Source organism: Lolium perenne, chromosome 6, assembly GCF_019359855.2.
Source record: "Lolium perenne isolate Kyuss_39 chromosome 6, Kyuss_2.0, whole genome shotgun sequence".
Taxonomy (NCBI): Eukaryota; Viridiplantae; Streptophyta; class Magnoliopsida; order Poales; family Poaceae; genus Lolium; species Lolium perenne.
The window spans coordinates 173079848-173151936 of record NC_067249.2 but is presented as its reverse complement, the minus strand read 5'-3'; the positions used below and the strand labels follow the sequence as shown (position 1 = coordinate 173151936).

At 43.1% G+C, this 72089-nt stretch overlaps 1 pseudogene; it reads left to right on the top strand.

The window, feature by feature from the left end:
• Window positions 1–13135: 13135 nt before the first annotated feature.
• Window positions 13136–45509, top strand: LOC139832561 (uncharacterized; annotated as a pseudogene).
• The last annotated feature ends 26580 nt before the right edge of the window (window positions 45510–72089 follow it).

Below are 72089 nucleotides of genomic sequence, written 5' to 3'. Positions count from 1 at the left end.
AAATAGATTCGAATGCCCCAACCGAAAGGACGTACAATTGCTGATATATGACACTATATGCTATATATGAGGAACGTTGTCTAGAAATTTTGCAGTGAAATTGCTGATCCAACCACAAAATTACAGTGTTTGTTACAATCGTGTATGATCAGATCCAACACACACCGGAACTTGACCAACTAACACCCCTATCCTTTAGTGTACTGAAAAATGTCATGGGCAACGGTATTTTCATTTCGGTTGGCCAACTCCACAACCGAGGGAAGAGCTAGTTCTCTTCAGATCAAGCACAATACCGCTGCTTGTTGATCTAGATCGCATCGGCAAATTAAGCTCTTTCACAAGCACAAGAAAATCAGACCACACAATAACAGATTTATCAGAGTGCAACTTGCAGGGCCCCGCACCTTCTTCTTCAGACTGCTCCAGAGTGGCCCAGGCTGGAAGCACAATTTGGCCATGATCATCTCTCAACATCACTCCCAGGAGCCATATCCCAAGTCCTCAAAGAAATGCGTCAATGCCAAGAAGCCTCAGGAGGCTGCCAGAGACTGCCAGATCACTTGATGCACCATGGCTGATGGAGAATGGCACTAAGGTTTAGGTAACACTAGGAGGCAATGGCGCGGCGCACGCCGCGCCCGTGGCATTCAATTGTAGAAAAAGTGAGGTGCTTATATTTATATTTATATTTATATTGGTTGAGGTTTTTGTTTTGTGTGGGTGTCAGATAGCATGCGAAAATTTATCGGTCTGAAATAAGGTAGACACTCTAGATTTTCCAAGAAATCATTCATGAGAGTAAACTCAGTAATCACTTAAAATAGCAGAACAAACACAATGTTCAAACCGGACGACCAACTGATCAAGATTAGTGACGGCCTGCTGGGACAGCTGGTTGTTAGGACGGCATACAACATGCTAGGGGTGTACCCCTTAGCGCCGCTGGGCAACCACTGGTTTGTTGGTATGGAAGGTGACCAGCGCCTCTCATAGCCGGTAACCTCTCATCGAGCTCCGCCTCGTCTGCCACCTCGATCCTCTCCAACCCACCTCTAGGACGCACTTCGTCCGAAGCCATGGTGGCAGGAGGCGCAGAATAGAAGAGGAGAAGTTTGATCGTGGACGAAGAGGGGCCGAGCGGTGGCAAGTAAGCATGAGCCAATCAACTTAGCAAACGCACTTTGTAATTAACTGGTATGTTCCTCTTTCTTGAGCTAGCAAACGCAATTTGTAATTAACTGCATATTTATTTTTTCTGAATTGGAGAAAGTATATGTGCTGTTTGTATGTGTGCTTATGTAAATAAGTTGGAACTGAAATAGGAAATATAAATATCAGTGAAGCAAAAGACAGTTTTCAGCAATTTGATGCCTCAAAAGTAAAAAACAAACAAACAGAAAGCGCAAAACAGTAACCACCGATGACAACAGAAACAATTAAGTGCAGAGTAATACAGTAACTGCTAATCAAAATTACATACAATATAACTACACTATTATCCGAACTCTTTTTCTTGGAAATGCATCAGCTTTTCTAGGTAGGATGGGCGCCGAATATCTGCAGCCCCAAACACCTGAATTTAGCTGGGTTATCTTCAGGGTCGGCAACCTTAAGTCTTTAGCAACTGAAAAATTCAACATAAAAATGAGGAGGAAACTTGATGTCTCCAGTAGAGAGCGAAGTCAGGTAGAAATAAACCGTGAAAGCAAACATTATCAACATAATTTACAGGATGCATGCATAAATAGCATGAGAGTATCAATATCCATGCAAAGGAAAGTACATGTGAGCTAGCATACCTAGAGATAAATAATGACTTCTCTGTGTATTATATTCCTTCTTTCCATGGTCAGAACTCCAAAATCATGAGTGCAAGTATTCTCAAGCCTTCCCTAGATGTCACTCTCGAAACAGTAACATATAACTGCCCGGGCTTTGGCAAGGCCGCATGTCAACTATCTTGAAAGCAAAAGCTACGCTTAAACTGTAATCATGTTATGTATGGATATCGTGATCTAAACCAAGCACCAATACAGTTTTCACTATCATTGATTCCCCCTATGTATTCAAAATGTCAAGATAAATTGAGGATAGCTTCCACCCTAATTATAATAGAGGATGGTAATGAGAACACTGAATTATATCTCGGAAAGCGTTGCTATACCAAAGAAAACAAAGATCATTCTATGAATGCTTCAGGTAGAACTCATTCTTGATATGGTTGAAGCTTATTTTATTTATTGTCTCTCTCTTGAACCCATGTACTTGAACACACGAACTAACAAATCTGCATGTGAAGGCTTTTTTATATGTCACCAAGGCCTCTTAGAGCACGAAAAATAACACGAATCAACGGCATAAAAGGAAAAAAGAAACTTCATCAGCCTAGCTAAGAGGCAATGGGTGCAATAAAGGCAAGCATGTGGTGGTAGTAAGTGATACACCTGGAGCTGCAGGACTGGCATCAAAATACATGGTTTCTAGTTTAGAAGTCAAATCACTATGCGAAAGAGGCAGAAATGGTTGGATCATGAGAAACTAATACACAAGTGGTGTATCCCAGCTTTCGTTAGAGTACAACATAGTGATATAGTATAATTTCTAATTATCTGTGTGCAAAAATGATTTAAATGACTGCCAGGTAATTAATCTACAGTAACATCAGAAAGCAATCAACTAAATATGTTCACAGCTTGCATAACTATTTTAGTATCTATTATGTTCGGGTAGGGCTCATGCTCATTTCGAAGGCATACAGATGCTAATGTAAATTATGTCATGTAAAAGGAACACACATGCATAATAGAACTAATGTAGTATATTAACTCATTGATGACGCTGCTGTAATAATTCAACAATAAATCTTCATTCTTGTTAATGAATACTCTCCTATGTATGCGCATGTATTCTGTTATGTCCATCTTCTGCTAGATTGACAGATATTTTTTTGTATTGTCTTTCCCCTGGCCACTGAATCTGATAACAGTATTATCCCTGACACGACCTTACTTGCTCACCCCATGTCGCTACCTTGTGTCTAAGTTTTACTTCCTAACCAGTAAGCTAGATTAGGCCAGTTGAAAAACAGAGAATATAGATCAGCTCTAACCAAAATAATTCATTTTGAGACACACAATAGTTTCCTAGATGTACACTACAGGTATAGAATGGCCTTAAGGTAAGATCATAAACCATTGTAAAGCAATAACAACCTTCTTCACTCGCCTTTTGAAACAATAAAAGGGTCTTGATAGTGTAGATAAATCTCTTGCAAATTTCTTTTAAACAATATTATCAATTTATAGTTTCTCTCTTGTGAATTGCCAATAATGTTCTTCTCTGTTGGTTTGTGAAAAATTCCAATAAATAATTGGAGGAGATAAAGGGGAAAACACGTGTGCACTAACTCGTCAAACAATTATTTTCCCTAGATATGTAGCAGTCATCTATGCTCAATCCAATAATTGTAACAGGGGAGAAATGCAACCACATACAGAAATGAATCATGTTTGAGATAATCAGAATCCTAGATATTGAAACATGTCCCAGTTACTAACTTATATATTTGTCAGAAAGGCATAAGTTCAATTGTCAGATAAGCAGGTCTATAAATTTGGATGAAGAAAAACATTAAACTTTCTCTGACATAAAAAATATGAAAAGTAATGGTCAGCGCAAAATCCACAGTCCAATGTTTTACAAACATCTAATCGCAATTCACAAAGCTAAAACAACTTATTTATTACTCCCAGAGATTTGAAAACATAGCTGAATAAAACATAGCAACTGTTGTCTAAAATTTAGGCTAAGTATGACCGCACTAATCGCAATTCACAAAGCTAAAACAACTTATTTATTACTCCCACAGATTTGAAAACACAGCTGAAGAAAACATAGCAACTGTTGTCTAAAATTTAGGCTAAGTATGACCGCACTTTAGGCCATGTTCGCTGGGCAATATTCTTAAACATGGGTTCCACCTTAATATTTGATCAGCATGAGAAGTCGTCGCACACTCATGAAGAAACACAATTCCGCGCTCAAGTAGTTTGGTAGCAAGACAGTAACCTTTAACTGATCCCAGAAAAAAAAAGTAACCACACTAACGAATAGCATTTGTTGGAGGGCCATAGGATCACCCATTTTTATTGTTACCCCTAAAGTGAAACATCAAATGAGTACTGGGAGACGAACTTATTGATGCCCTATCCAGGCGCATACACCATAACTCTTCAGATATAGATTACCATCAATGGAACACAATAAGTAAAAGAGGGCAGCCATTCCTAACAATCTGAAGAGAAGAGGAGAGCAAATACCTGATAATCCAAACAATGGTAAAAAAAACTCCTATCATACCAAAAGATATGAAGAAATTCAAATTTTTCCTCCATTATTCACCGAATGTGTACCATTCTACAATACAAATTGAACCAAAATAAAATCAGTTAGCACATAGTAGGAATACGTTGCAATTTCTGCTAATGATAATTCGAGCAAAAACCTATAAATTAGTATGGTTTATCAATAGTTAATTTCACCAGTTATTCACCCATTCCAGTTAGGTTTCACAAATCAGAACAACATCAAGACATACATGAACCAAATTCAGTTAAATCTGAAAGGAAAGAAAAATTATACATGTGGCTCTACAGATTTTCTTGGCCAAAACCTGAATCCATGAACAACAAAGAACTCCTTGAATGAAATGAGTAATCCTCCAATCTAACCTACAGTGCAATTTGCATAAGAGTTCGCAGCTAGTCATTTCAACAAACAGGATGTGTGCACAAACCACAATAAATAAAAATCTGAAAAAAAAGCTCTACTTTTTTTTTTTTTTTTTTGAACAGGGGATAGGCCCCAAAGGGCCTGGATACTGCATTACTAACGCGGTGCGATACAAGTTACAAAGAGGACCTTACAGAAGAAACAAAAATAGACCACGTCCTTCACTTTTACATAGAAGACCCTAAAAATAAAGATGAAAACGCCATCGGGTCCTCCAACACCGCCGTCGATCCTCAGCCTCGCGCAACGGCCGTCACCACCAGCGCCGGGGACTAGACCACTTGGCACAGTGGCAAGGATGAACTCCGCCGCATGACTCACACAAAGCCTCCACAGGAGGTTGTAGAAAACCTGACGCATCACGAACGCCAGGAGTTGCTGCCCGCCAGCATCAAGAGTCGGCAGCCAATCAAGTGCTACCGAGGAAGAACTCCAATCAAGCGCAGTATCACGCAGTCCCCAACCTTTTCCGTCGCAGCAGATCGCGCCAACAAGCCAGCCTTTCTCCTCGCCTCCTCGGCCGGCCGGAAAGGGAAGCAGTAGCAGCAAACCCGAGTAGAAGAGAAGGTCACCTACCCGCTTATTGAAGAAGACCTCGCTGGATCTGTCAACGATCAGCTCCCGCCTCGAGAGCAAGATGAAGAACATCACCAGCGACCGATCGGTGTCGCGGAAGACAACCGGATCGACCAGTCTCCAAAAGAAAGAGAGAACGGCCTTATTATTGGAGATGCCTAGATTCACCATCCTCACCAGCCAGAGCTCCTGCCACCAGAGCAGGGCTGCAAGGACGACAGATCCAAGGACGCGCAAGATCCGGCCGATGGGATCTTGCGACCGACTCCAAGACTCCACAGAGGGAAACTCCAGAGAGAGCCAAAGAAGACAAAAGGAAAACCTCATACTAGATCCGGCACCCATCCATTGCCTACTCAAGCCAGCATAGCCAGCAAGAGCGGCGCCGGAACGGCCCGGCGAGACGAAGGGGAGGACCAGACGAGAAGCTAGTGGAGAGACCGAGAGAGGTGGGGAAAAGTGTGTGCTCCAACTGGTGAGTGCATGGTGGCACAAGGCCTCGCCCGATCGCCGCATGGCTGGCCGCTGGCCCACCTCTCTCCCCTCCATGGGCGCGACATCACCTCAGCCCGAGCCAGCAGGGAGCCGCCTCGCCGGCTTCTCGGCCACCTCCCTCCCAGCCGTGGGCGCGGCGCCCTCATCCGTGCCGCACCGCGCAGGCCATCGGATAGAAAAGAGGAGAACGGAGACATCGCGGACGCCCCGTCAGCCGAACTCACGCTGCAGGCCCGTCGCCAAACCTCCCGTGGCCGCGCCACCTTCCCGGTCCTGGCCGCCGCCGCCGGCATTCTCCCGCAGCGCGGCATAGCCGCGCCGCCGGCCCGTGGTCGTCCACCCGCGTGTGGCCACTGCTCGCTGTTAGACTATACGAGAGCTTGTCCAAGCGGACGCTGCGCACAGGAGGACGAAGCTGCCAACGGAAAGACGCCACCGCCGGCCACCCCCAGATCGAACACACAGCAGCAGCAACCGCCAGAAATCGACAACACCGAGAGCGCGGCGCAAGCCGAAGAATCCGCCGCCGGCAACCAGAGACCGAGATCCCGCTCCTATCCGTCGTCGCCAGAGAAGAATCAAGACCCCGCTGCTACCGTCGCCCCCAGGATTGCTTGTCGCTCGCTTATCCACTTGACCGAGAAGAAGGAAACGATAAGAACAGAACCCACCGACCAGACGACACCGACCAGACACAGACAGACGGGGCCCATATTCACATCAGAGCCCACGGTAGGGCCCAGAACGCAGAGAAAGAAAGGAAGAATAGCCACGCTCAGGGGCTGAGAGGGCAGCAAACCCACCGGCTTTATATCTTTAGAGAATTTAGAAGGACCGTAGGGAGTAGCACATTGGAGCTCACACCTGTGCGCGGGCAACATTTTTACTAGTTTCTTTGCATAACCTACAAATACTTTTTAATATTATGTAAATATTCACATATAATGGCCTCCTGGTATTAAAAGTTATATAAGATCGAAGAATTCTATTTTTTTCTATAGAGATCGTTTGTTCGGCATTAAACATAGGGAATTTGGAGGCGAGCGGTTCCCGCGCGTGCTGCCGGTTCCCCCTCTCTCTCTGCCGCTTCGGCGGTGGGAGAGAGGGGGAACCTCTGGTCTGTGTGTTTGGTGGGTGGGTGGTAGGGTTAGGGGTGTGGGAGACGCTGCCGAGGCCTCTGCGGTGGTGTCGCGTCGAAATAAATTTCTTTGGGCTCCATTCGCGGTCAAGCGGGGTGTTTGCCTTCGTCTAGGAGCTTGCAGAGTGGGGGATTTCCAGATCTCGTCGAGGTCGCGGGCTATGGTGTCTGGAGGACCATCTGCTCAGGCCGGTTGGGTCCTCAGATTGGCGATGGATGCATGGAGATGAAGACCCTTCTTCCTCCTTGTCGGTATGATTTGCTGCTGCTGCTCTTCTCATTCCTCTATGCTGACGCTGGAGGGAGATCCTGCTTTGCCCGGGCGGATGGCCCGGCCGTGGTGCTGGACCGGTCGGTTGACTCGAGTTCTCTTCCTTCCGGGAGGGACACTTTTCGCGGTACTCAAAGCCACATATGGCGACGGCTGTTGCAGGTGTGTTGGATTGGTGTCCATGCCCTCTCAGCGCTGGTGTCAGGTTTGGAGGAAGCAGCATGGCGACAATTGTATCGTGGTCGAAGATGATGACCTGCTTGCGCCTGGTTGCAGATCCTATAGCTGCATGAGTCTTCTCTCAAGATTTAGGGTTGTCGACTCAGGGCTCCGGAGATCCTCATGTGTTATGCTGGTCTTAGGGTTTGCTAGGTGTTCATGGTCTTTTAGGATTGTGATTTGAATGCAAATATTTCTATAAATAAAAGACATAGGGAATTTGGCACAGTGGCACTTTATTTGGTTTGTGGCAGATACAAATATGTTGTCAATCAACATAACCATCGATGATTTGACGTGCAGCCTTCAAGTATGAAAATCAATTCCTTGGTTGTCTTCTTCGATGGCGCACATTAGCAAGAACTTGGAGGGGCCTTGTTCTGAGTGTGAGCTACTAGTCAAAACTGGTAGTTGAGAAAACCACCAACGGGTGAGCTAGGAAATTAAACTTGCCCTTCCCCGGCCAATTTCTTTCCGAATTCAGGGCAAAGCCCCTGATTTAATTAAAACTTCTACTGTCACCAGGTCGTACACAACACAAACATGAAACTACTAACTCAAATTAAGGCATACGAACTCCAACTACAAACAGAACCAGCATTATTACAAAGAATCAGCTGTCAACCTTCTACACCACTACCATTAGAGCATATCCACCGGCGACCCCCAAATAGGTGCCGGCAATGGCGCCGGCACTACCATATGGGGGGCGCCGGCACTCGATCTTTAATTTGGGGGAACCCGTTCCCACACCGGCGTCTCCCCATAGATAGGCCTCGTCAGACCGTCAGCCGCTCAAATCGACAGCTCAACCGGCGGGCCAGACGCGTCAGCCGCTCAAACGCGTCGCCTACCTCGCGACGGAAATAATGACGCGCATACGAACCGTCGCCAGCGAAAATAATGGCGCGCCGCAGCCGCGCAGCGAAACGTCGTCGTCGTCTCGCAACGTGGGCCGGAGTTAATGTGCGCCACCGCTCCCCTCCCGCGCCGGTATAAAAGCAGGGCCTCGCCCAACGTTTCCCTTCACAAACCCTAGCCGCCGCCCACAGTTCCCTTCTCCACACACCCAAACCCTAAACCATGGCGGGCGCAGCTGGTCGCGGTTGAGGACGCCGGGGCCGCGGCAGGGCCGGCCGTGTCGCTCGCTCGCCGTTGCCGGCACCCTCCTCTTCGTCTGAAGAAGAGTGCCGCCACAAAAACACCTTGGAGTTCGTCGTCCACATCACGGCCGACCCTTTTGGGTAGAAGAGGCTCCCCGACAAGTTCTCTGACTTGCTCGACGGGCGGGAGCCGGCCGTGATGCACTTGCACGAAGCAAGCTGCCCAGTTTGCCGCTGGACTGTCGATGTCTGGTTCGACGGCCAAGGCGGGGTGTTCCTCTCCACCGGCTGGGAGATGTTCGCCGCTGCCCACCACGTCGACGTCGGCTGCTTGGTGCACTTCGTCTACGATGGCGACGAAACCATGATCGTCAGGATCTTTGACGACGACTGTGGCCGCGTGCATGACCACGGCTGCGACTCCAACGGCGACTCCGACAGCGACGCCGGACACTGAACACAACGAGTGTTCTTTCTTTGTAGCGAACATGGTATCTAGAAGGTTAAGCCCTCTACGGGGATGTTCCGAACGCTTCAGAAAGCCAGCTGTATTATCTAGGTTTTCCAGTTTGGGTGAATAGGTGAGTGTTCTTCCTCCGCAGCGAATAAGGGAAACCGGCCAGAGTACCTTATTATTTAGGTCTCCTCATTTTGCACAGTTTCAACCATGCTCCAAACTACGTATCAGTTGGTGTAAAACCGTGTAATATTCAATGTGTATGCTTTTTATTTCGTACCATTTAACTTATGTAATGTTCAATGTGTATGCTGAATGGAAAAAAGAAAAAAAATTAGTTATAGAGACATGTTTTCATTGCTCCGGCGGGCGGTGGCGCCGCCTCCGGCGACTCAAACCGACAGCCGTGGCGGGCCCTGCGTTGCCAGCTCGGCGTGGTGCGAGGCGCCAGCGCGCCCGATCGGAACCCTTCGCGTAGGGGCCGTTGAGGGGTTGCCGGCGCTTCTATCGGGCTCTAAAAAGCGCCGGCGCATTTTAGGGCGCGCCGGTGTGAGCCCATTTTGGCTCCCGGCCTCCAAAATGCTACGGGGAGCGCTATGGGGGGCGCCGGTGGAGATGCTCTTACAACCTACGCTTCATGTTCTTCTCTCTGATGATGCTCTATTTCCAACTTTTTTTTCTTCCTCTTCTTTCTAACCTGCCAGCCTCAGCACCGTGGATGCCCAACCTCTTTTTTACTGAAGATCTCAGCCACTACACGAAATAGTATTCTTGCTCCTTTGCGCTGCAAGCCGCGTCGACCACGTATCTGAAGATTAGCCCAAGAAGTTATCCAGGATGCAGTCTGAGCTATTACGCTAGTCAGATCATACGGAAAGAAAAATTTAAAACAAGAATTATTCCTACTACCTTCGTTTTTTTTAATTGATGTGAGGGTGTGAAGAAAATGAACTAGACATAATTCATTTGCAAGTTAATTAAATAGGAACGGAGGGAGTAGTTTTCAACAAAGACCAGCTGTTGTAATCCCTACAGAGACTAAACTCCGCATACTAGCAGGAAATTTGAACACCCAATCAACTATCTCCGACGATACAGATGCAAATTCTATCTTTATATCAAAAGCACATTCACTAATACTCCATGCATACTTAGCCATGGGGCATGCTTGCGCCCAAACTCAATCGATGACTCGTTTTCTTTCTGGACCGAGTGGCCAGCGTCAAGCAGACTGCACGTGGGTCGTCTAGAGACAGTAGTTGACGGTGTTGCTGGGACGATCACATGAGTCAGGACTTGCAGCATAGTGACGGGTGGGGCGGAAGCCCGGAACCGAGCAGTGCCAATCAATCTGAAATCGTGGCAGGAGAATTTGCAGCGGCCGACTTAGCAGATCAATCCCACTATCCAGCACAACATCCCTCCACACGTTGTAGAAGCGTGACGTACGAATCCTTGCGGAGGAAAGAGCCTCTTTCGAAGAGGCAGAGGCAGATCGACGATTGGATAGATTCGAGAAGATGAAATTTGCAGCTGATGTATGAATATTGATGCCAGATGGTAAGGAGTTTTATGAATATTGATTGAGGCAGTCACAATGATGTTTGAATAGTTTGCTCTATTCCTTGCGTTTGACTAGCTCCTCTACACTCACAGGAGAAGAATATGTCTGAGGAGGAGGCGGAGATGGGGGAGATTATTGCTAAGGAGGAGGTGATCATGAATCAGGTGAAGCTTATCGAAAGGGTTGGTCATACTTAATTGTGGTATTCATTTTTTAGTCTGTCGCAGTCACACACATAGCACTAGTCAATCCAATTAGACAAAGTCTTTCAGTCCAGTTGTGTGGCAATAGTTGTTTTATTAGTTCTTGATCGTTCTAATATACTTTAGAAATCACCACTATGTAATGAACAATAATATACATAACTTCAGGTAACCAAAGAATAACAATAGTAAGACAATGCAAGGGCGCAGGTTTGTCCACAAGGCAGAAGTGTCGACATGGAGGCGACCGTTTGGGCGGCGTCTGTGGGGCGATTCTGGGTCCTCTCCCAGATCGCCGACGAAGACGATGATGAAGACCGAGGATCTCCGTCGTCTCCACTGCAGGAGTCTTCTTCGCGGGCGCTAGAGTACCGTCGATCACCGCCGTCGGGGCTTACGACTATGGCGGATCTGGGGCTCTCGGCGGTGCTCCGCCGTGAGGAGAAGAAGAAAAAGCAGCGGCAGGCTGCGTTGTCTACGCTTTCAGGTAAGTTTTTCGATTTCGATTTTGTTCCTGACGTTTTACCGTGCAGATCGCCGCCGTTACGAAGCGCGAAGCGGATCACGTCGATGAAACATCCAGTGAGCCCGCCATCGACGTTCTTGCTTGATTGTTTCAAGGCGGAGGAATGGCTCCTTGTAGAGAGGAGAAAGAATAGGCGTCGATGCAACCTCAAGTCCCGACGCCGTCGTCTCTGCTCGCCGTCGGCGAGTATGTCGCCGCCGGGTCCGAATCGAATGTATTTTCAAACTCATGATCCTGCTGTTAGGACGGGCCGTATGGGCCTGGTTCACAGTTTTGCCGATCGTCGGGATTCCGCTAAGGGCAGTATGGGCCTGGAACCCGCGCTCGTGCCGCGCGCGTTCGACGCCCGATCGATGATTGATCTGTAATGCAAAGAGATCGACGGGTTGGTTAGGGTTCTCTCAGCAAAATCGCGTCCCTGCCCCGTGGGTGTCGTGTCTTCCACAGCTTGGTGTTTTCGCCGCGCGCCGCCATGAGTCGGGGCGGAGGGAATCCACAGCGAGGCGGTGGTACTCCGGGAGCGGGTCATGGAGATGGTCGCTGGGAAGGAGGGTTTAACCCCCATGCTGGTGGTCGCGGGGACGCTCGATCGGTCTGATGGTCATGGCGACGGCCGTGCTGATGCACGTGCTGATGGCCGGGGCGACCGTGCGGACGGCCGTTTTGATGGCCGTGGCAAAAACTTCTTCGAGGGAGGAACGAGCGGGACTGCTAGCAGCGATGGGTTTCCGGCCACCTCCGTCTGGTCAGCAGCAGCAGACGGGTGTTTTCGATGACGGCGTCTTCCGCGCCGGTTCTCGTCCGCCAAATAATGGGTTTGCTGGAGGTAGCTCTCGTGGTAATCAAGGTTACAACCGTACCTATGAATTCTGGCGGTAACAATTACAATCCGAGACGTCCATACAACTCAAGTTCTTTCAATAGTAGAGATTTTGGTTCTGGTTTGACTGATGGTCCGGATTTGCGTGGACTGGATGATGCTCAGCGGCAGATGGTGAAAGAAGCTGCTGAGGCTTTTGCAAGGCAACTGTCGTCGGTAAACAATATTGTTCAGCCTGTCATGTCCACTGTTGTGCCAACGGTGGATCTTGTTTCGGCGGCGGTGCCTCCACGGAGGACTGGTTTTGCTTCCGTGAGATAGACTTATGTGCCAAAAGTTGTTCCTTCGGTTAACCAAATGGACATTGATACTGTTCGTGCGGGCCCTAATAATACTTCTACTCCGGAGGCGTTTCTGGACACTTCTGGGGGTGAAGGTGGTGTTGTGATCTCGGATGCAGCTGTGGGTGCCACTAAGAAAAAGGCGCCTAACTGTTTTAGGTGTCACAAATCGGGTCATTGTCTTAATGAATGTGATGCTATTCTTTGCGAATGTTGTCAAAGTGCAGATCATGCGTCAAGGGGTTGTCCCATTCTGAGGGATCCTAGGCCTAGATTGCAAGTGTATGGGGTGGCTCATGCTGATCTCACTTTTTGGGAGCTGCCACTGTCTGGTGATGTTAGGCCGAGGGTTGAGAATACTAGACTTGGCAGGGTTGCAGTGACTGGTGACATAATGACGATACCAGAAATCATTGCACAACTCCAGTACTTGGTGCCTGATGAGCAATATCAGTGGGAGGTGCAGCAGATGGAGGAGAATGTGTTCAGAGCTAATTTCCCAAGCAGGATTGATTTAGTGCGTGTCGATAGGTTTGGGAGTTTCCATGTTCCTCACTCGCAGATCTCTTTGTGTTTTGACTTTTGGTGGAAGGATGTTGAGCCTGTTTGGACGGCAGAGGATGTGTGGATGCATGTGTATGATCTTCCACCATTTGCACTGGATGACTTCCTCACGCTTTGGGCTTTTGGGGACTTATTTGGTAAGACCGAGGATATTGATATGGTATTTACTAGAACCAATAATGTTCTGAGGATTTTGATTACTTGCCTGGATCCTACCATTATTCCTGCCAGTCTAGATATGAAGATTCGTAATGACTTCTTTAGGCTCAGATTTGAGGTGGAAGGATATCCACATCCTCCGGTTGTGCATGGTTATGTTATTAATTTGCCTAAAAATGGTGATAATATGGATGAGGATGGGGATGGTAATATTGATGGGGCGAAGGAGTCAGATAGAGAGGTGAAGCGTAAAAAGAATGATGAGACTAATAATGATGACTCTAATGGATCATCACCTGCGCATGTTGAAGGGAAGTCTCTTTCATTATGTGATATCAAATTTGGCTCGGTGGAGAGGCCCATTTCACCTTTAGAGGTTCCTCTTGTTGCTCTATCCGCACTGAGGTATGATAAAGTGCTGTTGGATTCATCTACTTATGTTACTCCTAAATGCTTAAGTTCCGTTTTTAAAGTTGTTTCTTATAATGATGATGAGAATGTTGATGGTATTTTTTATAATAGAATTGCTGAAAAGTCGCCGGGTGGAATTTGGCTTCTCGGAGTTTGTCTACCGAGGAGGCTGATGCCCGCTCAACTGCGCCTGAAAACTATGCTTGTTGTTGGCGTGAAGTAGCAGTGTTGGGAAACCCCAATAGGAAGGTATGATGAGCGTAGCGGCTAGTTTTCCCTCAGTAAGAAACCAAGGTTATCGATCCAGTAGGAGTTAAGGAACACGTGAAGGTCGTTGGTGACGGAGTGTAGTGCGGCGCAACACCAGGGATTCCGGCGCCAACGTGGAACCTGCACAACACAATCCAAATACTTTGCCCCAATTCAACAGTGAGGTTGTCAATCTCAGTGGCTTGCTGTAACAAAGGATTAAATTTATGATGTGGAAAATGATGTTTGTTTGCGAAAAACAGTAAAGAACAGTGCTTGCAGTTGATTGTATTCAGATGTAAAGAATGGACCGGGGTCCACAGTTCACTAGTGGTGTCTCTCCAATAAGATATAGCATGTTGGGTGAACAAATTACAGTTGGGCAATTGACAAATATAAGATAGGCATAATAATGCACATACATATCATGATGAATATAGTGAAATTCAATCGGGCATTACGACAAAGTACATAGACCGCCATCCAGCATGCATCTATGCCTAAAAAGTTCACCTTCGGGTTAGCGTCCACACCCCCTCCAGTATTAAGTTGCAAACAACAAAAAATTGCATTAAGTATGGTGCGTAATGTAATCAACACAAATATCCTTAGACAAAGCATCAATGTTTTATCCCTAGTAGCAACAGTACATCCACAACCTTAGAACCTTCTATCACTGTCCCTGATTTAATGGAGGCATGAACATACTATCTAGCATAAATACTCCCTCTTGGAGTCACAAGCATCGACTTGGCCAGAGCCTCTACTAGCAACGGAGAGCATGCAAGATCATAAACAACACATATAGATTGATAATCAAAATAAAATATACTCCATATTCATCGGATCCCAACAAACGCAACATGTAGCATTACAGATAAATGATCTTGATCATGATAGGCAGCTCACAAGACCAAACAATGATAGCACATGAGGAGAAGACAACCATCTAGCTACTGCTATGGACCCATAGTCCAGGGGTGGACTACTCACACATCGATCCGGAGGCGATCATGGCGATGAAGAGCCCTCCGGGAGATGAATCCCCTCTCCGGCAGGGTGCCGGAGGTGATCTCCTGAATCCCCCGAGATGGGATTGGCGACGGCGGCGTCTCTGGAAGTTTTTGCGTATCGTGGCTCTCGGTACTGGAACTTTCGCGACGGGAGATTTAAGTAGGCGCAAAGTTTAGGGTTTTCGGAGTCACGAGGGGCCCACACCATAGGGCGGCGCGGGCCCCCCGGGCCGCGCCGGCCTATGGGGTGGCCGCCTCGTGGCTCCACTTCGTCTCGGCTTCGGTCTTCTGGAAGCTCCGTGGAAAAATAAGACTCTGGGAATTAATTTCGTCCAATTCCGAGAATATTTCTTTACTAGGATTTCTGAAACCAAAAATAGCAGAAAACAACAACTGGCGCTTCGGCATCTTGTCAATAGGTTAGTGCCGGAAAACGCATAAAAATGACATATAATGTATATAAAACATGTGAGTATCATCATAAAAGTAGCATGGAACATAAGAAATTATAGATGCGTTTGGGACGCATCAAGCATCCCCAAGCTTAGTTCCTACTCGCCCTCGAGTAGGTAAACGATAACAAAATAATTTCTGAAGTGACATGCTATCATAATCTCGATCAATACTATTGTAAAACTTTTGTAATGAATAAAGTGATTCGAAGCAATGGTAAAGACAATGAATTAAACAACTGAATCATATAGCAAAGACTTTTCATAAATAGTACTTTCAAGACAAGCATCAATAAGACTTGCATAGGAAAACTCATGAAGCAATAGATTCTTAGTAAAAAGTTTTGAAGCAGCACATAGGAAGATATAAGTTTCAGCAATTGCTTTCAACTTCAACATGTTTATCTCATGGATAATTGTCAACACAATGTATGTAGGAATCAATGCACACGGTTGACACAAGTGTTTGCTTCTAAGATAGAGGGAAATAGGTGAACTGACTCAACATAAAAGTAAAAGATAGGCCCTTCGCAGAGGGAATCATGGATTGCTATATTTGTGCTAGAGCTTTTGTTTTGAGAATATAGAAACAATTTTGTCAACGGTAATGATAAATCATATGAGTTGTGCAAAAAATGTCTTATAACTTGCAAGCCTCATGCATCGAATACTAATAGTGCCCGCACCTTGTCCTAATTAGCTCGGATTTACATGGATTATCATTGCATAACATATGTTTCAACAAAGTGTCACAAAGGGGTACCTCTATGCCGCCTGTACAAAGGTCTAAGGAGAAAGATCGCATTGGATTTATCGCTTTTGATTATTCTCAACTTAGACATCCATACCGGGACAACACAGACAACAGACAAATGGACTCCTCTTTAATGCATAAGCATTCAGCAACAGCTATAATATTCTCATAAGAGATTGAGGATTGTTGTCCGCGCTAAAACTTCCACCATGGTTCATGGCTTTAGTTAGCGGCCCAATGTTCTTCTCTAACAATATGCATACTCAAACCATTTGATCATGATAAATCTCCCTTACTTCAGACAAGACGAACATGCATAGCAACTCACATGATATTCAACCAAGATGTGATAGGTTGATGGCGTTCCCCAGTATTTCAATGGTTATCGCACAGCAAGCAACTTATTAAGAAAGAAGATGCACAAGGTTCGTATTCAAAACCACAATAGTTTTTACGCTATTTTTCCATGAGCTATATATTGCAAAGACAAAGAATAGAATTTTTTTTAAGGTAGCACTTCAAGCAATTTACTTTGGAATGGCAGAAAAATACCATGTAGTAGGTAGTTATGGTGGACACAAATGGCATAGTTTTTGGCTCAAGGATTTTGGATGCATGAGAAGCATTTCCTCTCAGTACAAGGTTTAGGCTCAAGGTTGTTTGAAGCAAACACAAGCAAGAACCGGTACAGCAAAACTTACATAAGAACATATTGCAAGCATTATAAGAGTCTACACTGTCTTCCTTGTTGTTCAAACCCGCACCAGAAAATATCTAGACTTAAGAGAAACCAATCATGCAAACCGAATGTCAACAAGCTCTACATTATTTCTTCATTAATAGATGCAAAGTACATGATGCAAGAGCTTAAACATGATCTATTTGAGCACAACAATTGCCAAGTATCAAATTATTCAAGACATTTTACCAATTACCACATGTAGCATGTTCTGTTTCCAACATATAACAACAAACGAAGCAGTTTTACCTTCGCCATGAACATTAAAGAATAAAGCTAAGAACACATGTGTTCATATGCAACAGCGGAGCGTATCTTACTCCCATATAATGAATGCTAGGATCCAATTTTATTCAAACAAAACAAAACAAAAACATAAAGACGCTCCAAGTAAAGCGCATAAGATGTGACGCAATAAAAATATAGTTTCACTAGAGGTGACCTGATAAGCTGTCGATGAAGAAGGGAATGCCTTGGGCATCCCCAAGCTTAGATGCTTGAGTCTTCTGAAAATATGCGGGGATGAATCACGGGGGCATCCCCAAGCTTAGAGTTTTCACTCTTCTTGATCATATATCATCCTCCTCTCTTGATCCTTGAAAACTTCCTCCACACCAAACTCAAAACAAACTCATTAGAGGGTTAGTGCATAATCAAAAACTCACACATTCAGAGGTGACACAATCACTCTTAACACTTCTGGACATTGCACAAAGCTACTGAAAGTTAATGGAGCAAAGAAATCCATCAAACATAGCAAAACATGCAATGTGAAATAAAAAGGCAGAATCTGTCAAAACAGAACAGTCCGTAAAGACGAATTTTTTCGGGGCACTTAACTTGCTCAGATGAAAATGCTCAAATTGAATTAAAGTTGCATACATATATGAGGATCACGCACGTAAATTGGCAGATTTTTCTGAGTTACCTGCTGATGGGGCATCTCATTTTTGTGACAGTACAAATTCTGTTACTGCGCAGTAATCCTAAATCTATATCATATTTACTATCAAAGACTTTACTTGGCACAACAATACGATAAAATAAAGATAAGGAGAGTTTGCTACAGTAGTAACAACTTCCAGAACTCAAATATAAAACAAAAGTGCAGAAGTAAATTAATGGGTTGTCTCCCATAAGCGATTTTCTTTAACGCCTTTCAGCTAGGCGCAGAAAGTATGAATCAAGTATTTTCAAGTGGAGGCGCATCAACTCCATAATTTGTTCTAATAATAGAATCATAAGGTGACTTAATTCTCTTTCTAGGGAAGTGTTCCATACCTTTCTTGAGAGGAAATTGATATTTAATATTACCTTCCTTCATATCAATAATAGCACCGACGGTTCGAAGAAAATGTCTTCCCAAAATAATGGGACAAGATGCGTTGTATTCAATATCCAAGACAATAAAATCAACGGGGACAAGGTTATTAATAACAATAATGCGAACATTATCAATCCTCCCCAAAGGTTTCTTTGTAGAATTATCAACAAAATTAACATCCAAATAACAATTTTTCAATGGTGGCAAGTCAAGCATATTATATATTTTCTTAGGCATAACAGAAATACTTGCACCAAGATCACATAAAGCATTACAATCAAAATCATTGACCTTGATATTAATGATGGGCTCCCAACCATCTTCTAACTTCCTAGGAATAGAAGTTTCAAGTTTTAATTTATCTTCTCTAGCTTTAATGAGAGCATTTGTAATATGCTTTGTAAAGGCCAAATTTATAGCACTAGCATTAGGACTTCTAGCAAGTTGTTGTAAGAACTTTATAACTTCAGAGATGTGACAATCATCAAAATCTAAACCATTATGATCTAAAGCAATGGGATCATTGTCCCCAATATTCTGAAAAATTTCAGCAGTTTTATCACAAGCAGTTTCAACAGTTTCAGCAGTATCAGGCAGTTTTACACGCTTTGCATTAGGAGTAGAAATATTGCCAACACCAATTATTTTACCATTAATAGTAGGAGGTGTAGCAACATGTGAAGCATTATTATTACTAGTGGTGGTAATAGTCCAAACTTTAGCTACATTATCTTCTTTAGCATTTTCTTCTTTTTCCCACCTAGCATGCAATTCAGCCATCAATCTAATATTTTCATTAATTTGAACTTGGATGGCGTTTGCTGTAGCAAATGACTTAATATCTTTAGTTTCAGTAGGCATAACTTTCAGTTTCAAAAGATCAACATCAGCAGCAAGACTATCAACCTTAGAAGCAAGAATATCAATTTTACCAAGCTTTTCTTCAATAGATTTGTTAAAAGCAGTTTGTGTACTAAAAAATTCTTTAAGCATGGCTTCAAGATCAGAGGGTACACTCCTATTATTGTTGTAGGAATTCCCATAAGAATTACCATAACCATTACCACTAGCAGGATATGGCCTATTTTTGTTGAAATTATTATTTTTAATGAAGTTCACATCAACATGTTCTTCTTGAGCAACCAATGAAGCTAATAGAACATTATTAGGATCAACATTAGACCTACCATTCACAAGCATAGACATAATAGCATCAATCTTATCACTCAAGGAGGAGGTTTCTTCGACAGAATTTACCTTCTTACCTTGTGGAGCTCTTTCCGTGTGCCATTCAGAGTAATTAATCATCATATCATCAAGGAGCTTTGTTGCGGCGCCTAGAATGATGGACATAAAAGCGCCTCCAGCAGCTGAATCCAATAGGTTCCGTGAAGAAAAATTTAACCCTGCATAAAAGGTTTGGATGATCATCCAAGTAGTCAGTCCATGGGTAGGGCAATTTTTAACCAAAGATTTCATTCTTTCCCATGCTTGAGCAACATGCTCATTATCCAATTGCTTAAAATTCATTATGCTACTTCTCAAAGATATAATTTTAGCAGGAGGATAATATCTACCAATGAAAGCATCCTTGCATTTAGTCCATGAATCAATACTATTCTTAGGCAAAGATAGCAACCAATCTTTAGCTCTTCCTCTTAAGGAGAAAGGAAACAATTTTAATTTTATAATGTCACCATCTACATCCTTATATTTTTTCATTTCACAAAGTTCAACAAAATTATTAAGATGGGCAGCAGCATCATCGGAACTAACACCAGAAAATTGCTCTCTCATAACAATATTTAGTAAAGCAGGTTTTATTTCAAAGAATTATGCGGTAGTAGCAGGTGGAGCAATAGGTGTGCATAAGAAATCACTATTATTTGTGCTAGTGAAATCACACAACTTAGTATTTTCTGGAGTACCCATTTTAGCGATAGTAAATAAAGCAAACTAGATAAAATAAATGCAAGTAACTAATTTTTTTTGTATTTTGATATAGAGAACACAAACAAGATAGTAAATAGAGTAAATGCAAGTAACTATTTTTTTTGTATTTTGATATAAGAAAGCAAACAAAGCAGTAAATAAAATAAAGCAAGACAAAAACAAAGTAAAGAGATTGGAAGTGGGAGACTCCCCTTGCAGCGTGTCTTGATCTCCCAGGCAACGGCGCCAGTAATATAGCTTGATGCCCGCTCAACTGCGCCTGAAAACTATGCTTGTTGTTGGCGTGAAGTAGCGGTGTTGGGAAACCCCAAGAGCTAGGAAGGTATGATGAGCGTAGCGGCTAGTTTTCCCTCAGTAAGAAACCAAGGTTATCGAACCAGTAGGAGTCAAGGAACACGTGAAGGTCGTTGGTGACGGAGTGTAGTGCGGCGCAACACCAGGGATTCCGGCGCCAACGTGGAACCTACACAACAGAATCCAAATACTTTGCCCCAACTCAACAGTGAGGTTGTCAATCTCACTGGCTTGCTGTAACAAAGGATTAAACGTATGATGTGGAAAATGATGTTTCTTTTCGAAAAACAGTAAAGAACAGTGCTTGCAGTTGATTGTATTCAGATGTAAAGAATGGACCGGGGTCCACAGTTCACTAGTGGTGTCTCTCCAATAAGATATAGCATGTTGGGTGAACAAATTACAGTTGGGCAATTGACAAATATAAGATAGGCATAATAATGCACATACATATCATGATGAATACAGTGAAATTCAATCGGGCATTACGACAAAGTACATAGACCGCCATCCAGCATGCATCTATGCCTAAAAAGTCCACCTTCGGGTTAGCGTCCGCACCCCCTCCAGTATTAAGTTGCAAACAACAGACAATTGCATTAAGTATGGTGCGTAATGTAATCAACACAAATATCCTAAGACAAAGCATCGATGTTTTATCCCTAGTAGCAACAGCACATCCACAACCTTAGAACCTTCTATCACTGTCCCAGATTTAATGGAGGCATGAACCTACTATCTAGCATAAATACTCCCTCTTGGAGTCACAATCATCGACTTGGCCAGAGCCTCTACTAGCAACGGAGAGCATGCAAGATCATAAACAACACATATAGATTGATAATCAAAATAACATATACTCCATATTCATCGGATCCCAACAAACGCAACATGTAGCATTACAGATAAATGATCTTGATCATGATAGGCAGCTCACAAGACCAAACAATGATAGCACATGAGGAGAAGACAACCATCTAGCTACTGCTATGGACCCATAGTCCAGGGCTGGACTACTCACACATCGATCCGGAGGCGATCATGGCGATGAAGAGCCCTCCGGGAGATGAATCCCCTGTCCGGCAGGGTGCCGGAGGTGATCTCCTAAATCCCCCGAGATGGGATTGGCGACGGCGGCGTCTCTGGAAGTTTTCGCGTATCGTGGCTCTCGGTACTGGAACTTTCGCGACGGGAGCTTGAAGTAGGCGCAAAGTTTAGGGTTTTCGGAGTCACGAGGGGCCCACACCATAGGGCGGCGTGGGCCTCCCCTGGGCCGCGCCGGCCTATGGGGTGGCCGCCTCGTGGCTCCACTTCGTCTCGGCTTCGGTCTTCTCGAAGCTCCGTGGAAAAATAAGACTCTGGGAATTAATTTCTTCCAATTCCGAGAAAATTTCTTTACTAGGATTTCTGAAACCAAAAACAGCAGAAAACAGCAACTGGCGCTTCGGCATCTTGTCAATAGGTTAGTGCCGGAAAACGCATAAAAATGACATATAATGTATATAAAACATGTGAGTATCATCATAAAAGTAGCATGGAACATAATAAATTATAGATGCGTTTGGGACGCATCAGAGGCTCCGTCGGGTGTTGTCACCACATCGATCGGGGATATGGCTGTGCATGGCGCATGCACGTCACGGGTTGAGCCGACGGCGATCATGACGGCGCCGGAAACCTTGCATAGCGCATGCGCTTCGCCGTCTTCTATGCCGACGTCGATCGCCGACGTGCCTCTGCATGGCGTATGCACGCCCTCGTCCGTAGGGCCGACACCAGTCGCGACTGGGCCTCTGACTGCCCACTCGATCGCCCATTCAGTTTCGAAGGTTCCTTCGAGCTCGGCTGATTATAATGTTACAAATCAGTCTTTCATGAATATGGGTTCGGTTAGTGATTTTGTGCCTCCACAATGTTTATCTAATGTTGTTTCCGATACTGATGATCGCTTATCTTTCGTACCTCAGGAGAATATTACGTTGACTAATGGTTCGTCATCACTGGGATATTCTACTCCGGTTTTTTTGGGTCGTTCTCGGGAAGATGTTATTTATGTTGGAGGAATTAAATTTGATGATTCTACGGGTGTGCGGTCGAGTGGACGACTTCGTGCTCAGCATAATGCGGATGCTACTCAGTTGGAGCGGGCTATGAATGTGGCTCAAAAGAAAGATGATTGTTTAGCTCAAGGTACGAGCCAATCCCGGTCTTCCATTTTGGCGTTTTCTGATTCTCAGATTATTCATAATGCAAGTATTTTGGGTGTTTATTTGGGTTCTTCATCTGTTGAGAGAATTAACTCCGCACGTCTTATTAAAGATAATGAAGTTCATAGGACGTTAACCATGCTTTAAAAAAACGATAATGCTTTGGATAAGGAGGGGGGAACTGGAAAATGTTTAGTTGTGTCTCGTGCATCTCATTTATCCGAAGATTTGGAGGATATCGAGGACATTATGGATGAGGAAATTATGGTTAACACTCCCCATGTCAGTAAGACAAAAAGAATTAAAAAGAAGAAATCTTATGATAAATCTAAGGTCCGTAGAAGCAATCGCCTTAGAGTAAAACAATCTCGGTCTTAGATGGAGGGGTTGAGAGGTATCACTTGGAATAGTGAGGGTTTTCGTGACCCGGGTAAACACCTTTTTGTTAAGGAGTCTATTCGGGAGTATCGACTGGATTTTGTGGCTTTACTTGAAAATGGGAGATCTAATTTTACTGTCCCCTTTCTCCGTGACCTTTCTGGGGATAGAGATTTTAATTGGTATTGTTTACCTCCGCATGGACGTTCTGGTGGTATTCTTGTGGGGATTAATGCGAATACATTGAAGGTAAAAAAAGTGGAAATTGGTGATTTCTGTGTTAAATTATCAATTAAATCTAAAAGTAATGTATTTGAGTGGGTGTTGGTGCCTGTGTATGGGGCGGAACATGATTCACTTAAACATGAATTCTTATCGGAGTTGGTCAAATTATGTGAGGCAGAGATGTTACCTTTGTTGTGGCTGGCGATTTTAATATTTTACGCAAGCCAGAGGAGAAAAGTAATAATAATTTTAACCCTCGTTGGCCTTTCATTTTTAATGCGATTATTGAGAGCCTTAACCTTAGAGAGATTGCTCTTTCGGGTCGTCATTTTACGTGGGCAAGCCGGAGGGAAAATCCGACGTTTGAAAAACTAGATCGTGTACTGGCTAGTGTTGAGTGGGAGCTTAAATTTCCTTTGGTTGTGGTAAGAGAGCTCTCTCGGTCGGGGTCTGATCACACCCCTCTTCTTATTGATTCTGGTAATTCAGCTCACTTGGGAAACAAGTCTAGATTTTATTTTGATCTTTCGTGGTTAGAGCATGATGGTTTCCATGAAATGGTGGCAGCTGAATGGGCTGCAGGTCCAGTTGGGACTACACCTATTCAAACATGGCAGAATAAAATAAGGCATCTTAGACGATTTTTAAGGGGCTGGGCTAAGAACTTAAGTGGCAAGTATAAAAGGGAGAAAGAGCGACTTCTTAACATTATTGATTGGCTTGATATTAAAACTGAAACTTGTCCTCTTACTCAAATCGAGAGGGATGATTTGAAATTGGCTAATGAAAAATTATCTAAACTTAGACGTGACGAAGAGATAAAATGATCTCAGAGGGCTAAGGTTAAATTCATTCAAGAAGGAGGTAGTAATACTAAATATTTTTATCTTATTGCTAATGTGAAACATAGGAAAAAGAAGATATTTCAGCTTGAGCAGGATGAAGTTACTATTGTAGGCGATGAAAACCTTAAGGTATATATTACTGAGTATTATAAAAAAATATTTGGCGAGCCTGAAGCTAGTACGGTATCCATGATGGAGGATAGGACTAATGATATTCCTCAATTGTCTCCTGAAGAGAATAACATACTGATTGCTGGTTACTCTGTTGAGGAGGTTCATGAGGCAATTAAGCAAATGGAGAGTAATAAATCGCCTGGGCCTGATGGATTTCCTACGGAATTTTATCAAATATTCTGGGATACAATTAAGCATGATTTAATGGCCCTGTTTGATTGTTCTCAGCGCGGTGAACTACCTCTGTTTAAACTAAATTTTGGTGTGATTACTTTACTCCCAAAGAAAGAAAATGCAACTCAAATTCAGCAATATAGACCTATTTGTCTTCTTAATGTTAGTTTCATTTTTTTACTAAATTTGCAAAGATTCGTATTTCTGATGTAGTTCATAAAGTGATCAGACCTACTCAGATCGCTTTTATGCCTGGGAGACATATTTTAGAGGGAGTGGTTTTACTTCATGAGTCCATTCATGAGTTGCATAGGAGAAAATTAGATGGTGTTCTTTTTAAAATCGATTTCGAGAAAGCATATGATAAAGTTAAATGGCATTTCCTTCAACAAGTATTACGCATGAAAGGATTTGATGCAGTTTGGTGTGATCGAATTAAAAAAAATTGTTCAAGGGGGTAGTGTGGGAATTCGGGTTAATGATGATGTAGGTCACAATTTCCAAACTAAGAAGGGCATGCGGCAAGGTGATCCTTTGTCACCAATTGTTTTTAATGTGGTAGCTGATATGTTAGCTATTTTAATTGCGAGGGCAAAAGAAGTGGGGTCAGATAGGGAGTTTGTTACCCCATTTGGTGGATGGGAGTATTTCTATCTTACAATATGCAGATGACACGAATTTATTTATGGAGCATGATGTGGCAAGAGCAGTTAATATGAAGTTGATTCTTTGCATTTTCGAGCAACTATCGGGGCTAAAAATTAACTTCCGTAAAAGTGAAATTTTCTGTTTTGGTAATGCAAAAGACATTCAACATCAATATAGACAAATACTGGGATGTGAGTCTGGGTCGTTACCATTTAAATATCTTAGTATACCTATTCATTATCGTCAGCTTAGGAATGCAGAATGGAATCCAATAAAAAATCAATTTGACTCAAAGTTTGGATGTTGGCGAGGTAAATTGCTTTCTTATGGGGATCGACTAGTTCTTATTAATTCAGTTCTGACCAGTTTGCCAAACTTTATGCTTTCTTTCTTGGAAATCCCAGTGGGTGTTAGGAAAAGACTTGATTATTATAGATCAAACTTTTTTTTGGCAATCGGATGAGAACAAACGCAAATATAGATTATCTAACTGGAGCATTATATGTAGACCGAAAGATCAAGGCGGTCTTGGAATTGAAGTGTTAGAGCTAAAAAACAAGTGTCTCCTTAGCAAATGGTTGTTTAAACTCCTTTCTCAGGAGGGTATGTGGCAGCAGCTTTTACATAACAAATATCTCCATTCAATTGCTGAGGCTGAGGCTAGGCCGACAGACTCTCCTTTTTGGAAAGGTATTTTGAAGGTCAAACAGGATTTTTTTAGTATAGGTGTGTTCAAGGTGGGCGATGGATCATCTGTGCGTTTTTGGGAAGATGTTTGGTTAGGTGATATGCCTCTAGCAGCACAATTTCCGTTCCTTTTTAATATAGTTCGCCATAAAAATGTCTTGGTGTCAACTGTTTTAGCGCAAACGCCAATTAATATTACATTTAGAAGAGGGCTCAATGAGCATAAATATAATGAGTGGCTTAATATGTGTCACAAGCTTATGAATGTGAATCTTACTACGGAACAAGATAAATTTGTTTAGAAGCTTACAGACTCTGGTTTATTCACTGTTAAATCTATGTACCTTGATTATATGAATGGTCATACTAGATATCTCCGAAAGTACCTTTGGAAGCTCAAAATCCCACTAAAAATTAAAAAAATTATGTGGTTTTTTAATAACAAGGTTTTACTTACTAAGGATAATTTGGCAAGACGTAGATGGACAGGTTCTCAAAAGTGTTGTCTATGTGATGCTAACGAGACAGTTCATCATCTATTCCTTGCTTGCCCTGTTATAAAATCGGTGTGGAGGATGATTTATTTTGCGTACAATATTCCGCCTCCTGCTAATATATCTAACATGTTTGGGAACTGGTTAAATGGAGTTCCAAAGTTAGACAAGATAAAAAATCGAATAGGCATTTCTGTTGTTTGTTGGTCTATTTGGAGAACTCGGAATGATATTATTTTTAACAATCATAAGGGTACTAATTTTTGCAGGTTATCCTCTGGGCGGTTCACTGGATTCGGCTTTGGGCTGTTTTGCTTCCGGAGGCCATGCGCAAGGATATGGATATTGGTTGCAACCGGCTGCTGATGGTTGCATAGGACTTTTATTTCCGGGATACTGGACGGTGGCACGTTGTCAGGATAGAGTATGGCTAGCCTAGTTTGTTGCCTCCTATTCCGATGGTTGATTCATGTTTCTACTTTAGCAGATGGCTGAGTGTTTTGTATTGCTACTATACACTCTGTGGTTTTATTTTCAATGAAATTGCTGTGTGCATCAGCTGATGCAGAGGCCGGGGCATATGCTCCCATATCAAAAAAAATACAATCACAATGATGTTTGAATAATTTGCAGGTTGGATTGACCAATATCCTAAAAAAAGCTAACATGTGCAGCATTTGCAAACTGGGATTTGCAAAAAAGGGGGGAAAATGTGCACTTAATCCAATATATAGCTAACATGTAGATATTGGTCTCTTAGGAATTTTATTAGAGAAAGTTATAATGTGGGAGAAGCAGGTAAGCAATAGTTCTATGTTTATAGTTCTCTAGCCAAACAATGATCATGCCTTTTTGATGTAAATTTATTTTTCCACTGGTTTTTCTTTGTTGCTACTGGACTACTGTACGTGCTGAATTTTCCCCCATCCAGAAATTGATATCTCAACTTTGTTATCTAGATTTGGATGTATCAAATTTTCCAACAATGCTCATTTTATACAATGTCTCAACCGGGATTTTTGAAGTTAAAGAAAATATTTGAACAGATAATCAAGAATGAAGATCTGGAGGAGCTCCGGGAGCTAGGTTCTGGCACTTTTGGAACCGTATACCATGGGAAATGGAGGGGAACAGATGTGCTTATTAAACGCTGGGGTGGGGGGGGGGGGGTGTTGGTGGGACAAATGGGTTAAATTTTATCCAAAAAAATTCATGGGCTGGGGGGCCGATTGCCCCCAAAACTCCACGTAGCTCCGCCACTGCACGTGAAATTAGATTCTGGACATGAAAAGTAGTTGCAGAATTAGTGAAAATTGCAAGTCATGAATCGTATTATCAAAGTGATCTCATGTACCACAGTTGAAAGTACACCAGAATGGAGACCGGTTGCTACGATACTCTAAATATTCTGTTTTTTCGGGCACAAGATTTCTGGCAGGATGCTGAGATTCTAGCAAGGCTTCATTACCCTAACGTGGTAGCATTCTATGGAGTGGTGAAGGACGGGCCAGGCGGCACCCTGGCAACCGTGACCGAGTTCATGGTCGACATATCCTTTCGGCATGTACTGCATCACAAGGACAAGTAAATTCGTTTTCCGTGGCTCAGACCAAATTCCGACTCCGTCATAGTTCATTCATTTTAACGTACATAAAACATAATTTATGTCAAGTTCCTTTTACCATGATATCCTCCTGATGATGATTCTTTGAAAAGCGGTGGCTATGGGTCTCGTTTCTGCAGGTGTATAGAGCAAATATTTACTATTGCACGCTAGTTAGTCAAGTCAACTAATAAAACATGTAGTACTGAAGATTCAATGCTCCAAAAGTCTACCATACGTTGATGAGATAAACGGTGTTAAGACAAGGTTAACGAGTGAGAATATGCTTATTAGTCTACTGACAAGTACCATAAATACAACAAATAAATCATACATCAGTAATATGAGGAAAATCATACATGTAAGGCAACACTAGTTACGCATTTATACTGAAGTTTTCAGGCTTTTTGAATCCTTTCCGTCACTAGGTTGCGCACCTATGTCCTCCGCTTTGTCAGTCCCTCTCAATGTGTTTCTTCAGAGTTCCAAGTAGTCCTTTTCCTTCAGTCTATAGTGTTCAATTTGATTTGTAACTATCTATCTTTTTAATTCTTATTCAGTAACTGGATTCTGTTTTGTATTCACACATGGTTTCCACTTTTTGTATATTTTGTTCTTTGAGGATGAATCCAAGTAGTCATTTTCCTTCTTCTGTCGTTCTCAATATCTTCCGTCTTCTCAATTATTCATTCAATCTCTTACTCACTTTTTTTAGTTTAGCAATGATTTTCCTTCTCCACATTCTCTGAGTGTTAAGTACTCTAAATTTATTTCTTCGGTCTTTCACTAGTAGAAAAGAGGGCTTTGGCCCAGGTCGATTTTAGGCTTTAGCCCCGGTTGTGCCACGAACCGGGGCAAAAGTCCCCACTGGCCACGAGCAGAGCGGCCAGAACGCCGCGCAGGCTTTCGCCCCGGCCTTTTATCCCCGGTTTGAGCCACGAACCGGGGCTAAAGCCCTGTGGTCCACCGCACTGACATGCCGCGTCAGTGTGGAGAGCTTTAGCCCCGGGTCGTGGCTCAAACCGGGGCTAAAAGGCCGGGGCGAAAGCCTTTTTGGCTCCGGTTTGGCCCACGGCCCGGGGCTAAAGTGTTTTCTATATATAGGCCGCAGCACCCAGCCCCTCCCCAGATTTTGGCCATTTTCCAAGTGATAGGGGTGGTCCTAACTATTTTTTTCTTTGTATGCACACAAGGTGTTTGATGAAATGTGTGAGAGAGCAAAATTTATATGAAGAGGCGCACTTAAGCTTTCTCCTATTTCTTTACTCCCCGATCGATCGAGGTTATAGCAAAACTTTTTTTTTTTACAATATGCATGTGTCATATATCTATGATTAGACATGTTTTTTTTGATAGACTTAATCAATTATATGATGCAGATGAACTGACAATGGATGTATGCTAAACGAGGCACTTCCGAGTTCATTTCAGGCCTGACTAATTTTCTCGACGTGGCTGAGTCAAACAAAGAGAATGGTTTTATGTGGTGTCCATGTGTTGGCTGTAAGAACAAGAAGTCTTACTCTAAAAGGACAGTCATTCACAGCCACCTGCTTCGGAAAGGTTTCATGCCTAGCTATAATTGTTGGACGAAGCACGGGGAAAGAGGAGTAATAATGGAAGACAACGATGAAGAATATGAGGATGATGACAACTATATGTTCCCTGAATACGGTGATACTGGAAGGGGGAAGCTGAAGATGGAGATGAAGATGAAGAGGAACCAGTTGATGAGCACATCTTAGATGATGATCTTCGTCGGTGCATCGTTGATATACATAGAGAAGCAGATATTGTACAGGAGAAGAAGAAGTTGGAGCGCATGTTAGAGGATCACAAAACGAAATTATACCCAACATGCGAAGATGACAACACAAAGCTCGGCGCCACACTTGAATTGCTTCAATGGAAGACAGAGAATGGTATACGTGACAAGGCATTTGAGAAGTTACTCAAAATAATGAAGAGCAGGCTTCCAAAGGATAACGAATTGCCGAACAGTACGTATGAAGCAAAGAAGGTTCTCTGCCCTCTAGGATTAGAGGTGCAAAAGATACATGCATGCATTAATGACTGCATCCTGTACCTTGGTGAGAAGCACGAGAATTTGAATAAATGCCCGATATGTGGTGCACTGCGGTATAAGATCAGAAAAGATGATCCTGGTGATGTTGAGGGCGAGCCCCCGAGGAAGCGGGTTCCTGCTAAGGTTATGTGGTATGCTCCTATAATACCACGGTTGAAACGTCTGTTCAGAAATAAAGAGCATGCCAAGTTATTGCGATGGCACAAAGAAGACCGTAAGAAAGACGGGATGTTGAGACACCCCGCTGATGGTTCGCAGTGGAGAAAAATCGACAGAAAGTACAAGGACTTTGCAGATGAGGCAAGGAACATAAGGTTTGGTCTAAGTACAGATGGATTTAATCCTTTTGGGGAGCAGAGCTCTAGTCATAGCACCTGGCCTGTAACTTTATGTATTTATAACCTTCCTCCTTGGTTGTGCATGAAGCAAAAGTTGATTATGATGCCAGTGCTCATCCAAGGCCCGAGGCAACCCGGCAACGACATTGATGTGTACCTAAGGCCACTAGTTGATGAACTTTTACAGTTGTGGGGAACACCAGGTGTACGTGTGTGGGATGAGAACAAACAAGAGGAATTTGACCTACAAGCGTTGCTTTTCGTGACCATCAATGATTGTCCTGCTCTTAGTAACATATCAGGGCAGACAAATAAGGGATACAATGCATGCACACATTGTTTACGTCAGACTGAAAGTGTACGTTTGGATAAATGTAAAAAGATTGTGTACCTGGGGCATCGTCGATTTCTTCCCAAACATCATGCCGTAAGAAAGAGAGGCAAGCATTATAAAGGTCAGGCAGATCACCGCCCGCATCATGTCCTCCCAGATGGTGATGAGGTATTAGGTTTGGTCAAAGATTTGGATCAAATAGTAATATTCGGAAAGGGTCCTGGCGGTCAATCTGTTCCGAATGATGAAGTCACCGGACACGCGCCAATGTGGAAGAAGAAATCTATATTTTGGGAGCTGGATTATTGGAAATTATTAGATGTCCGATCTTCAATCGACGTGATGCATGTGACGAAGAATCTTTGCGTTAACCTGCTAGGCTTCTTGGGCGTTTATGGGAAGACAAAAGATACACCGGAAGCACGGGAGGACCAACGACGTATGAAAGAACCAAAGAGTGTGCCTCTACAGAAGAACGAGAAGGATAAACGTGTTGCCAGCTACGCTCTTACGAAAGCAGAGAAGGAAATCTTCTTTGAATGCCTGAACAGTATGAAGGTCCCGTCTGGCTTCTCTTCGAATATAAAGGGAATCATTAATATGGCCGAGAAAAAATTCCAAAACCTAAAGTCTCATGACTGCCACGTGATTATGACGCAATTGCTTCCGGTTGCATTGAGGGGGCTTCTTGCGGAAAATGTTCGAGTAGCCATTGTGAAGCTGTGTGCATTCCTCAATGCAATATCTCAGAAAGTAATCAATCTAGAAATGCTGCCAAGGTTACAGAAAGATGTGGTCCAATGTCTTGTGAGTTTTGAGTTGGTGTTCCCGCCATCTTTCTTCAACATTATGACGCATGTCCTGGTTCACCTTGTCGAAGAGATTTCCGTTCTCGGACCTGTGTTTCTACACAATATGTTCCCGTTTGAGAGGTTCATGGGAGTCTTAAAGAAATATGTTCATAACCGTGCTAGGCCAGAAGGAAGCATCTCTAAGGGCTATGGGACAGAGGAGGTTATTGGGTTCTGTGTTGACTTTATTCCTGAACTTAAGCCGATTTGACTTCCAGAATCACGGCATGAGGGGAGACTAAGTGGGAAAGGCACGCTAGGAAAGAAATCAATAATATGTAGGGATGGACATTCTTACATTGAAGCACACTACGTAGTTCTACAAAGTTCCATATTGGTGGCCCCGTATATCCATGAACACAAGGCTATATTACGGTCCCGACACCCGCGGAAGTCTGACTCTGAGATTACACGTGACCACATGGCGACTTTTGGCGGCTGGTTGCAAACACGTCTCATCAATGACATCAATGTTGAATATCAGTTGTATTTGCTGGCGAAGACACCATCTTCTACTGTATTGACTTTCCAAGGGTATGAGATTAATGGGAATACATTTTACACGAGAGATCAAGATAATAAGAGCAGCAACCAAAACAGTGGTGTCCGGATTGATGCAACAGACACGAATGGGGAAAGAAACACATACTATGGTTACATAGACGAGATATGAGAACTTGATTATGGACCTTTGATGCGTCTCAAACGCATCTATAATTTCTTATGTTCCATGCTACTTTTATGATGATACTCACATGTTTTATATACATTATATGTCATTTTTATGCATTTTCCAGAACTAACCTATTGACAAGATGCCGAAGCGCCAGTTGCTGTTTTCTACTGTTTTTGGTTTCAGAAATCCTAGTAAAGAAATATTCTCGGAATGCGACGAAATTTTCACCGAAAATCTTATTTTTCTCGGGAGCTTCCAGAAGACCGAAGAACATACGGAGGGGAGCCAGGAGGGCCCCACACAGCAGGGCGGCGCGGCCAGACCCTGGGGGGCGCCCCCCTGTTGTGTGGCCCCCTCGCTCCGCCTCCGACTCCGCCTCTTCGCCTATTAAAACCCCCTCGACCTAAAATCATCGTCAGAGACCACGAAAACTCCAGAAGCCATCCAGAGCGCTGATACGTCTCCAACGTATCGATAATTTCTTATGTTCCATGCCACATTATTGATGTTATCTACATGTTTTATGCACACTTTATGTCATATTCGTGCATTTTCTGGAACTAAACTATTAACAAGATGCCGAAGTGCCAGTTGCTGTTTTCTGCTGTTTTTGGTTTCAGAAATCCTAGTAAGGAAATATTCTCGGAATTGGACGAAATCAAAGCCCAGGGGCCTATTTTCTCACGAAGCTTCCAGAAGTCCGAAGGAGAGACGAAGAGGGGCCACGGAGGGGCCACACTATAGGGCGGCGCGGCCCCCCCTTGGCCGCGCGGCCCTGTGGTGTGGGGCCCCCGTGCCGCCTCTTGACCTGCCCTTCCGCCTACAAATAGCCTCCGTGACGAAACCCCCGCATCGAGAGCCACGATACGGAAAACCTTCCGCAGACGCCGCCGCTGCCGATCCCATCTCGGGGGATCCAGGAGATCGCCTCCGGCACCCTGCCGGAGAGGGGAATCATCTCCCGGAGGACTCTACGCCGCCATGGTCGCCTCCGGTGTGATGTGTGAGTAGTCTACCCCTGGACTATGGGTCCATAGCAGTAGCTAGATGGTTGTCTTCTCCCCATTGTGCTATCATTGTCGGATCTTGTGAGCTGCCTAACATGATCAAGATCATCTATCTGTAATTCTATATGTTGCGTTTGTTGGGATCCGATGAATAGAGAATACTTGTTATGTTGATTATCAAAGTTATATCTATGTGTTGTTTATGATCTTGCATGCTCTCCGTTATTAGTAGATGCTCTGGCCAAGTTGATGCTAGTAACTCCAAGAGGGAGTATTTATGCTCGATAGTGGGTTCATGTCTCTGTGAATGCTGAGGGGTGACAAGAACCTCTAAGGTTATGGATGTGCTGTTGCCACTAGGGATAAAACATTAGTGCTATGTTCAAGGATGTAGTCACTAGTTACATTACGCGCAATACTTAATGCAATTGTCTGTTGTTAGCAACTTAATACCGGAGGGGTTCGGATGATAACTTTGAAGGTGGACTTTTTAGGCATAGATGCATGCTGGATGGCGGTCTATGTACTTTGTCGTAATGCCCAATTAAATCTCACTATACTCATCATGATATGTATGTGCATGGTCATGCTCTCTTTATTTGTCAATTGCCCAACTGTAATTTGTTCACCCAACATGCTGTTCGTCTTATGGGAGAGACACCTCTAGTGAACTGTGGACCCCGGTCCAATTCTCTTTACTGAAATACAATCTACTGCAATACTTGTTCTACTGTTTTCTGCAAACAATCATCTTCCACACAATACGGTTAATCCTTTGTTACAGCAAGCCGGTGAGATTGACAACCTCACTGTTTCATTGGGGCAAAGTACTTTGGTTGTGTTGTGCAGGTTCCACGTTGGCGCCGGAATCCCTGGTGTTGCGCCGCACTACATCTCGCCGCCATCAACCTTCAACGTGCTTCTTGACTCCTACTGGTCCGATTAAACCTTGGTTTCTTACTGAGGGAAACTTGCCGCTGTGCGCATCACACCTTCCTCTTGGGGTTCCCAACGGACGTGCTAACCACACGCATCAAGCAAATTTCTGGCGCCGTTGCCGGGGAGATCAAGACACGCTGCAAGGGGAGTCTCCACTTCTCAATCTCTTTACTTTGTTTTTGTCTTTCTTAGTTTTATTTACTAATTTGTTTGCTGCACTAAATCAAAATACAAAAAAATTAGTTGCTAGTTTTACTTTATTTGCTATCTTGTTTGCTATATCAAAAACACAAAAAAAAAATTAGTTACTTGCATTTACTTTACTTATTTCATCATGTTTCCTTTTAATTTTACCACAAAAGACATACCGGTAGGACGTGGGTCTATAGTTGGGAGAAATAATATAGAAGAATTTTTCAATCATGTTAGTACTATTGAAAATTTTGAAGATAGACACTTGGTAGACCTTGCGCCTACTTATGAAATTGTTCTGCTGCGCATTTAGTTACTTTGTTGGAAACTAAATTTGTTAATCTTAATCCTATAATCCAACACATGTTTTTCACACTTGGCGATATGGAAGAAGGGGAAAAGAAAGATTTTGTATTAGAAACCCTTCTTAGAGAATTTGGAGGTCTAGCAAGAGAAGCTAGAAAGGTGTTTGCTAAATTTAATATGCTTGGTTCTCCTACTAATTTTGTTAGTCTCCTTGAAAAGATGGATATGGATAGAATAAGATACACTAATAATATTGATGATGGAGGGGAGATCAAAGCACCAATACCATGTAAGCTCCTAGCTATGAATGATGCACTAGAAAATAATTATGCTTGGCTTGTTCCTGAAAATTTGTTTGATGAGAGTAGCACGCCTAAGACTAATGAAAAGGGAGATGCTAAAACTTATGTATCTAATATACTATGCCTGGTTGAAAAAAGCCCACACCCCGCTGTAGAAGTACCACCCTTTGATAATACTTGATACACACTTTCTGCGCCTAGCTGAAAGGCGTTAAAGAAAAGCGCTTATGGGAGACAACCCATGTTTTTACCTACAGTACTTTGTTTTTATTTTGTGTCTTGGAAGTTGTTTACTACTGTAGCAACCTCTCCTTATCTTAGTTTTGTGTTTTGTTGTGCCAAGTTAAGCCGTTGATAGAAATTAGGCCAATTTACGTGCATGATCCTCAGATATGTACGCAACTTTCATTCAATTCGAGCATTTTCATTTGAGCAAGTCTGGTGCCATTTTAAAATTCGTCAATACGAACTGTTCTGTTTTGACAGATTCTGCCTTTTATTTCGCATTGCCTCTTTCGCTATGTTGGATGAATTTCTTTGATCCACTAATGTCCAGTAGCATTATGCAATGTCCAGAAGTGTTAAGAATGATTGTGTCACCTCTGAATATGTCAATTTATATTGTGCACTAACCCTCTAATGAGTTGTTTCGAGTTTGGTGTGGAGGAAGTTTTCAAGGATCAAGAGAGGAGTATGATGCAACATGATTAAGGAGAGTGAAAGCTCTAAGCTTGGGGATGCCCCGGTGGTTCACCTCTGCATATATCAAGAAGACTCAAGCGTCTAAGCTTGGGGATTCCCAAGGCATCCCCTTCTTCATCGACAACATTATCAGGTTCCTCCCCTGAAACTATATTTTTATTCCATCACATCTTATGTGCTTTTTCTTGGAGCGTCGGTTTGTTTTTGTTTTTTGTTTTGTTTGAATAAAATGGATCCTAGCATTCACTTTATGGGAGAGAGACACACTCCGCTGTAGCATATGGACAAGTATGTCCTTGGTTTCTACTCATAGTATTCATGGCGAAGTTTCTCCTTCGTTAAATTGTTATATGGTTGGAATTGGAAAATGATACATGTAGTAATTGCTATAAATGTCTTGGATAATGTGATACTTGGCAATTGTTGTGCTCATGTTTAAGCTCTTGCATCATATGCTTTGCACCCATTAATGAAGAAATACATAGAGCATGCTAAAATTTGGTTTGCATATTTGGTTTCTCTAAGGTCTAGATAATTTCTAGTATTGAGTTTGAACAACAAGGAAGACGGTGTAGAGTCTTATAATGTTTTCAATATGTCTTTTATGTGAGTTTTGCTGCACCGGTTCATCCTTGTGTTTGTTTCAAATAAGCCTTGCTAGCCTAAACCTTGTATCGAGAGGGAATACTTCTCATGCATCCAAAATACTTGAGCCAACCACTATGCCATTTGTGTCCACCATACCTACCTACTACATGGTATTTTCCCGCCATTCCAAAGTAAATTGCTTGAGTGCTACCTTTAAAATTCCATCATTCACCTTTGCAATATATAGCTCATGGGACAAATAGCTTAAAAACTATTGTAGTATTGAATATGTACTTATGCACTTTATCTCTTATTAAGTTGCTTGTTGAGCGATAACCATGTTTCTGGGGACGCCATCAACTATTCATTGTTGAATTTCATGTGAGTTGCTATGCATGTTCGTCTTGTCTGGAGTAAGGGCGATCTACACTGAGTTGAATGGTTTGAGCATGCATATTGTGAGAGAAGAACATTGGGCCGCTAACTAAAGCCATGATCCATGGTGGAAGTTTTAGTTTTGGACAAACATCCTCAAATCTCTAATGAGAAAAGAATTAATTGTTGTTGAATGCTTAAAGCATTAAAAGAGGAGTCCATTATCTGTTGTCTATGTTGTCCCGGTATAGATGTCTAAGTTGAGAATAATCAAAAGCGAGAAATCCAAATGCGAGCTTTCTCCTTAGACCTTTGTACAGGCAGCATAGAGGTACCCCTTTGTGAAACTTGGTTAAAGCATATGCAATACTTGTTCTACTGTTTTCTGCAAACAATCATCTTCCACACAATACGGTTAATCCTTTGTTACAGCAAGCCGGTGAGATTGATAACCTCACTGTTTCGTTGGGGCAAAGTACTTTGGTTGTGTTGTGCGGGTTCCACGTTGGCGCCGGAATCCCTGGTGTTGCGCCGCACTACATCTCGCCGCCATCAACCTTCAACGTGCTTCTTGACTCCTACTGGTCCGATTAAACCTTGGTTTCTTACTGAGGGAAACTTGCCGCTGTGCGCATCACACCTTCCTCTTGGGGTTCCCAACGGACGTGCTGACCACACGCATCAAGCGCCGCCGCCATCGTGAAACTCCAAATCGGGGGACAGAACTCTGTTCCGGCACCCTGCCGGGACGGGGAAGTGCCCCCGGAAGCCATCTCCATCGACTCCGCCGCCATCTCCATCGCCGTTGCTGTCTCCTATGATGAGGAGGGAGTAGTTCTCCCCCGAGGCTGAGGGCTCTACCGGTAGCGATGTGGTTCATCTCTCTCTCCCGCGTGATCTTTATGTGATGAGCTTTGTATCACTAGTAATTTATGTGCTACTCTAGTGGTGTTATTAAAGTAGTCGATTCCTCCTTCATGATGTAATGTGGATAGTGTGTGCATCATGTTAGTTCTTGGTCTAGATTATGATTGTAATCTCTTGTAGATTATGGAGTTAACATTTACTATGATATTATTGATGCGATATTCCCCCTTTCATAGCTGAAGTTGACAGTGTGCACGCTATGTTAGTTCTCGGTCTAAATTGCGACGGTTTATCATGCACTCTAAGGTTATCTAAATATGAACACTGTGTTGTGGAGCTTGTTAACTCCGGCTTGAGGGTGCTCTCGTAGCCCTACGCAATTAATGGTGTTTGTCATCCAACAAAAGAGTGTAGAGTAGTTTTATTATGTGATCATTGTTGAGAGTGTCCACTAGCGAAAGTAGGATCCCTAGGCCTTATTTCCGAATATCGAAATCACCGCTTATTTACTGTTTCACTGCATGTTTACTCGCTGCCATATTTATTTCAGATTGTTATCACTACTCATATTCATCATTATCACTCGCTGCATATTTATATTACCGCTCATATTCATTTATACCATCTGCGTTTTAATATCTCTTCGCCGAACTAGTGCACCTATACATCTGACAAGTGTATTGGGTGTGTTGGGGACACAAGAGACTTCTTGTATCGTGATTGCAGGGTTGCTTGAGAGGAATATCTCTGACCTCTTCCTCCCTGAGTTCGATAAACCTTGGGTGATCCACTTAAGGGAAACTTGCTGCTGTCCTACAAACCTCTGCTCTTGGAGGCCCAACACTGTCTACAAGAATAGAAGCAAGCGTAGACATCAAGCTATTTTCTGGCGCCGTTGCCGGGGAGGTAAGGTAAAAGGTATTCACATCCTCCGTCTACTAAGCTATTTTCTAGCACTGTTGCCGGTGTGTGAGTGCTTGAAGCTATTTCCTTTAGATCCTGCAATTGCATCTTTTTGTTTCTTGTTTTTATTTTCACTAGTTAGGCATAATAGAAAACAACAAAAATATGTGTGAGCTTTTTAATTTATTTCCTGAGTTAAGACATGAATTATTCGACGCTAAAATTAAAAAACCTATGGAACCTTATTTACATGCTAGTAGCAATGTTATTGGTATGAATGCAATTACTGCTAATGTTATGGAAAAGTCTAAGCTTGGGGAAGCTAGTTTTTATGATCTTTTTAGCTTCCCATCTTTAGGGGAGAAAATTTGCTCTGATAATACTTTATCTCCCATATGCGATATCTCTAATGATGCTTGTGATATTTTAAAACCACCTACTGAAAATATTTCTTTCAAGATACCCATGAAAATTATTGAACGTGTTATGGATAACCGCTATGAGGGGGATGGAACCGTCCATCCTGAAGATCATTTACTGTTTTTGCATGAATTATGCGGGTTATTCAAGTGTGTAGGTATCTCTATGGATGAAGTAAGGAAGAAGCTGTTTTCTTTTTCGCTGTCTGGTAAAGCGGCGCATTGGTATAAATTACTGAAGAATGGAGATTCTCTTCATTGGAAGGATATTGTGCCTCTCTTTTATTCTAAATTTTATCCTCCTCATGAAGTGCATATTGATAGAAATTCCATTTATAATTTTTATCCTCGTGATGGAGAGAGTATTTCTCAAGCATGGGGGAGATTGAAGTCACTAATGCTCAAATTTCCCATTCATGAGCTCCCCCGTAATGTTATTATTAATAATTTTTATGCAAGACTTTCAGGACATCACAAGAACTATTTAAATGCTTGCTTGGAGGGATCTTTCACAAGCAAGGAGGTTGAAGCTAGATGGGATCTTCTTGAAAGAATCCAGGGAAATACTGAAGATTGGGAGAACGACAAAGGTAAAGAGTCAGGTATAAATTATGATTATGAATGCATTGAAGCTTTTATGAATACTGATAAATTTTGAAATATAAGTGCTATTTATGGTCTTGACTCTCAAGTTGCTGCAAATCTTTATAAAGCTTTTGCCTCTCATTTTGAATTGCCTAAGAAGAATTTTGATAAGTATCATGAACCTTTTAAAGATACTTGCGTGGAAAATAGAATTGTTGTTAATGATTGCAATAAACATGCTCAAACTCCTATTTCTTATAAGCATGTTAATTTTTGTGGAATACATAGACCTTGTGGAATTAATCAAATTGAAGATGAATATTGTATCCATCATTGGAATGAAAAAACTAGAAAGTGGTCTAGAGCTTTAGATGATCTTGGTGAAAAAGTTTGTGCCCTCTATCCTTTTATTTGTGAACTTTGCCATAGAGTGGGTCATTTTAATTTTCAATGCTCCTCCAATGATAATTCAAACCCCATGAGTGCTACAAATTTTTATTGTAATGATGAAATTACTCCTAATCAGCATGATGAACTTACTTTATTTTTGAAGTGTGAAGAGTTATCAAGAAAAATTTCTTTGCTTGATTTGAATGATATTGATATTAATGATGTCCTGCATGGGTGTCTTTCTTATTGCATTAATAATTGCCATACAAATACTTACATACAAAATATTTTAGAAGATGACACTTTGCCAAAATATGATAGGACAGCTGTGTGTTTTAAACTTATTAATGAAAAGGAGGAATCCTCCCAAGTTTCTTCTATTGTTTCTGAAAATAAATCAGGTTATGTGGAGAAGCCTCCCTTCAAACCCCTTCCTTCTAAAGGGAACGATGAGAAGGAAGAGAAGAAGAAGAAGGGGACGAAAAAGAAGAAGAAGAGGAGAAATAAAAAGAAAGTGGTAACGGCATATCCCCGGGTGTATGAGGTAACAATAGGTAACCGTAAGTATGTTGCTCCTAATGATTATTATGATAATGAATCTGAATACAATGATCTTCCTATCCCCTTTACATACATTAGTGATCATGATTTGAAAGAGCACACTACTTTGGATATTGCAAATCTCTGGGAAATTAATTCTGAAAATGATGATGTTAATAATTGCCATAGTGATAGTACTATTCATGCTTCTTTTAATAATGATGACATTATGCCTCCAATCTTTGACAATTATCATAAAGAATTTTATGACATTAGCTATAATTATCCTTATGAAACTTGTCATAGACATGATGGAATCGCCAAAAACAATTCCCTTAATATGCAACTTGTTTACCATGTTCAAATTCTTGATAATGATCCTGTTACTATTAATAAGAAGAGTTTTTCTTATACTCATGACAAGAATGTTTCAAGTGATGGTTATATTGTAGAATTCATTAATGATGCCACTAAAAGTTATTATGAGAGAGGGAAACATGGTTATATGCATCTCAATAATATCAAGTTTCCCCTCTATATGTTGAAATTTTTCAAGTGCCACTTATTTTATCTTCCTATGCTTGTCACTTTGTTCTACATGAATTTATTTGTATACAAGACCCCTGTGCATAGGAAGTGGGTTAGACTCAAATGTGTTTCATATTTTCTTCTTGATGCTCTCTTTCACATCAATTCATATTTCTTGCGAGTGCATCATTAAAATTGCTGAGCCCATCTTAATGGCTAGAAAGAAAGAGCTTTATGGGAGACAACCCAATATGTTTTTATTACTGTTATGCTACTGTTTTGTTGTGTCTTGGAAGTTGTTACTACTGTAGCAACCTCTCCTTATCTTTATTTTATCGCATTGTTGTGCCAAGTAAAGTCTTTGATAGTAAAGTTGTTCTTATAAGAAGATTACTGTGCAGTAGCAGAATTGTTACTGTCACGAAATTTTACACTCCAGTTAGCTCGTAACTCAGAAAAATCTGTAAAAAATCATGCGTGATCTTCAGATATGTACGCAACTTTCATTCAATTTGAGCATTTTCATCTGAGCAAGTCTGGTGCCTTGAAAAAAATTGTCTTCACGGACTGTTCTGTTTTGACAGATTCTGCCTTTTTTATTTCGCATTGCATGTTTGGCTATATATGATGGATTTGTTTGTTCCGTTAACTTCCAGTAGCTTTGAGAAATGTCCATAAGTGTTAAGAATGATTGTGTCACCTCTGAATATGTGTATTTTTATTTTGCACTAACCCTCTAATGAGTGTGCGATGAGTTTGGTGTGGCAGAAGTTTTCAAGGGTCAATAGAAGAGAATGATATATGGTCAAGAAGAGTGAAAAATCTAAGCTTGGGGATGCCCCCGTGGTTCATCCCCACATATTTTCAGAAGACTCAAGCATCTAAGCTTGAGGATTCCCAAGGCTTGGCATCCCCTTCTTCATCGACAATATATCAGGTCACCTCTAGTGAAACTATATTTTTATTCGTCACATCTTATGCATTTTACTTGGAGCGTCTTATTGTTTTTGTTTTTGTTTTGTTTGAATAAAATCGGATCCAAGTATTCAGTATATGGGAGAGAGACACGCTCCGCTGTTGCATATGAACACATGTGTTCTTAGCTTTATTATTTATTGTTCATGTCGAAGGGTGAAACTGCTTCGTTCATTGATATATGGTTGGAAATAGAAAATGCTACATGTGGAAATTGGTATAATGTTTTGAATAACTTGATACTTGGCAATTGTAGTGCTCAAATAGATTATGTTTAAGCTCTTGCATAATTTACCTTGCACCCATTAGTGAAGAAACACCGTAGAGCTTGTTGACATTCGATTTGCATGATTCGTTCCTCTAAAGTCTAGATATTTTCTGGTAAAAGTTTGAACAACAAGGAAGACAATGTAGAGTCTTATAATGCTTGCAATATGTTTTTATGTAAGTTTTGCTGTACCGGTTCTTGCTTGAGTTTGCTTCAAACAACCTTTGCTAGCCTAAACCTTGTATCGAGAGGAAATACTTCTCATGCATCCAAAATCCTTGAGCCAAAAACTATGCCACTTGTGTCCACCATATCTACCTACCACATGGTATTTTTCTGCCATTCCAAAGTAAATTTCTTGAAGTGCTACCTTTAAAATTTCTATTCCTTTATCCTTTACAATATATAGCTCATGGAAAATAGCGTAAAAAACTATTGTGGTTTTGAATATGAACTTGTGCATCTTCTTTCTCATAAGTTGCTTGCTCGCTATAACCATTGAACTACTGGGGAAAGCCATCAACCTGTCACATCTTGGTTGAATATCGTGTGGGTTGCTATGCATGTCCGTCTTGTTCTGAAGTAAGGGAGATTTTTCGCGATCACATGGTTTGAGTATGCATATTGTTAGAGAAGAACTTGGGCCGCTAACTGAAGCCATGTATCATGGTAGAAGTTTCAGCATGGGTAGCTTATCCTCAAAATCTCTTATGAGACAAAAGCAATTAAGTGCCTAAAGCATTAAATTCGAGGAGCCCATTTGTCTGTTGTCTATGTTGTGCCGGTATGGATGGTTAAAAGTTGAGACTCTCGATGGCGAGAGATCCTAAAGAGGTGACTCCTTGACCATTTGTACAGTCGACATAGAGGTACCCCTTGTGACACTTGGTTAAAACATATGTTATACAATGAGAATCCGCGGGAAATCCGAGCTCGTTAAGGCAAGGTGCGGGCACTATTGGTATACAATGCATGAGGCTTGCGAGTTGTGAGACATTTTTTGCACAACTAATATGATGATTTACCATTTACCATTGACAAAATTGCTTCTATAATTTCAAAACAAAAAGCTCTAGCACAAATATAGCAATCCCTGCTTCCCTCTGCGAAGGGCCTATCTTTTACTTTTATGTTGAGTCAGTTCACCTATTTCCCTCCACCTATGAAGCAAACACTTGTGTTAACCATGTGCATTGATTCCTACATGCTTACATATATGCATTCATCATATTACTTTGTGTTGACAATTATCCATGAGATAAACATGTTGAAGTTGAAAGCAATTGCTGAGACTTATATCCTCCTTTGTGTTGCTTTTAAAACTTTCTATTAGAATCTACTGCTTCATGAGTTTTCCTATGCAAGTCTTATTGATGCTTGTCTTGAAAGTACTATTCATGAAAAGTCTTTGCTATATGATTCACTTGTTTAATTCATTGTCTTTACCATTGCTTCGAATCACTTTATTCACTACAAAGTATTACAAATAGTATTGATCAAGATTATGGTAGCATGTCACTTCTGAAATTATTTTGTTATCGTTTACCTACTCGAGGGCGAGTAGGAACTAAGCTTGGGGATGCTTGATGCGTCTCAAACGCATCTATAATTTCTTATGTTCCATGCTACTTTTATGATGATACTCACATGTTTTATATACATTATATGTCATTTTTATGCATTTTCCGGAACTAACCTATTGACAAGATGCCGAAGCGCCAGTTGCTGTTTTCTGCTGTTTTTGGTTTCAGAAATCCTAGTAAAGAAATATTCTCGGAATGCGACGAAATTTACACCGAAAATCTTATTTTTCTCGGGAGCTTCCAGAAGACCGAAGAACATACGGAGGGGAGCCAGGAGGGCCCCACACAGCAGGGCGGCGCGGCCAGACCCTGGGGCGCGCCCCCCTGTTGTGTGGCCCCCTCGCTCCGCCTCCGACTCCGACTCTTCGCCTATTAAAACCCCCTCGACCTAAAAACATCGTCAGAGACCACGAAAACTCCAGAAGCCATCCAGAGCGCCGCCGCCATCGCGAAACTCCAAATCGGGGGATAGAACTCTGTTCCGGCACCCTGTCGGGACGGGGAAGTGCCCCCGGAAGCCATCTCCATCGACTCCGCCGCAATCTCCATCGCCGTTGCTGTCTCCTATGATGAGGAGGGAGTAGTTCTCCCCCGAGGCTGAGGGCTCTACCGGTAGCGATGTGGTTCATCTCTCTCTCCCGCGTGATCTTTATGTGATGAGCTTTGTATCACTAGTAATTTATGTGCTACTCTAGTGGTGTTATTAAAGTAGTCGATTCCTCCTTCATGATGTAATGTGGACAGTGTGTGCATCATGTTAGTTCTTGGTCTAGATTATGATTGTAATCTCTTGTAGATTATGGAGTTAACATTTACTATGATATTATTGATGCGATATTCCCCCTTTCATAGCTGAAGTTGACAGTGTGCACGCTATGTTAGTTCTCGGTCTAAATTGCGACGGTTTATCATGCACTCTAAGGTTATCTAAATATGAACACTGTGTTGTGGAGCTTGTTAACTCCGGCTTGAGGGTGCTCTCGTAGCCCTACGCAATTAATGGTGGTTGTCATCCAACAAAAGAGTGTAGAGTAGTTTTATTATGTGATCATTGTTGAGAGTGTCCACTAGCGAAAGTAGGATCCCTAGGCCTTATTTCCGAATATCGAAATCACCGCTTATTTACTGTTTCACTGCATGTTTACTCGCTGCCATATTTATTTCAGATTGTTATCACTACTCATATTCATCATTATCACTCGCTGCATATTTATATTACCGCTCATATTCATTTATACCATCTGCGTTTTAATATCTCTTCGCCGAACTAGTGCACCTATACATCTGACAAGTGTATTGGGTGTGTTGGGGACACAAGAGACTTCTTGTATCGTGATTGCAGGGTTGCTTGAGAGGAATATCTCTGACCTCTTCCTCCCTGAGTTCGATAAACCTTGGGTGATCCACTTAAGGGAAACTTGCTGCTGTCCTACAAACCTCTGCTCTTGGAGGCCCAACACTGTCTACAAGAATAGAAGCGAGCGTAGATATCAACCTTCTTTTAAGGTCCCTTTGTTTTGGTGCAAGTGGGTCAATCTGAATGGAGGGGTAAATGTAGACCAGCGGTACGGAGTGACAACAGTGGATCTGAACATTCTTGGTTACAGAGACGAACCGTTCGTCCTAGCCAAAGATGTGGCTCAGGTTTTCTACGTGAAGGACATGTCTAGCAAACCTCGGAAAAGAAAATTCAGCCTGCCATCGATACGTCAAATGATGAGCCAAAGCGTCACATAGTTCTTTCAGGGAAAAGAAACATCGTGGGAGTGGAGGACAAGACAGACATGTCAGAAGATTATGATAAGTTTCATGAAATTCCGCCCTTCGCAATGAAGGAAGACCCAAGCATGCAGTTAAATAACGAAGATGCACCATGGTTACGGCCTCGTAGAAACAAGTAGAAGGTTCCTACCTTATAAAGAATGTCACATTCAATTTTGCTGGCTACGACGCATAAGAAAGCCACTCCATGGCAATGTTGCTGATATTTAAACATTTTATGTAATAATGTATTCTCCATGACCAATGTTTAACCATGGCATTCCATTTTGTTCCCGATCAACTTTCTTTAGTGCAAAAATAGGTTCTGAATATCTGCTTGCGGGAAGAGTTCACTCTGGCGGAGCTTCCGAAGATGTCTAAGACGGCCTGCCATCTAAGACATCTTCGAGAAGCTCCGCCGGAGAGGATCTTTCCTTCTTTCTCGTTGTAGACAAGTTTTGGGTGTATACTAGCAGCTCTAGGCCGGCCGTGCTTGCGGGAAGAGTTCACTCTGGCGGAGCTTCTGAAGATGTCTAAGACGGCCTGCCATCTAAGACATCTTCGAGAAGCTCCGCCGGAGAGGCTCTTTCCTTCTTTCTCGTTGTAGAAAAGTTTTGGGTGTATACTAGTGACTGCTTCGCTGGTGCTAAGTTGGGAACCCCAAGAGGAAGGTGTGATGCGAACAGTGGCAAATTTTCCCTCAGTAAGAAACCAAGGTTTATCGAACCAGTAGGAGTCAAGGAGCACGTGAAGGTTGTTGGTCACGAAATGTAGTGCGGCGCAACACCAGGGAATCCGGTGCCAACGTGGAACCTGCACAACACAATCAAAATACTTTGCCCCAACTCAACAGTGAGGTTGTCAATCTCACCGGCTTGCTGTAACAAAGGATTAAACATATCGAGTGTAAAATGATGTTTGTTTGCAGAGAAAAGTAAAGAACAATGTTTGCAGTTGTTTGTATTCAGATTAAAAAATGGACCGGGATCCACAGTTCACTAGTGGTGTCTCTCCAATAAGAAATACATGTTGGGTAAACAAATTACAGTTGTGCAATTGACAGATATGAGATGAGCACAAAATGCATATACATATTATGATGAGTATTGTGGAATTCATTTGGGCATTACGACAAAGTACATAGACCGCCATCCAGCATGCATCTATGCCTAAAAAGTCCACCTTCGGGTTAGCGTCCGCACCCCTTCCAGTTTTAAGTTGCAAGCAACAGACAATTGCATTAAGTATGGTGCGTAATGTAATCAACACTAATATCCTTAGACAAAAGCATCAATGTTTTATCCCTAGTAGCAACAGCACATCCACAACCTTAGAACCTTCTGGCACTGTCCCAGATTTAGCGGAGGCATGAACCTACTATCTAGCATAAATACTCCCTCTTGGAGTCACAAGCATCGACTTGGCCAGAGCCTCTACTAGTAACGGAAAGCATGCAAGATCATAAACAACACATATAGATTGATATTCAGAATAACATATACTCCATATTCATCGGATCCCAACAAACGCAACACATAATATTACAGATAGATGATCTTGATCATGATAGGCAGCTCACAAGACCATTACAATGATAGCACATATGGAGGAGACGACCAACTAGCTACTGCTATGGACCCATGGTCCAAGGGTGGACTACTCACACATCGATCCGGAGGCGATCATGGCGATGAAGAGCCCTCCGGGAGATGAATCCCCTCTCCGGCAGGGTGCCGGAGGTGATCTCCTGGATCCCCCGAGATGGGATCGGCGACGGCGGTGGCTCTGGATGTTTTTACGTATCGTGGCTCCCTCGAGGACTTTATATAGGCGAAGAAATCAGGGCAAACGGAGTCACGAGGGGGCCACACAGTAGGGCGGCGCGGGCCCCCCCTGGGCCGCGCCGGCCTGCTGTGTGCCTTCCTCGTGGCTCCACTTCGTCGGGGCCTGATACCCCTGGATGCTCCGCGGAAAAATAAGGTCCTGGGTATAAACTTCGTCGAATTCCGAGAATATTTCTTTACTAGGATTTCTGAAACCAAAAACAGCAGAAAACAGGAACTGGCGCATCGGCATCTTGTTAATAGGTTAGTGCCGGAAAATGCATAAAAATGACATATAATGTATATAAAACATGTGAGTATCATCATAAAAGTAGCATGGAACATAGGAAATTATAGATACGTTTGGGACGTATCAAGCATCCCCAAGCTTAGTTCCTACTCGCCCTCGAGTAGGTAAACGATAACAAAATAATTTCAGAAGTGACATGCTACCATAATCTCGATCAATACTATTTGTAATACTTTGTAGTGAATGAAGTGATTCGAAGCAATGGTAAAGACAATGAATTAAACAAGTGAATCATAATACCAAGACTTTTCATGAATAGTACTTTCAAGACAAGCATCAATAGGACTTGCATAGCAAAACTCATGAAGCAATAGATTCTAATAAATAGTTTTAAAGCAACACAAAGGAGGATATAAGTTTCAGCAATTGCTTTCAACTTCAACATGTTTATCTCATGGATAATTGTCAACACAAAGTAATATGATGAATGCATATATGTAAGCATGTAGGAATCAATGCACATGGTTAACACAAGTGTTTGCTTCATAGGTGGAGGGAAATAGGTGAATTGACTCAACATAAAAGTAAAAGATAGGCCCTTCGCAGAGGGAAGCATGGATTGCTATATTTGTGCTAGAGCTTTTTGAGTTTTGAAAACATATAGAGAGCATAAAAGTAAAGTTTTGAGAGGTGTTTGTTGTTGTCAACGAATGGTAGTGGGCACTCTAACTACCTTGTCAACCAGACTTTCAAGAGCGGCTCCCATGAAGGACGTTATTTCTACCACCGCGGTAGATCATCCCTCTTCTCTTTTGTTTACACATGTATTTTAGTTATGGGTGATACTCCTTCCAACCTTTGCTTTCACAAACCATGGCTAACCGAATCCTCGGGTGCCTTCCAATCATTCACATACCATGAATGAGTATCTATTTATTTTATTTATGGGTGACACTCCTCCCAACCTTTGCTTTCACAAGCCATGGCTAACCGAATCCTCGGGTGCCTTCCAATCAATCACATACCATGGAGGAGTGTCTATTTGCAAAATTAAGTTGCTTACTGACGAATCAGGGCAAAACATGTGAAGAGAATTATTAATGAAGTTTGATTAATTGGGGCTGGGCACCCCGTTGCCAGCTCTTTTTGCAAAATTATTGGATAAGCGGATGAAGCCACTAGTCCATTGGTGAAAGTCTGCCAAAAGTAAATGACAAGGCCGAAAGATAAACACCACATACTTTCTCATGAGCTATAAAACATTGATACAAATAAGAGATGATAAATTTTGAATTGTTTAAAGGTAGCACTTCAAGCAATTTACTTTGAAATGGCAGAAAAATACCATGTGGTAGGTAGACATGGTGGACACAAATGGCATAATTTTTGGCTCAAAGATTTTGGATGCATGAGAAGTATTTCCTCTCGATACAGGGTTTAGGCTAGCAAAGGTTGTTGGAAGCAAACTCAAGCAAGAACCGGTACAGCAAAACTTAAATAAAAACATATTGCAAGCATTATAAGACTCTACATTGTCTTCCTTGTTGTTCAAACTTTTACCAGAAAATATCTAGACTTTAGAGAAACCAATCATGCAAATCGAATGTCAACAAGCTCTACGGTGTTTCTTCACTAATAGGTACAAGGTACATGATGCAAGAGCTTAAACATAATCTATTTGAGCACTACAATTGCCAAGTATCAAGTTATTCAAAACGTTATACCAATTACCACATGTAGCATTTTCTATTTCCAACCATATATCAATGAACGAAGCAGTTTCACCCTTCGACATGAACAATAAATAATAAAGCTAAGAACACATGTGTTCATAAGAAACAGCGGAGCGTGTTTCTCTCCCATATACTGAATACTAGGATCCGATTTTATTCAAACAAAACAAAAACTAAAACAAAAACAATAAGACGCTCCAAGTAAAATGCATAAGATGTGACGAATAAAAATATAGTTTCACTAGATGTGACCTGATACATTGTCGATGAAGAAGGGGATGCCAAGCCTTGGGCATCCCCAAGCTTAGATGCTTGAGTCTTCTGAAAATATGTGGGGATGAACCACGGGGGCATCCCCAAGCTTAGATTTTTCACTCTTCTTGACCATATATCATTCTCTTCTATTGACCCTTGAAAACTTCTGCCACACCAAACTCACCGCACACTCATTAGAGGGTTAGTGCATAATAAAAATTCACATATTCAGAGGTGACACAATCATTCTTAACACTTCTGGACATTTCTCAAAGCTACTGGAAGTTAATGGAACAAAGAAATCCATCATACATAGCTAAACATGCAATGCGAAATAAAAAGGCAGAATCTGTCAAAACAGAATAGTCCGTAAAGACGATTTTTTTCAAGGCAATAGACTTGCTCAGATGAAAATTCTCAAATTTAATGAAAGTTGAGTACATATCTGAAGATCACGCATGATTTTTTACAGATTTTTCTGAGTTACGAGCTGACGGGAATGTAAAATTTGGTGACAGTAACAATTCTGCTACTGCGCAGTAATCCCCTTATAAGAACAACTTTACTATCAAAGACTTTACTTGGCACAACTATGCAATAAAATAAAGATAAGGAGAGGTTGCTACAGTAGTAACAACTTCCACAACTCAAATAAAACAAAAAGTGCAGAAGTAAAAATAATGGGTTGTCTCTCATAAGCGCTTTTCTTTAACGCCTTTCAGCTAGGCGCAGAAAGTTTGCATCAAGTATTATCAAGTGGAGGTGCATCAACTCCATAACTAGTTCTAATAATAGAATCATAAGGTGACTTCATTCTCTTTCTAGGAAAGTGTTCCATACCTTTCTTGAGAGGAAATTGATATTTAATATTACCTTCCTTCATATCAATGACAGCACCAACGGTTCGAAGAAAAGGTCTTCCCAATATGATGGGGCAAGATGCATTGTATTCAATATCCAAGACAACAAAATCAACGGGAACAAGGTTATTATTAACAGTAATACGAACATTATTAACCCTTCCCAAAGGTTTCTTTGTGGAATTCTCAACATCCAAATAACAATTTCTCAATGGTGGCAAGTCAAGCATATTATAAATTTTCTTAGGCATAACAGAAATACTTGCACCAATATCACATAAAGAATTACAATCAAAATCATTGACCTTCATACTAATGATGGGCTCCCAACCATCTTCTAACTTCCTAGTAATAGAAGCTTCAAGTTTTAATTTATCTTCCCTAGCTTTAATGAGAACATTTGTGATATGCTTTGTAAAGGCCAAATTTATAGCACTAGCATTAGGACTTTTAGCAAGTTGTTGTAAGAATTTTATAACTTCAGAGATGTGACAATCATCAAAATCTAAACCATTAGGGTCTAAAGCAATGGGATCATTGTCCTCAATATTTTTGAGAACTTCAGCAATTTTATCGCAAGCAATTTCAGCAGTTTCAGAAGTATTAGGCAGTTTTGCACGCTTTGCACTAGGAGTAGAAACATTACCAACACCAATTATTTTACTATTAATAGTAGGAGTTTTAGCAACATGTGAAGCATTATTATTACTAGTGGTGGTAATAGTCCAAACTTTAGCTATATTGTCTCTTTTAGCATTTTCTTCTTTTTCCCACCTAGCATGCAACTCAGCCATTAATCTAATATTCTCATCAATTCTAACTTGGATGGCATTTGCAGTAGTAAATGACTTAATATCTTTAGTTTCAGTAGGCATAACTATTAGTTTCAAAAGATCAACATCAGCAGCAAGACTATCAACCTTAGAAGCAAGAATATCAATTTTACCAAGCTTTTCTTCAATAGATTTGTTAAAAGTAGTTTGTGTATTAATAATTTTTTTAAGCGTGGCATCAAGATCAGAGGGCATACTTCTATTATTGTTGTAAGAATTACCATAAGAATTACCATAACCAGTATTATTATTAGGAGGAAATGGCCTATAGTTGTTACTAGAATTATTCCGGTAGGCATTGTTGTTGAAATTATTACTTTTAATAAAATTCACATCAACATGTTCTTCTTGAGCAACTAATGAAGATAATGGAACATTATTAGGATCATTATTAGTTCTACCATTCACAAGCATAGGCATAATAGCATCAATCTTTTCACTCAATGAGGAGGTTTCTTCAACAGAATTTACCTTCTTACCTTGCGGAGCTCTCTCCGTGTGCCATTCAGAATAATTAACCATCATATCATTGAGGAGTTTTGTTGCGGCGCCTAGAGTAATGGACATAAAAGCACCTCCAGCAGCTGAATCCAATAGGTTCCGTGAAGAAAAATTTAATCCTGCATAAAAAGTTTGGATGATCATGCAAGTAGTCAGTCCATGGGTAGGGCAATTTTTAACCAAAGATTTCATTCTTTCCCATGCTTGAGCAACATGCTCATTATCTAATTGCTTAAAATTCATTATGCTACTTCTCAAAGATATAGTTTTAGCAGGAGGATAATATCTACCAATAAAAGCATCTTTGCATTTAGTCCATGAATCAATACTATTCTTAGGCAAAGATAGCAACCAATCTTTAGCTCTTCCTCTTAAAGAGAAAGGAAACAATTTTAATTTTATAATGTCCCCATCTATATCCTTGTATTTTTGCATTTCACAAAGTTTAACAAAATTATTAAGATGGGCAGCAGCATCATCAGAACTAACACCAGAAAATTGCTCTCTCATAACAAGATTTAATAAAGCAGGTTTAATTTCAAAGAATACCGCTGCGGTAGCGGGTGGAGCAATAGGTGTGCATAAGAAATCATTATTATTTGTGCTAGTGAAATCACACAACTTAGTATTTTCAGGAGTACCCATTTTAGCAATAGTAAATAACACAAACTAGATAAAATAAATGCAAGTAGCTAATTTTTTTGTGTTTTTAATATAGAGAACAAGATAGTAAATAAAGTAAATGCGAGTAACTAATTTTTTTGTGTTTTGAAATAAGCAAGCAAACAAAGTAGTAAATAAAATAAAGCAAGAAAAAAACAAACTAAAGAGATTGGAAGTAGGAGACTCCCCTTGCAGCGTGTCTTGATCTCCCCGGCAACGGCGCCAGAAATTCTTGACTGCTTCGCTGGTGCTAAGTTGGGAACCCCAAGAGGAAGGTGTGATGCGAACAGTGGCAAGTTTTCCCTCAGTAAGAAACCAAGGTTTATCGAACCAGTAGGAGTCAAGGAGCACGTGAAGGTTATTGGTCACGAAATGTAGTGCGGTGCAACACCAGGGAATCCGGTGCCAACGTGGAACCTGCACAACACAATCAAAATACTTTGCCCCAACTCAACAGTGAGGTTGTCAATCTCACCGGCTTGCTGTAACAAAGGATTAAACGTATCGAGTGGAAAATGATGTTTGTTTGCAGAGAAAAGTAAAGAACAATGTTTGCAGTTGTTTGTATTCAGATTAAAAAATGGACCGGGATCCACAGTTCACTAGTGGTGTCTCTCCAATAAGAAATACATGTTGGGTAAACAAATTACAGTTGGGCAATTGACAGGTATGAGATGAGCACAAAATGCATATACATATTATGATGAGTATTGTGGAATTCATTTGGGCATTACGACAAAGTACATAGACCGCCATCCAGCATGCATCTATGCCTAAAAAGTCCACCTTCGGGTTAGCGTCCGCACCCCTTCCAGTATTAAGTTGCAAGCAACAGACAATTGCATTAAGTATGGTGCGTAATGTAATCAACACTAATATCCTTAGACAAAAGCATCAATGTTTTATCCCTAGTAGCAACAGCACATCCACAACCTTAGAACCTTCTGGCACTGTCCCAAATTTAGCGGAGGCATGAACCAACTATCTAGCATAAATACTCCCTCTTGGAGTCACAAGCATCGACTTGGCCAGAGCCTCTACTAGTAACGGAAAGCATGCAAGATCATAAACAACACATATAGATTGATATTCAGAATAACATATACTCCATATTCATCGGATCCCAACAAACGCAACACATCATATTACAGATAGATGATCTTGATCATGATAGGCAGCTCACAAGACCATTACAATGATAGCACATATGGAGGAGACGACCAACTAGCTACTGCTATGGACCCATGGTCCAAGGTTGGACTACTCACACATCGATCCGGAGGCGATCATGGCAATGAAGAGCCCTCCGGGAGATGAATCCCCTCTCCGGCAGGGTGCCGGAGGTCATCTTCTGGATCCCCCGAGATGGGATCGGCTGCGGCGGCGGCTCTGGATGTTTTTACGTATCGTGGCTCTCGGTACGCGAAGTTTCGCGACAGGGACTTTATATAGGCGAAGAAATCAGGGCAAACGGAGTCACGAGGGGGCCACACAGTAGGGCGGCGCGGGCCCCCCTGGGCCGCGCTGGCCTGCTGTGTGCCTTCCTCGTGGCTCCACTTCGTCGGGGCCTGGTACCCCTAGATGCTCCGCAGAAAAATAAGGTCCTGGGTATAAACTTCGTCGAATTCCGAGAATATTTCTTTACTAGGATTTCTGAAACCAAAAACAGCAGAAAACAGGAACTGGCGCATCGGCATCTTGTTAATAGGTTAGTGCCAGAAAATGCATAAAAATGACATATAATGTATATAAAACATGTGAGTATCATCATAAAAGTAGCATGGAACATAGGAAATTATAGATACGTTTGGGACATATCAACTAGCAGCTCTAGGCCGGCCGTGCTTGCGGGAAGAGTTCACTCTGGCGGAGCTTCCGAAGATGTCTAAGACGGCCTGCCATCTAAGACATCTTCGAGAAGCTCCGTCGGAGAGGCTCTTTCCTTCTTTCTCGTTGTATACAAGTTTTGGGTGTATACTAGCAGCTCTAGGCCGGCCGTGCTTGCGGGAAGAGTTCACTCTGGCGGAGCTTCCGAAGATGTCTAAGACGGCCTGCCATCTAAGACATCTTCGAGAAGCTCCACCGGAGAGGCTCTTTCCTTCTTTCTCGTTGTAGACAAGTTTTGGGTGTATACTAGCAGCTCTAGGCCGGCCGTGCTTGCGGGAAGAGTTCACTCTGGCGGAGTTTCCGAAGATGTCTAAGACGGCCTGCCATCTAAGACATCTTCGAAAAAATCTGCTGGAGAGGCTCTTCCCTTCCTGGTCGCTGGAGCTTCTTCTCAAACTCATGAAGCGGTAGGCAGGGTACGGAGCGGCTATATATAGCAGCGAGACCTCAGATAAGCTCCTCCCCCAGATAAGGCCGTCCCAGAGCCCTTTTAGTCCCGGTTCCAGCAAACAACCGGGACTAAAGGGTCTCTTGCAATTATTAAGCCTCTTTATTAAGCCTCTTTATTAGTCCGGTGGCGTCCCATGTGGCGAGGTCCAGAAATTGCGCAGCGGATCCAAAGAGATGGAACCCTCACTGGCAGATAGCTCATCTGAGGGTTAGGTACCCTATACAAGATCTGCCAAAGGGTATCCATATATATCCTAGGCTCCAGCAGCAAGCTCATGTAGCGTTGGACGTGGTTGTTTTCCTCTCTGATACGGTGGTGTATGTCCTCCTCGGCAGCCGGCTCCCTTGGGTCGAAGCCAGGCCCATGGTGTCTCCACCAAACGAGATCCGGGTCTCTGATGTCACCCGGATTCCTCACCAAGCTGCGAGCCCCAGAAGCTAGCACCTCCCAATGCCAGCCCAGCGGAGCCCACTCATCGACGTTCGTTATCCCGTCTAAGATGTGGCTGCCGCGGGTCGCTCCACCACGCTGACGACGAGGCATCGTAGCCGAGAAAAAAGACATACTAAAATTGCATATATGAGAAGGCTCGGGACGGAGCCGGTATATGTAGGCTCGGGACGAAGGAAAGAATAGCCTCCCCCAGAAAAACCTCTGCCAGAATAGGCTCCCCCAGAATAGCCTCCCCTAGAATAACCTCCCCCAGAATAGCCTCTCCCAGAATAGCCCCGGGTCATGGCTAGAACCGAGACTAAAGATGATTAATTATTACAGGAAGACCCTTTAGCCCCGGGTCATGGCTAGACCCGAGACTAAAGAGGATTAATTGTTACAGGAGACCCTTTAGCCCCGGGTCATGGCTAGACCCGACACTAAAGATGATTAATTATTACAGGAGACCCTTTAGCCCCGGGCCTTGGCTGGACTGAAATAACTAAAATAACTACGAGAACTAAAACAACTACGAGAACTAAAATAACTACGAGAACTAAAATAACTACGAGAACTAAAACAACTACGACTAGTTCTTCCGTCCTTTAGCCACCGCCTTCTTGGTCACCGCTTCCTGCCGCAACTGCTCCTCCACACGCAGTCGATTCTGCATCTCCTCCCGTTGCATCTCCTCACGATGCAGCTCACGACGACTCTGCTTCCGCACACCCCGCTCGTCTCCCACTCCTCTAGCTCGACCTCCTCTAGCTTCTGCCTCTCAAATGCGGCTATGGTAGCCGCTAGCTCTGGGTCCTCCGGCGGCGGAGCCATTGTGGAGTCGGTCGCCTGCCGCAGCTCCGCCTCTATCTGCTCATAGGTGGCCTCAAACGACGCCTCCTCCCAAGCCTCATCATTGAGACGACGAGGACGACGAGAATCCATTTGTGTGTGTGTGTGTGTGTAGATTGGCAAAAGTGAAGCGATAAACCGGTGGCAAGGAAGATGCTCATATATATAGACCGGCGGTGAGGCGGGAAACTCTCCCACGCGCGTTCCCGCGCCGCATCTGGGCGGGAGATTTTCCGATACCCCTTTTGTCCCGGTTGGTGGCTCAAACCGGGACAAAAGAGTGGCTAGTCTCTTGGCGGGAAACTCTCCCGCGCGCGTTCCCGCGCCGCATCTGGGCGGGAGATTTTCCGATACCCCTTTTGTCCCGGTTGGTGGCTCAAACCGGGAAAAAAGAGTGGCTAGTCTCTTGGCGGGAAACTCTCCGACGCGGCTGGCGTCGTGGCGGGAAACTCTCCCGCGCGCGTTCCCGCGCCGCATCTGGGCGGGAGATTTTCCGATACCCCTTTTGTCCCGGTTGGTGGCTCAAACCGGGACAAAATAGTGGCTAGTCTCTTGGCGGGAAACTCTCCGACGCGGCTGGCATAGTGGCGGGAAACTCTCCCGCGCGCGTTCCCGCGCCGCATCTGGGCGGGAGATTTTCCGACACCCCTTTTGTCCCGGTTGGTGGCTCAAACCGGGACAAAAGAGTGGCTAGTCTCTTGGCGGGAAACTCTCCGACGCGGCTGGCGTCGTGGTGGGACCCCCTTGTTATTTTTATAAATCAATATTTTTAATGAACATTTTGATATTTTATATGCATTTTTATTTGATAGGTATTTTTTCTAGAACTATTTGACATGCTATATGTATTTTTATGATTTATAATTATTTTACTATGTATTTTAGAAGGTTGAACATTGTTCTATTTACAAATAAGGCGGGAACACGAAAAAAATTCAAAAAAGGGGGTCTTTAGCCCCGGGTCAAGCCACCGCCGGGGGCTAAAGCCCATTTTGCGCGCGCTTTTGGGCTGCCGCGTGAAAACGGCCTTTAGCCCCGGGTCGTGGCTCGAACCGGGGCTAAAGACCCCCCCTTTAGCCCCGGGTCGAGCCACCATCTGGGGCTAAAGGCCCCTCGCCTATATACTTCGTCTTCTCCGCTCGCAGGATCAGTTACCCGGAGGCCATTTCCACATTCACGCCGTCAGGCTGCCCATTTTTTCCGCCGCCGCCGCCGTGCTCCTCGTGCGCCGCCTCCGTCTCCGCCACCGTGCAGCCCGGCCCCGTCTCCATCCCCGTCGAGCAGCCCGGCCCCGTCGCGCGCGCCCCGTCCCCGTCGCGCAGCCCGGCCCCGCCCGTCGCCGCCGGTAAGCGCCGCGCCCCCCTCCGCGTCTTCGTTCCCCTGCCCGCCCCGGCCACGCGCCGCCCCGGCCACTTGCCGCCCCGGCTGCCCCCGGCCACCCTAGTGTTTATAAGATGTATATTTAGCTAGGTTAGTTTATTTAGCTAAGTTTTAGTTAGTTTATCTAGCTAGGTTTTAGTTAGTTTATTTCCCATTCCACACTAAGCGTTTTAGTTAGTTTATTTAGCTAGGTTATTTAGCTAGGTTAGTTTATTTAGCTAAGGAATTTTAGTGTTTTAGTTAGTTTATTTAGCTAGGTTATTTTGGTGTTCAACAATATAAGATGTATATATTTAGCTAGTGTTTATTCAACAATATAAGATGTATATTTAGCTAGTGTTCAACAATATAAGATGTTTATTTAGCTAGTGTTTATTTAGCTAGTGTTCAACAATATAAGATGTGTATATATTTAGCTAGTGTTCAACAATATAAGATGTTTATTTAGCTAGTGTTCAACAATATAAGATGTATATTTAGCTAGTGTTCAACAATATAAAATTATTTAGTTAGGTTATTTAGTTTTAGTGTTTTAGTCAGTTTTAGCTAGTGTTTACTCAACTAGTGTTTTAGCTAGTTTATTTAGTTAGGTTATTCAATAATAATGTATCGATATCGGCTACGCACGCCCCGGCCACACGCACGCCCTAAGATGTATCGAGATTTCAGTTGTATCGATAATATAAGATGTATCGAATTTGGTGTTCAACAATATAAGATGTTCAATAATAATGTATCGATATCGACTTTTATAAGTATCATTCGGTTGCATATATGTATCGATACGTTTATATAGATGTATATGTATCGCTATCGACTTTTTGGTTGTATGCATGTCTATCGACTTAGCCGCGCCACTTTATGTATCGCTATCAACTTTTTGGTTGTATGTGTATCGACTTAGCCGCACCATTCCTCCTCGAATTATATAAGCATCGACTTATCCGCGCCACCCCTCCTCGAATAATATAAGCATCGACTTATCCGCGCCACCTCTCCTCGACTTAGCCGCGCCACCTCTCCTCGACTTTGCCGCGCCACCTCTCCTCGACTTAGCCGCGCCACCTCTCCTCGACTTAGCCGCGCAACCTCTCCTCGACTTAGCAGCGCCACCCCTCCTCGACTTAGCCGCGCAACCTCTCCTCGACTTAGCAGCGCCACCCCTCCTCGACTTAGCCGCGCCACCTCTCCTCGACTTAGCCGCGCCACCTCTCCTCGACTTAGCCGCGCCAACTCTCCTCGACTTAGCCGCACCACCTCTCCTCGACTTAGCCGCGCCACCCCTCCTCGACTTAGCCGCGCCACCTCTCCTCGACTTAGCCGCGCCACCTCTCCTCGACTTAGCCGCGCCACTTTATGCATGTGTATCGACTTACCGCAACGAAGCGAGGTGCAGCCAAAAAGTTGAAAGCACATGAAAAGTACAAGATCGAGGTTATCCGTGCAGATGGCGAACCGCTTGTCCCTCCGAAGCAGTAGCGGAGGCAGCAAAAAGATTTAGGTATGGCCAGTCCAAGCAGTGACGTACACAACAACATTAAAATTGAAAGTTTTGTGAGTGCCAACATATGTATAGGGTGAAGCTAGATAAAATTTAGGTGTGGCGGAAGCCAAACCTTGCCAGATTGCTGCCTCCGCCACTGCTCCGAAGCACGCAAATATATTCAAAAGGCAATGCGGAGTTATTGTAAGGGACATCGTCCCGATCACAACTCAGGAATGGCATCAGCCAAAAAAGGCGGGAACGGAAGAAGTAACTTTTGTGCAGGACCATGTCAAAGACCTACTTTGGGACTTGCTCATGGTAAATTTCATCCTACCGCCAGAGCAAGACCCAGAAAATCCAGTCATAGCGAAGTTAGTCAAAGCGTTTGCTTTGAAGAAGATGGGCCAACAATTCAAGGACTGGAAGAAAAGATTGAACTTGAAGTATGTGCAAAAAAATAAGACTCCAGATTTCAAAGGACCCACTGAGAAGATAAAAGATCAGTGGGCTGATTTTGTGAAGTACAAGACATCAGAGAAAGCCAAGGCAAGGTCAGCAATCAATAAGAAAAATGCTGCACTGAAGACACACCACCATGGCCTGGGGTCAAGAGGCTACAGGGGTATCGAAGATCTTGTGGAAAAAGAAGAGGCAGAACTGGATTTGAAAGGAGTTGAACCAGAGACAAAAAAAACTGGTCCAAACGGGCAAAGTTTTGGTTCTACGGAATGAAAGGAAGGGTTGACCCTGTGACAGGGAAGTGTATTTTTACGAATGAGCAACTTGCAACACCCATCAAGAAACTTGGGGAAACGATGGATCTCATTGCTAAAGGAAAGTTCGTTATCGACAGAGAGAATGATGATCTGACACGTGCACTCGGGAACAAGGAGGCCAGCGGACGAACACGAGGCACCCCCGGCTCGCCAGCATGGATGTATGGGTTTGCCGATTGGATGGACACTTATAGAAGCCGGGAGAGGAACAAGAAAAGGGAGAGAGAACGTGTGGCGGAGCTACAAGAAATGGTACACAAGCACGAAAAGATACTTAAATCAATGACCGGCCAGGGAGGTACCGGCGAATACAGGGAAGTCGATCCTTTATAATTGAATAGTACCAGCCCAGACTCTAACCGGAAAAGCAGTGTGGCTTCCACGGCTATGCCGGAGGACGATGGTCATGAACCAATGACCGAGGGGGGTGTTCGATACCCTGTGGATGGTATCACACAGCAGGAAATGTGTGAGTTGCACGTGGAATTCAGGAAAGTCATCATCAAGGTGGCGGCCGGCTATGCCTTACCTTGTAAGACAACAGGAACTGGGACTTACCATTGTGTTCCCAGTCCAGCTGGCTATGCTATTGTCACTGTGGATGAAGTTGTCAAAAACTGGGAGGACATGGAGCTTGATATCCCGGCAGGTGAAGATAGAGACATCACAGAACTGGGACCGGCTAAAGGTAATACAGTTCTATGGCGAAAGGAACACATAGTGCTTCCAAATTGGACGCCGCCGCAACCATCTCCACCGCCACAGCCATCTCCGCGACAGCCGACTCCGCAGCGACAGCCGACTCCACAGCGACAGCCGACTCCGCAGCATGAGCCGTCTCCGCAGGGTCAGCCATCTCCGCAGCGACAGCCGTCTCCGCAGCGTCAGCCATCTCCGCAGCGACAGCCGTCTCCGCAGCATGCGACGTCTCCGCAGCCACGTGACGACCCATCTCTGCAACCACCACCATCTCCTCCACGGCCTGCGAAGACTAAGCGCCGCCGGTTGGTTAACCGGACAAACACTACTACGGCTAGTGCTACAGCTCCAATGAAGTCATCATCAGGTAGTCGTGCAAGCAAACAAGTCTCGGGCCAGCAGGATGAGATCTTCATAGACCCGCAAAAGGCAAAGAAACTTCTGAAAAACCTGAGCCGACCACCACCTGCACTCATACCGGACTATGAGCGCTCTATTATTAAAAGCCATGAGAAGCCGGAGCGCAGAATCAGGAAGAAGATTCCCCAACTCGGAGAACAGGAAAACCAATCGTGCCCCCCGCTCCAAGTGTCTTCCGAGATGCAACGTCAGGCGGAACTAGCACTGGAACTCGAAAGAAGAGCTTCAGCGGCTGGTGTGGAACTGTCTCTATACTTAAGCCTGGTAAATGATGAACCACTCCCCAACGCACCGATCGCATACAAATACAAGGCCGGGCAACCTCTCCTCTGCTCTCCTGCGGAAATGGATAAACTGTCAACCAAGCAGCGATGGTTGCATGAGCGTGGTACCTCCGTGCCTGAAAGGATGGGTTAGAATACATCAGTCTGAGAATTTTTTTTTTTTTTTTTTTTTAGGTGAATCAGTCTGAGAATTGAAGAAGAGCATTTCTTCCGTGGACGCGAAACTATAAGTGTTGAAATGTCTGAATTATTTCAGATATTCAATCTAAAAGAAATCGATGTAGCCATCATCAGTTGCTATTGTCTGTAAGTATTATTTCTCTAATTAAGTATCTACCTCAGCTTGTTCTTCATTGCTTTTTAATTATCATCACCATGTTATGTAGAAAGAAGATCCTCGAACGCAAAAGAGAAGAAATTGGGGACATTGGATTCATTGACCCATATGCCAATAATGAGCATACGCTAACGACAAAGCCCGAGCAACTAGAGTGTAACTTGCTAACGGCGTTTAGGAAACAATATAAGAAAGGAGAGATACTATTTCCTTACAATTTTCGGTGAGTGTTAATTACTGCCTTGTATAGTTTTTGTTTCGCTCATTCAAAGTTAAGTGTAATATTGATGAGTAATGCGTGCGCAGGTTCCACCATATTCTGCTAGGCATTATACTTGACATCGGAAGAGTAGATGTGTGGGACTCAAAAAATACAGACCTTGAGGACTGGAAGACCATGCAAGTAATGCTCCAAAGGTAATTTCAAACATTAATTATATTGCACTAGCTATATTAGTGACTTTAGTTCACTACTCGATATCAAGTAAGTAATAGCTGTTTTATTCATTTTCTTTAACGGGGCAGGGTATGGAAACAGTTCACCGAGAGTTTTCCGGGGAATTGGAAAGCCGATCTGGTGTTTCGAAAAGTCGATGTAAGTTGGACTACCTAGGTCCGCGCATCTGAGCTGGTTTCAATACCATTATAATGCCTGATTATTATATTGACTGGATTTCTATATTCTCGTAAAGTGTGCACAGCAGCCACCCGGGACAAATTTATGTGGATATTATGTTTGCGATTTCATTCGCGACCTGACCGGATGGAGAGGGAGAGACCGGGAAAGAATGGAGATACGTAAAATACATTCACAATTATATTTTGTTGCAATCAATAATATGTTGATCTTCATTCTTATATATATATTGACCCCCTTCTTCAAATTAGGCCGATAAAAAGCGGAAGGAGGTTCTACCCCAGTATCGCCTGCAAGCAATTCAAGAGGAACTGGCGGGATTCCTCGTCGAAGAGGTCCTAAAAAAAACTGGAGAATACTATCCCTTCAAAAAAAAAGTGGCATTAGAGAATAGGAATCTTATAAGAGAATAGTATGTCGTATGTACTATTTGATCGTGATGTTATATGTAGTACCTTTGAATTGATCATGATGTTATATATTGATCGTGATCTTATATATATGAAGTACATATGAATTGAATGCAAATCACAAAATAAAAATGGAGCACAGAAAACACACAAAATAAATGAAATATAAAATCACAAATGAAAAAGCAAACCAGAATAAACCTAAAACCTAAAACCCCGCCAGGCTTTATCCCCGGGTGGAGCCACGACCCGGGGCTAAAGGGTCTGGCTCCACAGCCCACCCAGGCCGGCCACGTGGCCGGCCTTTTGCCCCGGTTTTTGGTGACCCGGGGCTAAAGGGTTGGACCCTTTAGCCCCGATTTGCTACTCCCGAATGTATATTGGGGGTATTAGGGGGTTACAAACCGGGGCTAAAGCCCTATTTTCTACTAGTGTTTGGGTATCTTAGTTCCTCATATATTTCTTAAGTTTTCAGTTTTTTCCTCTCACTTACTTTTGTTTCTTTCTTCAGTCACTCAGACTCTTAGTGCCTCATTTTGTTTCTTAAGCATACATTTATTTCTTAATGTATATCATGAGCTGCTCCTTTTTGATTCCCTTAGTCTGTCATTTCCTGAGCTTTTCAACTTCTCGGTCTATCTTGTTAGCTCATTTCTTCAATGTTTGAGTCCCTCTTCCTTCAGTCTATAGCATCCCACTTGATGTCTCTTACGTCGCTCTCAGCGTCTTCTTTCTATGAGTTTCTAAAGAAAGAACTAACAAACTTCTTTTTGAGTTTTTAAGTCTCTATTTTATCATTTAGTGTTGCGTCCCTCAGTTTGTCTTTCTTAAGTTCCTTTGAAAGCATGACTGCAATTTCGTCAGTATCTCAATATGTTTAGTATCTTAGTATTCATTTCGGTGTTCTGAGTCAATGCATCACCATCCAATAATTCTCTTCATTGTCCACTACGTTTTGTCAATCTCCAGTTTTTTTGGGTTATACTCAGACCTAGATATATAATTTACAATCTCTTGTATGACTTTATCAGGTGCCCTGATCTTCGCAAGCGGCTCATCCTAGCGATGGACGCTGTGTTCGGGATAGAGTATATGCATTCAAAGAAGATTTTTCACTTTGATCTGAAGTGTGATAACCTGCTAGTCAACCTCAGGGACCCCTCATGCCCCATCTATAAGGTAAGCGGAACAAAAAACAGGTGTGATGGGCTCACCATGGCTATTACTATGTAAACAAAAAATATGTTTTTTGAATCATATTTATATCCTAACTTCTTCTTGTGCCTGCAAAAAACTGATTTGTGGAATGAAGGTTGCATCCTTGCACCTTCCAAATGTAGTTGTATTCTATGGTGTTGTTCTCCATGGACCTGGAGGGTCCGTTGCAACAATCACGGAGTATATGCGTGATGGTTCAGTTCGATAAGCGTTGCAAGAAAAGGTATGCTATCTGTTCCTTGAAAATAGATGATGCTTTTCATATGATAACTTTTTGTGCAAGTTTTTATTTTCTTGTGTATGCACATATTCAAATTCTGAAGAAAGAAATAGAGAGAGAAAAAAAAAATCCACGTAATTGCGGCCAAGTAGCATGCTTCAAACTTTTTCTCCATTGTATTCCTTTTCTTAACAGCTTTTCTCCAATATCTAGAACCACACTTTTCTAGAACAAGAATATGGAACACTAGAACAATCGACCACACTCCTGGTCCATTCATCCAGAATAAATGTACCATAGCATTGTCCTTTTTGTTGAAAAACGATTAATCCAGCTGAGCGCATGTGTGACACTGACTCCACGGAGGGCAGATTTGACTATTGTTCAAACCGATCAACTTTGTTTAAAGAAGTGAAATAGCTAATTCCAAGTTAACGTCGCGTGCGGCGTTAATATGCAAGCAAATGAAGCCATGGACTTTCGGCTGCAAGCAACCCCCAGTACAATGGACTTTCCCCGTATAAGTTTTTAATCTCCCCTTCATACTCAGTCACCGTTTTCTTGTCTTGTTAGATGTGCCCCAGTTCATGAAATATTCTACTATCTCCGTCCAAAAATAGTTGTCAAAAGGTTCATCCATATTTAAATGTATCTTACACTAAATATTGTCTAGATTCATCCGTATTTAGAAAAAAAATTGATATCCATTTGATGGAGGGAGTACTAACTTGCATTTTGTTGGATTTCCCAGAAAATTGCTTTTCAATACCCACCCAAACTTCAGCTGCAGTTTGAAACCCTTCCACCTGCTCTCTCACGGATTTTTCCATCGAACCGTAGCCACACCATCTTCTTTCGAGAACCTCTGACCCCACTGCTCTTGGGAGACATCTCGTGGTTTCTTTTCATGTTCTTTTTTTGAAACAGGGCAAAAGCTTTGCCTTTCATTGATATAGAAGAACATAGCTGATCAGTTTATGAGGAAAATTGGTTAAAAAAACTCTTACAACACAACACCACACGCCAAGCTTAAGGCTGCGCTCCAAACAGGTCGACGACCAACCAGGTCGACACCACACCTCAACGCAATTGGCGGAGACGAAAGAACGGAGCCACCGCTCCAGCTACCACGCCGGCCCCAGGGCCGCACCCCGCCTAGCTAAAGACAAACTCGCCTCCGCCAAACCACCAAAAACTCTCCACAAGTCCCTTTGTCCGATGGACGTCCAAAGAGAGGCCTTAAGAGGCAAAGCGACACAAGAGCGCCGCCCACGCCCGATCCCGCGAGGGATCTAGGGTTTCCCCAGGAGAACCCAGGCAGAGGAGCAAGAAACACTGCTTCGACGACGACTTCAAGAATTATGCGGCGCCCAAAGGCGTCACCGTCGTCGGTCCCGGCTAGCCGCCAGGACAAGGCTTTCGCCCAGCGATGAGTCCCAAACCTCACACCCGCCCATCGAGGACCACCACACCTCCACGCCCCCTCCATGCTCCTGAAGATCATCAAATAACCCTTCTACCGCCAAGCCTAGGATCCCCGTCGCCGCGACGGAAGCCGCCGTCCGGATCATCACCACTGCCCGTGAGTTAGTTGCCGAAGAACAACCAGAGTGAACCCGAGCAGCCGCCACCGTGAAAAGGTACCGAAGATCACCGCCACCAAAACACCTCCTTGGCGGCCCAGATCAAGCCTCGGACTATCCCGCGCCAACACGACGAGCCCTTCATCCATGCGTAGCCCGCCGAGCGCCACCACCTCTGGCCAGCATCCATGGTGCAAACGCAGCAACCTTGGTCCTTCAACAGCCACCTCCAGGCTAGCCTGCAGCCGTCACCATGCCGCCACTGCGGCAAGAAGGAGAAGCTGCATAGAGCTTGCAGCGGCCGCGGCTCGCCCAGCCAAAACAGGACCAGATCGGGCCCCGCCCAGCGCCCCCAGCGGTCGCGCCGCCGACCACTGCCTGCGCCACCGTCGCGGCCGCCCGACGCAACGCCGCCGCAGCCCGACGCCGGCAACCCGCCGCGCGCCCGCCCGTAACCCCGCCTCCGGAAGAAGCATCCCACGCGCTGGGAACGCGAGGAGGTGAAGAAAACTGCCCCGTCGCCACCGTCCTTGAGGCTCTCGCGGCTTTGCCGGCGTCCTCTTCGGCGGCGGCGAAGCGGGGGAGGGAGGGGGAGGGATCTGATGACCCACAAGTATAGGGGGTGTATCGCAGTACTTTCGATAAATAAGAGTGTCGAACACAACGAGGAGCAGAAGGTGTTGATGAGCAGTTTCAATAAAGGATTCTCTGTAAACACTAGAAAACGGGTTTTCAGGGGTATTTGATATCGCAAATAAATAAAATGCGAGTAAATAAAAGGCGGCAATAATAATTGCAGAAAGTGGCCCAATCCTTTCCTTTTTAGCACAAAGGGCAATCCGGTTGTTCTACTTATATCGACCAAACGTTCCTGAGGACACACGGGAGGTTTTTCGTCAAGTGATTTTGTGTTGCGACTGCAAATAATCTGTGTTGGTTGGGTAAGTGTTGTGTGGGTGAACCTATGCTAATGCACTACCCTTTCTAGAATAAGACATACTTGTGATTAAACCCCTTGCAAGCAACCGCAACTACAAGAAGGTAATTAACATAAAATCTAACCACAACCTTAAACTCTGAGATCCTACGCTCCCCCATGCAATAGTTTCCTAACGGGGGCTCAGGTTTCTGTGCCTCCGGTAACCCCACAATTAGTATCCAAATGCACGATGCATTCCCCTAGGACCATAAATGGTGAAGTATCATGTAGTTGACTTTCACATGATACCACTAGAAGAATAACACCACAACTTAAAAATCAAATCAACACATATTACTCACATAGCTTCACTACTAACACAAGAGTTCTCCCATGTCCTCAATAACTAAACAAACTACTCACGAGACATCATGTGGATCAATATCAGAGGTGAAATAATGATGAATAACAATCTCGACATAAACCTTAATCCGTAGGTTTCACTCAATAGCATCTAATACATGTAGTAATCGATACCAGGAGAGTTTCCCCTATGAACTACAAGAGATTCAACCCAAGATGTTACAGCGGGATGAGGTGGTGATGGCGGTCATGATGGTTCTGATGGTGGAGATGATGGTGATGATGATCCCGATGAAGTACAGCGCGATGGCAGTGGCGATGGCGATGATTTCCCCCTCCGGGAGGGAATTTCCCCCGGAAACAATTCTGTCTGCCGGAGAGCTTTTCTCTCTCTGGTGTTTTCTGCCTCGTAGCGGCAGCGAAATACTTCTGTGTGCCTCCCCCTAGTCTTAGGTTTTTGGGGAGATGATATACGCGAAGTGGCGCTGCCAGAGGTGGGCCAGGGTGCCTGTACCACCCCAGGCGCGACCAGTAGGGGGCCCGCGCCTGAGCATGGTATGGGCCCCTGTAGCCCATCCAGCTCCGCCCTTTTGGCTCCCTCCGTCATCTGGAAAAATAGGAACTTCACGATTGTTTCTGGAATTTTCTGATCTTCCGAAGTATGGTGCCCTGATGGTCACTTTTCCAGCACAATTCCAGCTCCGGCAGCAAATCCCGAGAAAGTCATCAAACATGCAAAAGTAGGTAAAGTAACATAAGTATCATGTCTAAATATGAAATATATCAATAAATAATTGTAGATTATAATGCAAAATAGTGATGCAGATTGGACGTATCAACTCCCCCAAGCTTAGACCTCGCTTGTCCCCAAGCGAAAACTGAGCTCAGTAAACCGGACCACCAGTTTATGGAGTGAGGCGTTGATGACCCACAAGTATAGGGGGTGTATCGTAGTATCTTCGATAAGTAAGAATGTCGATCCCAACGAGGAGCAGAAGGTGTTGACAAGCAGTTTCGATGAAGGATTCACTGTAAATGCTCACAGACAAGTATTCAGGGGGTTTTGATGTAACAGTTGAATAAAGTACGAGTATGTAAAGTGCGAGAGTAACAATTGCAGCGAGTGGCCCAATCCTTTTTAGCACAAAGGACAAGCCGGTTTGTTTACTTATAATGACCAAACGTTCTCGAGGACACACGGGATTTTAGTCTAATGCTTTCGCTACATACGGCTAAATAATCTTCATTGTTATGATAAGTGTTGTGTGGGTGAACCTATGCTAATGTACCGCCCTTCCTAGGACTAATACATACTTGTGATTATACCCCTTGCAAGCATCCGCAACTACAAGAAAGTAATTAAGAATAAATCTAACCACAGCCTTAAACTCTGAGATCCTGCGATCCCTCCTGCATCGATATACCAACGGGGGTTTAGGTTTCTGTCACTCCGGCAACCCCGCAATTAGCAAACGAATACAAGATGCATTCCCCTAGGCCCATAAATGGTGAAGTGTCATGTAGTCGACGTTCACATGACACCACTAGAAGAATAACACCACAACTTAAATATCACACCATTGAATATTACTCAACCATAGTTCACTACTAACATTTAGACTTCACCCATGTCCTCAAGAACTAAACGAACTACTCACGAGACATCATATGGAACATGATCAGAGGTGATATGATGATGAATAACAATCTGAACATAAACTTGGTTCAATGGTTTCACTCAATAGCATCAACAACAAGTATAGATCGATACCGGGAGAGTTTCCCCTATCAAACAATCAAGATCAAACCCAAATTGCTACGGCGGTGACGGTGTCCAGCGGTGATGACGGCGGTGATGATGGTGGAGATGATGATGATGGTGATGGCGATGATGTCCAGCTCGATGTCGGTGACGATGGCGTCGATTTCCCCCTCCCGGAGGGAATTTCCCCGGCGGATTCCTGCCCGCCGGAGAGCTCTTTTCTCTCTGGTGTTCTCCGCCCCGCAGAGGCGGCTGTAACTCTTCGTGAGGTACCCCCTCTGGCTTAGGTCTTCGGGACGAAGGGTTTGGCGAAGAAAAGGAGGCGAAAGGGGTCGTGGGCCCTCCACACCACATGGCGGCGCGGCCAGGGCCTGGGCGGCGCCGCCCTAGGGTGTGGGCCCACCCTGGCTCCTCCTGGCTCCTCCTTCTGGCTTCCTTCGTCATCTTGAAAAATAGGATTTTTGGTATAATTTCCTTCCACAGTTGATCTTCCGAAATATTGCGTTCTGACGGTGCTTTTTCCAGCAGAATCCTGGCTCCGGTGTTCGATCCTCCAATAATGATGAAACATGCAAAATAGATGAAATAACATAAGTATTGTGTCCCAATATGAAATATATCAATGAATAACAGCAAATTATGATATAAAATAGTGATGCAAATTGGACGTATCAACTCCCCCCAAGCTTAGACTTCGCTTGTCCCCAAGCGAAACTGAACTCGATAGACATGACCACATGTTTATGGAGTGAAGAGTCGATAAATAAAATACGGACAAGAAGCATCATATTCATTCACACAGGACATTATAGTAAACAACCTCTTATAACTCATATTGAAACAAGTATAAGGTAATCACAAGTAAAGGTGCATAAGAAATCATCATTGGTGATGGCAAACTTCGTTCTTGGTCAGAGAACAATTAACAGATTATATTTATCTCATTGAGCAGCGCTCTCATGTTAAAGTTTATAAGGCACAACTTGCATACTCAATCATAATGGTCTCTTCATAATCATTGATAACTTGTAAAGCTATATTCATTCAGATAAAACTTATACTAAACAAGGAAGAATAAAAGACATGATGTAGCAAATCACAATATAATGGTTTGATCACAACTACTCAAATGCTTGCTTGAGATGGAGAGAAATAGGTTTACTGACTCAACATAAAGTAAAAGACAGGCCCTTCGCAGAGGGAAGCAGGGATTAAGTCATGTGCTAGAGCTTTTTCAGTTTTGCAATCATATAAAGAGAATAAAAGTAACATTTTGAGAGGTGTTTGTTGTTGTCAACGACTGGTAGCGGGTACTCTAACCCCCTTGCCAAACAACCTTCAAAGAGCGGCTCCCATTTTATTTTAATTTTGTGTGGCACTCCTTCCAACCTTTCTGTCACAAACCATGGCTAACCGAATCCTCGGGTGCCTGCCAACAATCTCATACCATGAAGGAGTGCCTTTTTATTTTAGCTTTATGATGATGATGACACTCCCCCCAACCTTTGCTTACACAAGCCATGGCTAACCGAATCCTTCGGGTGCCGTCCATCAATCACATACCATGGAGGAGTGTCTATTTAGTTTAATTAATTTGGGACTGGGAATCCCATTGCCAGCTCTTTTTGCAAAATTATTGGATAAGCGGATGAAGCCACTAGTCCATTGGTGGAAGTTGCCCAACAAGATTGAAAGATAAAACACCACATACTTCCTCATGAGCTATGAAACATTGACACAAATAAGAGATACTAAGTTTTGAATTGTTTAAAGGTAGCACATGAAGTATTTACTTGGAATGGCAGAAAATACCATGTAATAGGTAGGTATGGTGGACACAAATGACATAGGTTTGGTTGAAGGTTTGGATGCACGAGAAGTATTCCCTCTCAGTACAGGTCTTTGGTTAGCAAGGTTAATTAGCAAGCATAAGAGTCGAGGGAAACAAACAAATATACATATGATAGAAACAATCATGCATCTTCCTTGTAAGCACAAACAATTTTAACTTCAGAATAATAAGCTATGAGCTAACAAGAAAGACAATGAAACATCTACATGTATTTCTCTTTTCTATTTAAACCTCAAAGTGTTGTTGCTATTGACCAATGCTAAGTTTGCCAAAACCAAATAGATTTATTCAATGCTCCCAAAGTGATACCAATACTAACAACAAGACGAATCATATAGTAGAGAATGCAAACTAAAATAAGATGTGCAATATATAAATGATAAGACTTCTCATTAATATTCCATATCGATAACTCACACCAAGGGATACATAGACAACTAAAGGAGAGATACTTCCAAACGCAACCCATCTTATATGATAACTTCCCTACTCATGATATGACTCTATTTGACAATAAAAATAAAAGGTAGTGATAATGTGATACCGCGGCACTCCCCCAAGCTTGGAACAAACCAAGGGGATGCCAATACCGATGATGAATTACTCCTGCGGAGATGGTGGTGACGAATTCCCGTCATCAAACTTCCAAGGAAGAGGCTCTCCATCAAGAAACGACATCTTGGTCTCGGGGATCCTGAAACTAGCAGCACGGCTTATGTATTTAAACCTGTTTTCATACTCACAGTTCTGATTCTGAAAATCATAGAGGTGTGCTTGGAGCTTGTTGGTGGTGTCGTGAAGTGAGAGGATGTCACTCCAAAGCTTTGCAGTTTCCTTCTCATGTTCAGCAATGAGTTCAGACACAATCCTGTGGAAGATATCCACCTCACGCTCAGCCATCTTCTTGTACTTGAAAACCTCTTGTTCTAGCTTCTCCATCCTGTCTTCCAGGCTTCCTTCTCCTTTAGGACCCTGGACATCCTTGACCTGCAGTTCTCCTTCAACGAGCAGCAACTCCTTGGGGTGCATCCTCAGCTCCTCCATGTACAAGTTGCCAACATCCTTGCTGGAGCTGTCCTTCGGGGCTTCCGACGAAGACATGATGGCTCTAGATCCGAAGCAATTCCTGGCAGAAACAACTCGAAACAAAACACGTCGAGAAAACGATATACGGACCTCCAGGGGTCCGGGGGATTATATAGCAAAAATTTTCACGACAAACGGAAAGTACCAAATCGAACCAGAGTCGGAAAGGGGCGACGGGGCGGCCAAACCATAGGTCGGCGCGGGCCCAGGCTTGGCCGCGCCGGCCTATGGTGGCGCCCCCTCGTGCGTCCTTTCCACTCCGTTTCGAACTCGTAATTTCTCATATTTTCCAAAAACAGCGAAAATATTATTCGGAAAGTAAATTACGTACTTTTCATTACCAGTACTGTTACCTATTCAAAGTCGAGTTCTGGCGGACTGTCAATTTGCCCTTTAATGAAAGCTTCCGGTGTTTCCACTTGAATAATATCAACATCAATATTATAGGAATCACCTGAGATATAATGCTTGAGTCTTTGTCCATTCACCACTTGCGTAGCATTGCCTTGGAGAGAACTAATTTTGATTGCTCCTGAACGATACACCTCCTCGACAACATATGGTCCTTCCTGATACGTCTCCGACATATCGATAATTTCTTATGTTCCATGCCACATTATTGATGTTATCTACATGTTTTATGCACACTTTATGTCATATTCGTGCATTTTCTGGAACTAACCTATTAACAAGATGCCGAAGTGCCGATTCTTTGTTTCTGTTTTTGGTTTCAGAAATCCTAGTAACGAAA